General features: G+C 34.4%; 5 protein-coding genes and 1 pseudogene across 5 annotated transcripts; 3 read left to right on the forward strand and 3 right to left on the reverse strand.

The window, feature by feature from the left end:
• Positions 1-5,072: 5,072 nt before the first annotated feature.
• On the reverse strand, positions 5,073-6,061 carry LOC120115372. The gene is made up of 2 exons (XM_039136098.1): positions 5,389-6,061; positions 5,073-5,314 (listed from the first exon to the last, which is right to left on the reverse strand). The coding sequence occupies exons 1-2, from the start codon at positions 6,013-6,015 to the stop codon at positions 5,189-5,191; spliced, it is 753 nt and encodes a 250-aa protein (XP_038992029.1). The 5' UTR covers positions 6,016-6,061; the 3' UTR covers positions 5,073-5,188.
• Positions 6,062-12,162: 6,101 nt separating this feature from the next.
• LOC120115444 lies at positions 12,163-16,736 on the reverse strand (annotated as a pseudogene).
• An 8,727-nt stretch (positions 16,737-25,463) lies between these two features.
• On the forward strand, positions 25,464-29,052 carry LOC120115445 (metal tolerance protein 11-like). Its single transcript, XM_039136167.1, has 6 exons — positions 25,464-25,798; positions 26,938-27,047; positions 27,128-27,373; positions 28,033-28,113; positions 28,233-28,466; positions 28,560-29,052. Exons 1-6 carry the CDS (start codon positions 25,633-25,635, stop codon positions 28,908-28,910), a joined length of 1,188 nt encoding a protein of 395 aa, XP_038992098.1. The 5' UTR covers positions 25,464-25,632; the 3' UTR covers positions 28,911-29,052.
• A 984-nt stretch (positions 29,053-30,036) lies between these two features.
• Positions 30,037-34,538, forward strand: LOC120115525. The gene is made up of 6 exons (XM_039136213.1): positions 30,037-30,522; positions 30,592-30,723; positions 30,787-31,903; positions 32,022-33,411; positions 33,493-34,387; positions 34,467-34,538. The coding sequence occupies exons 1-6, from the start codon at positions 30,037-30,039 to the stop codon at positions 34,536-34,538; spliced, it is 4,092 nt and encodes a 1,363-aa protein (XP_038992144.1).
• Positions 34,539-45,410: 10,872 nt separating this feature from the next.
• Positions 45,411-53,785, forward strand: LOC120115446 (probable sulfate transporter 4.2). Its single transcript, XM_039136168.1, has 17 exons — positions 45,411-45,764; positions 48,341-48,389; positions 48,795-48,996; positions 49,445-49,613; positions 50,127-50,192; positions 50,346-50,453; positions 50,628-50,735; positions 50,843-50,908; positions 51,174-51,234; positions 51,469-51,596; positions 51,813-51,854; positions 52,063-52,179; positions 52,455-52,506; positions 52,654-52,792; positions 52,943-53,031; positions 53,186-53,262; positions 53,351-53,785. The coding sequence occupies exons 1-17, from the start codon at positions 45,411-45,413 to the stop codon at positions 53,672-53,674; spliced, it is 2,151 nt and encodes a 716-aa protein (XP_038992099.1). The 3' UTR covers positions 53,675-53,785.
• An 8,238-nt stretch (positions 53,786-62,023) lies between these two features.
• On the reverse strand, positions 62,024-64,837 carry LOC120115371 (glutathione S-transferase DHAR2-like). The gene is made up of 6 exons (XM_039136097.1): positions 64,694-64,837; positions 64,413-64,503; positions 64,113-64,256; positions 63,141-63,258; positions 62,898-63,038; positions 62,024-62,295 (listed from the first exon to the last, which is right to left on the reverse strand). Exons 1-6 carry the CDS (start codon positions 64,749-64,751, stop codon positions 62,209-62,211), a joined length of 639 nt encoding a protein of 212 aa, XP_038992028.1. The 5' UTR covers positions 64,752-64,837; the 3' UTR covers positions 62,024-62,208.
• Between the last annotated feature and the right edge of the window lie 7,252 nt (positions 64,838-72,089).

Raw genomic sequence — 72,089 nt, forward strand, 5'->3', positions numbered from 1 at the left:
CTCGAGAGTAGATTTCAACTTTACAACGAAGGATATCTAACTCGAAGCCAAACAATACTTGGATTTCAACTTTATGACGAAAAGATATCCAATTCAAGGCTCAACTTCACAACGAAAGGGCCATCCACGATTTCAACTTCACGACGAAGGATATCGTGCCCACAAACAACATCCATTGGATTTCAACTTCACAAAAAAGGATATTCAACCCAAAGCTCAACTTCACGGCAAATGAGCTTTCCAGTTTCATAGTCAATTTCAACTTCACGGCGAAGGATATTGGCCTCGAAACAACACAACTTACATTGGATTTTAACTTCACGATGAAGGATATCCAATTCCAAGGCTCAACTTCACGATGAAAGGGCCATATACGATTCCAACTTCACAATGAAGAATATCGTACCCCCAACAGATTAACCCAACTTCACGACGAATGAGTCATCTGTAACACAGCAACACCGAAGTCTTCAGGACAAGTTTCACATTCACGATGAAGTATCTTGAGCCAGAAGACGATTCAGAGGCCACTTGCCAAAAGCTTTGAGTTCAATTTCAACTTCACGACGAAGGATATCGCGCTCAGAATTTTCCAGTTTCTACTCAACCTCACGACGAGGGAATCATTTCATGATTTAATTCAAATTGACAAACCAGTCTTAATATCGTATTTTAACTCTACGACAGAGGACATTCGATATGGACGAAATTTGTTTATTTTAATCTTTGCTCTACTTTCGTTACACGATAATGAGCAAAGAGAGACAGCTGAAGACACCCAAATTCGTCCATCAATATTATATTATATAATATATATTTTATATTATAATATATATAATTATTTATTTATTTGGGTTACAGGTCCATTACAAAGACTAAACAATGGCCCAATAGAGACCCAATAGGCCCAAAACCTATCTGCCCAGAAGAAACACACGACCCGGATTCAATAATAGAGCCCAAACTAGACCCGAACCCGCTCCAAGCAACCCGAATCACCTAGGGTTTCCAGAACCCCAGCAAGCCCCTCCTCAGCGTCGCATGCCTCCACAGCGCCGTTCCAGCCCCACAATCACGTTCTCCTCCAGATTTCTCAGCATCAATGTCAACAAGCAATAAACATTAGACTTTTGGTTCGATTAGGAGACTAAAAATAGTGTTTTATTTTCCTATAAATAAATGTAACATTTACAGACAAGATTCACGAATATTACGAGAGAAAATACACTGAAAATAGTAGAGATCTAAGTACTCAAAGCTTGTACTTTTCGAAACAACACGAAATAAAAGGTATTTTTATTTTACATCGCTTAATCGTCGTAGGCTCGTGCGTGTAGTTGCATGATATCTTTTTATTTTCGTATTTTTGATACGAATGAAGTTTCGGCCGAGGAACATAAGGGGGAAAAATAGATCTTTTTTTAGATCTACGTCGCCTCGTGGTCGTTTTGAAAAAAACATTTTGATTTTTAAAACTAGAATTGGAAGAGGTTTCTAAAAAAATAATTTTTTTATATTTCGCCGCCGATGAACGGCGGTCGGCAAGGTTGCGCAACGTCAGGAATCTGGAAAATGGGGTGGTTTTTCTTCAGCTTGAAGAACAAATCAGAGAAAATAACAAATGAGGGAGGGGGTTTCGGTTTGGAGAAGAGAGAAATGAGGGTTTTAAAAAAAATTAACCTTTATAGTGCACCTGTGGAGCCAACCGACCTGACTCGTTGTACGCTAGATCCGCGTGTTTTGTTTTAAAAAGGGTAAACCGCGCTTTTGGTCTCTTCATTTTTAAAAAACTTTTATTTTGACCCCAAATTTGATTTTAAACCCAAATTCATTTTCAAATTGGCCCCTTAATTTTGATTTTCTTCTATTTAACCCCTTTTATTAATTATTATTATATTTTTTCATATATATTTATTTTTTATCATTATTTTTTAAAAGTACCGTTATGTATCTATATTTTTTAAGTTTTTTTTTACTATTTATCTATTTATTTTTAAATATTATATTTCACATGTTTTGTCTATTATGGGAACCCTTTTCTTTAGTCTCTGAGCAATTTTTTCCTCACTCACTTTCAGTGAAGTGATGGGGGAGTTGTTTAAATATTATATATTATTTTGTTTTAATAATACTTTGATGTGGGGTATATATATTCTTTTTCTATTTTAAACATTACTATATATATATATATGTATTATTTTTTACTATTATTTTTGTTTGTCTTTACTTATGTATATATATATACATATTTTTATATAATTTATTTTTCTAATTTATTTAATGTATATACACATATTTGTTCCTTCCTTTTTTATTTAAATACTATTTTTTTGCTTGAGTTTTATTATTTATTTGTATTATTTATTCTTTCTTTGTTATTTATATTTTATTTTATTTTATTTTTTTATTTTTATACATTTATTAATAAAATATATATTTTACTTTTTTACTTAGTATTTTATATATATCTATTATTTTTTATTATTTTATTCAACATCATGTTATATATATATAGGGGGCCATTTTGTCCTCTAAACCAAATTACCCTCTCACTTTCGATGAAGTGATGGGTAGCTTTTTTATCCTTTTTTTTATTTTCTTTGTACATATATTTTATTTTTGTTTTATTTATTTTTTGTTATAACTATTATCATTATTAGATTTTTTGTATTTTTTTATTTTTTTTTATTTCCTCCTTATTATTATAATTATTATTATCATAGGCTTTTTTATTTATTTTATTTACCTAACATCTTATTTTGATCTTTTAATGGTATTTTCGTAAATTTATTAAAGGTAAGTAATTTGGATCATTGTTTTACCCTTTAATTTAAATTACAACTTTCTTAATTTAAGACAACTGAAATTACGTAGTACCGAAAGGGCAGTTCAAGAGTGCTAACCCTTCCTTGACTGTAACCGACTCCCGAATCTGACACATCTTTGGTACGACGCATATCAGATAAGAAATAAGGTATCTGATCAACCCATTTGCTTTAAAATAAATTATCGGTGGCGACTCCAATACAATTTATTCAAGTCGAAGCCCAATGATCAGGTAAGACGCTGATTTCTAAGTTAGATCCACTAAAGTACATGATGGGTGTGTTTGCTCTATCTGGAAAGTTAGCCCGATGGCAGATGCTATTATCAGAATTCGATATCGAGTATGTGAGCCAAAAAAAGATAAAGGGAAGTTCCATATCGGAATTCATCGTGTATTGATATTGTTCCAAGAGTATCGATACTCAAGGGGCATTGATACCACTTTTAGATTTTAAATTGCAGTAACCTATTTTGGTACCGATACTCAGGAGAGTATCAATACCATGATGAGGGTATCGATACCCTAAGTAAGGCTATCGATACTGAGCTAATTTTTCAAACATCAAAACCAATTTTGGTATAGATACCAAGGGCGGTATTGATGCCCCAGTATGCCAGTATCGATACTCCAATTAACTTTTTAATTTACATATACATGAAGATTTTATGTTAATTTTATTTATTTATTGTCTTACAAGATCAACTTACACTTTATTATTATTGCTACACGTTAAGGTTTTATAATATATGTAAAGTATTTATAACAAATTTTTTACCCTAGTACTTTTATTATTGAATGTTTATTTAAATGTTTAAAAAATATTAACCCATCAAATGATTTTAGTGATAAAATTGAGTTTTGTTTTTCCTAGAGCAGTTATGGTTGAATGATGTGTGTTATCAATGACTAAAAAAGATTCTAAATAGGTATTGTTTTGTAATCACTTTAAATTATTCAAATTAAAAATATTTAAAATATAATTTTAAGGTTTAATTTTAGTTTTTATGATAAATTTCGACATGTATACAACATCTGTTTGCTTCGCCGTCGTATTTAGTATTGGTCCTCACGTCGCATTTCAACTTCAACAAACAACAATCCTTCAAATTCTTTTTGTTTGTTAGAAGAATGGAACAATCGAAGCACCACCAGGCCGGAACAATCAATTCGATAAAATCATCAACTTCTCCTTGCCGCAGTACCAATGCGTATAGATTGATTTGGTTCTCACGACGATCGCGATCGTCTTGAACAAACGTTGCACGAGGTCCACGGCTATCATGCCCGTGCTACATCCCATTCCCATTCTGGAGAGGTTGACGAACTTAATGTTGTTCCTTATCTTGTACCTGTTTATGATTTGGAATGTCAACGATCGAGATGGGAATACAACGAGATGTTAATGATGAGTATATCGATTTTTGATGGGGAAACTCATCGAGAGCCTTGAAACATTCATAACCCAACATGTAATGTTGATTTTCTTCGGAAAAAAACATGTTAACAAGGTAAGAAACGACAGTGGAAAGGAAAATGAGACATTTTCGTTAAGAAATCCATTGAAAAATCCTATGATACTTTTCTCCATAGATTTTGAGAGAAATATACTAATTTGGCATACTCTGTGTGGGCTGGATACATGTCTATTTATAGTTTCCGTTTGGGTTATTTGTTAGCTAAAATACAATTAATTTTTTTTATATGAAATAATTTGGATTTGATTACGTCTGTGATCACTTTATCATTAAAGATTTTAATCTGAATATCAATTTTTTAATTTTATAACCACACCACTTAACTATTTAAATAATGTTAACCAAGTTACTTATCGTTAACATTTGACATAAGGATTGGCTTGACAATTAACAAAATTAATATAATCACATATTTAGTTCTCATTACTTACACGTTCTATTAACTTGATCATAGCTTTAATTGAATTCAATGAATTTAATATGCCGATCGATAGAATATATTTAACATGTTTGGGATGAAATTGAATGTTCAAAAGTTTTGTGATCAATTTAGGATGAAGATAATGATTTTGGGCTGAAATTGAATTATTCAAAAATTTAAGGACTAATTTAGAGTGATAATCATAGTTTGTTGATAAAATTAAAATGTTTAAAAGTTTAAAGATCAATTTGAAACGAGGATCATAATTTGAGAATGTGTGATATAATTAACTCAAACATATGTATATCAAGTAAGCGATACAACAACCTATATTTAACATAGGTAAACCTTACAAGGTTTTTCAAACCACACCATTATGAAATAACATATCATAGAACCAGTAATTCATACTAGACTGAGAGACTCCTGAAACAATCTTGCAACCAGGAATTCAACCAGCCTTTCCTATATTGTAATCGAATGTGAACAGGCAGAATCGCCAACATCGCCGTTTTCGCCAGTTTTCTTCTCAATGAACACATCGGTGAGCACGGCCTTGGACTGCATCGATGCCTTGAGCAACTTCACACCCTATTTGCAGGGGGGGAAATTCAATGTCATGTCATCAAAACCAAGGCAGAAAAAGTGAAGGGATTATCTCTTACCTCATCCATTCCCACATCGATGGTTTTCTCCTCAAGAACACCTACATCTTTGACATTGAACTTGTGGAGTAAAGTAATACAAGAGATGGCTGACATAGGCCGTACAACAAGATCATCCATGATCATGTATGTAATTACCCCTTTCACGTAACCTCCCTCCTTATCGGATGAATCCTTCCGTTTAGGATTAACAACCGATGCATTTTGGTTCATGACATTTTTGCAGGAAGGACAAATGGATGTAGAATTGGTCGTGACGTAGAGACGGCAGTTGGTAAAATTGTAAATGTTACCGCACCGATAAATTCCGACCGGTTTCGACGATTCGGTCGATGGCAACAAAGGAGGTACATTTGCAGTAGTGTTGGAAACTACAGGGTTTAAAAGGGTGTCTTTGTTTGCTGATGGCTGAATGTAGGTATCATTCATGTTCTCAAGGCTGTCATACAGGTTTCCAAGTGCACCTACCATGTCGTGTTTCGTGAGAAGTCTCGTGACCGTGCCGATCGGCAACGATAGGATGTTGAACAGAAAATCAACAAAATCTTTACCGGATTCCGCAAACAGAACTCTTTGGCTTGTTGAGTCGACCAGAAGCTTCAAGCTAACGGTGTTGTTGGCTGCCATGTCTTTGTGTCTAGGCTCCTTATAATTGAGATCAATAAATAACTAAGGTGAAGTGAAGAACAAGGGATTCTATCCATTATCTTCAAGAATTGATAACTTTGTGGATAATTTTTGGATAAGATTCCTAACTCTTAAACAACTGTACAAGTTTTACAAATTCTTTACATCCAGAGATTTGGCTAATTTCTTTTAGCAGGAAATCTAAGCATTGTTTGGATGTTTTACCCTATTCACTTCCATATCAACAACTTTCTCTTCAAGAAACCTAAACATTGAAACTGTTGCATGATCATATTGGTAACTCAAGAATCCCAAGCTGCATTTAAGTCATAAACAAAGTCTTTCCAGATTATCTGTTATCAACATTTTCAAAAATAAATAAACAAACACGGACATATTCGTGTTCGCTCAAGCTCGATTCATTTACATCCCAAGTCGCGAGACAGCTTGGCTTAAGTCTAGTCAAGTACAAAAGTTCTCTACTCGATTTCATGTAAAACTTGAACTGCTCGAGCTTGCTCAGTTAAAGCTTGTTTGCTTGATTTTCATGTTTTAGGCACGTACTTTGTGATCAGTTCGAGCCAAGTAGTAAGGCCTATTTTCCCACATAAATCTTCGTTTATTGTTTTCGTTAATATATGAAAAGGTTAGGCAAAGCGTCCTATGATCTGTTGCTGATTTTCCTGGTGAAAGATTCAACTAACTTTAATGTTAGTAATAAAGAAACTCCATTAATGTTTACAAGGCAGGTTCAAACAACATATTAATTACTGGAAAGTCGAGAGTTCTCTTTTGTGACTCTTCATTTTTCCTTTCCAATTCTCTCTCAACATCATTTCTGCTATAAAGCAAGCAAAATTATCAAGGCAGTAACTATGAATATCTCACCTGTTTACAGTTAGTATTAGTCCATGGCTTCTCCCAGTACCAACACTGTCAGCCTGAAGCTTCTGATATCCCCAAAATCCCAGACACTTGTGCATGCTGAAGCAGGCAAAGATTTCGTTGATCTTATCTTCTAGTTAGCAGTGTGACGAGAATTCTTGGTAAACAAGCAACAGCAGGGTGCATTCGTAACATCTATGAAAGCATCGAAAATTAGGGGAACTCACACATGCAATCAGCAGAAATCAAAGAAATCCTTCTGAAGCCAATGGTTACTAACTATGCTGCTAATGTAGCTCTCCTGTTTCCTACACTGCAATTAACATACACCGATCTTTATAGGTGTGACAATTTCAGTTATCAAAAATGTCACATGAATTTGACTAATGATCTGAATACCATTGGTCCTTCCTGCGGTCGTGCTATGAATTATAAAGTAACTTTTGTGAATCCGAAAAACAAGCCTTCGGACTTGAGTGAGGTAGGTTGCGTCAAGGGAGTTGCAACTTACATGATAACGGGTGATATGGTGGTGAAACCTATGTCCACTGAATCAATCATCACTTTGCTCAACGAGTTCAACATTAAGGATGTTGGTGATCTCGAAGTGAAAGTCGTTGATGTTGGAGTTAATGAGGTAAAAGATTATCTTCTTGTCTCATTATAAGTTTATAGAATAGATTTCTTAATAAAATGGCTTAAACTTGGTTTTATTTGTGCAGTAGGCAGTTGAATTGCTGAGAGCATTGATCTGGTCCAAGGCTCTGCTTACTGCTGTTTTCCTTAGTGAGAAGAAGGTGCCTTCTGTAAAGTCTGAACGATTGTACTGAAATCTTGGATTCCATGAAGCAGTCTGCCATCTTCTGTTCTTGAAATTTTCGTTTGGAAACTGTCATCATCTCAAATTGATAATTTGATAATATAAACTATGGGTTATGATCGTAAGTTGTTTTAGTTTATAGATTAGTTTTCTTAATGAAAATGGCTTAAACTTGGTTTTATTTGTGCAATAGGCAGTGGAATTGTTGAGGACATGGATCTGGAACTCACTTCAACTCTATTTGTTTGAGAACCAATGAAGATATACATTTTCTTAGGCCTTCTATTTCACATTATTTATTGATTGAACAACTGTGAAGATCTCAGACTCAAGCAAAAGTTTTCTTCATTTTCCCCAATGGCCGACTCAAGTGCCACCAGTGTGAGCCTAAAGCTTCTGATAGACTCGAAATCGAACAGGCTCGTTTTTTCCGAAGCAGGTAAATATTTCGTTGATTTTCTCTTTAATATAATGCCATTACTTGTTGGCACTGTGACAAGGCTCCTTAGTGAACAAACAATAGCGGCCTGCACCGGAAACATTTACGAGAGGAGAATTGAAGTTTCGGGCGATTCCTACATGCAATCAGCAGCTAACAAAGATATCCTTCTGAAGCCAATCGTTACTAACTATACTGCTAATGTATCTCTCCTGTTGCCTACTGCAATCCTCAACATACACCAATCCATATAGGCGTGACAACTTCAATTATCAGAAATGTCACGTCACTGTGGCAAATGATCCGAATACCATTTATCAGAAACGACTCGTGCTATGAACTATAAAGCAATTTTTGTGAAAATAGGGTGCGAAGTTACAGAAGGCATTGTTGCAGTTCATAGATTATCTTCGTTGATAGTTTTTACACTATTTATATTATTTTTTGAGTCGAATCGAGTTACAAAACGTTTTAAAGTACTGTTATTGATATGTCTTATATAAGCTAAATAATGAAAGAAATACATTTTCTCAATCCAGCTTTTGCTTTTACAGAAATTACTGCCAAATAGGGATGACAAACGGCTACAGTTTCGTGGATTCCGCACCGTATCCGCTCCAATTGGAGCGGGGATGGGTATAATTTTAGCGGGTAGTGGGCGGGTGTGGATTTATAAAGTGGTACCCGTCGTGGGTGATGGGCGGGTAATGGGTTTGAGACATTACCCGCCCCGCATCTTCCCGTCCCACATCCGCCCACCCAGCTAAATATCTATTAAATTTTGGACCATTATGAATTTAGCTGTAATTTTATAGACTAATTTATAAATTTTAATATTGTATAATATATAACATATAATTTATCCAAATATTAAGGATATTTAGTCTTTAATCTGGTCTTTAATTAGGAAAATATTCGACTCTTTGATTAAACCCATAATCCCACTAACCACGTCACTTTCCATGTTCTTTAGCCCATGCTGCCCATCCAAACACAAATTAGCCGTACTATAAGCATTAACATCAAAAACATCAGTTTCTATGTTCTTTAGCCCCTCAAAACCCATATTAGGCGCACTATGAGCATTAACATCGAAATCAACACAATAATCCAGCTCTGCGACTACATGCTCCCTATACTCTGTCTCCATAACATTCGTAGAGCTACTCCTCTAACAAATTGAAGCATGCGCTGCTATCCCATCACGAACTGTCTGGGAACCAACTCCAACATCCCATTAGTTTGCTGTCAGGCGGGTCTAGATGGGTATGTCGCTAGTGGGTAGTGGGTGTGGGGATGGATTTGAAAATGTACCCGCGTGGGCGGGTGTAGATTTGAAAATTTGTACCCATCATGGGTGGTGGGCGGGTGGTGGATTGAAAAATATTAGGTGGGTATGGAGATGGGAGAGGGGGTATTCGCACCCGACCCGCCCGTTTGCCATCCCTACTGCCAAAGCATGCCTTTGAAGAAAGTTCATAATTGAAATTGTTGACCCTCGTTTTTGTCCATTTTTATTATCGATATTTATTATTATTTGTATTATTATTAATTTTATTAATTATTATATTATTTCTAATTTTTTTACAAGTTCAATTGAAATAGAACCCGATACACTGTAAGCCCAACAATCAAACGGCCGAAACAACAAAATAGGTCCAACTAGCAAGCCCAGCTACTGTTAAGATTTGTTCTTGAAATCCTAATCTTCCACCTGCGTTACGGCCACTAAGGTAGCAGTCGCCAGAGCACGCCGCCACTGCCGAGGAGCCTTCAGCGTCGCCCGATCGAGCTCCAACCACCGTGTAGTCAATGTCAGAAGGCCAACCACCACACTGTTTCATAACATCAAAAAAAATAACAAATCAATCAAACCAATCCCTGGAAATCCGGTAACCCGGCTGCCATAGCCCCAACCGAACCCGGATTTCCAATGTGAAATCATCACCCCTCTACCAACCTCCACCAAACACGCAAATCACAAGGGATTTTAACATGCAACAACAGCCATTTGAAAGGGGAGGGGGAATCGAAAAGGGAGAAACGATTTGAAGAAAAAAAACGGAAAAGAGGAGAATTTATCTTTGTTCATTCATCGCCAGAGAAGAAATTTTGTCTAAAGGAAATGTAGGTAACCATTTCGGGACTCTTTAGATCTAGGAGGGAAAACGTTTCAAGATAGTGGTCGTTTTAGGGGTCTAGGTGCAATGGAGCGTGGATTCAAGCCGTCTCCTTCTCGTCGCCGCCGTCAAACGACGGCCAAAGGGGACAGTCGGAGAGGAGACTCATCTCCTCCCTCGGTTAAGGGGAAAACAAAAGGGAGACGGTCGAAAGAGAACGAAAGCGACGCTGAAGGGAAAAATGGGGCTAAGGGGTATCTATATCAAGTCTTAAACGGCGTCGTTTTGTGTTCCCTTAAGGCTAGGGTTTTGTTTATTTTCATGATGGGATAATTAAGTAAGAGCTCCGCTCTATTTTGTTTTAATTTAATCCAGTCCTCAAATCGAGCTCCTAATGGCTTGTTAACTCATTTTAGGTGACTTTCGCATTTTTCTTGCAACTTCACATGTTTATATTTTAGTTCTTGTTGTCTTTTACTTGTTCAAAATTACATATTTATGCTTTAAGTCCTTTAGATTCGGTTTCATAATTACTTTAAACACTGTATCAGTTTATTTTTACTTTGAAATAATACGGATTAATATGTGTCAGCCCATGATATATTTTTTTGCTTTAATTTGGTCCTTAGATCATTCACTGTTTTTTTAGTTAGTTATTTAAAATTAGCTGACTCTATTTCCATATGTAATGAGATAAGGAGGAGGTAGGTAGTAGGCTGCCCCCAACACTAGATTGAGAGCAACTTCCGTTGAAGACCTCCGACAATTATGAATTGTCCACCGTGAGACTCGATCCCATGACCACAAGGTTAAGAGCCTTGCGTTCTATCAACTGAGTTGGACATGCAATTCATTATTTGTGTTTGTTATTTTATATATTTAGTCCCTTATTTTATTTTATTTTAATTTCTGGATTATTATCATTATTACTACTATATATGTATTCATTTTATATTTTAATATATATATTAATTATGAATATATAATATAATATTATATGTAGACGACATATTTTATTAATGGTGACATTTTTATTTTATTATATATATTTATAATATTTTATAATTAAATCTTTTTAATGTTTTGGGATAATTATAACATTTTTTTATTGTTCAACTAATCTATGGAATACCTCCTAAAATCAGGAGTGTCCAACCGAAAATTATTCTAATAAAGTTGATATTTTATTCAATATTTATTTATATTCTATGACTTTTTAAAAATACATAAGTTATTTTTAATTTTAAATAAAGACATTTTTAATTTTCATATAGTAAAAATATTTTAATAAATATAAATATTCATTGTGTTATTTTATTTATTTTAATATTTCGTTATCTTAGTTTATTTATTTATCTGTCATAATGTGTTCATATTCCATTCGTCCTCTGTATGTCATTTATTATTGTTGCATTCATAAAACATGTATTTATTTTATTGCTCTGTTAAACGTTTAAAAGCAATATTGTCTTACGTCGTGAGTTAATAGAATTATGTCCAACATAACTGGATTTCAATTTCAGTTAATTCACATAGCAATAAGACTTCCTTTTAATTTTGAATTCAATTTTGTAAAATTTTATAATTTTAGACAACATATAATAGAGGGTACCAATTTTGAGCAATGTGAGATTATAAAACGAATTTCTAATAAGTAAATCAAATTTTGTCTTTAAATTGATTTTTTTAAATTGATTTAAAAAAATATATTTTTAGTTATTTAACCTACCTATCCGAAATATCAATAAAGACTCCAAATTTCAAATTAAATAAAAATTCAAAGTTTCCAAAACAAAGTAATATTTATTTTAATTTAATTTATTTATAAAAATGGTTATGACAGAAACAGTTGTGAGAATTGGAAGAAATGAAAGTAGACCAAAGAAGGTAAATTGTCGTGTATCTATTTTGTCTGCAACAAATGATTTAGAGTAACACTGATCACTGAATACACAAATAACAGTCTGTGGAACAAATGACTATCGGCTATTATGGTGTTAACGACGATGCTGTACAACCAGGGTGAATTGCCACACGATCCCTCCCGAAAGCACTTGCCTGCAAACAATCATAACCATACATTGTAACAAACTATGGATTCGCAAAGAACTTATATGTGCATTCAAAAGTGAAGTCTGCAACAGTGTTTTTCCCAACACAAGCAAAACTGAGCCAAAACCTTTCAAAGAGATATGGTCAAAAGCCACTAGACCATGTTGGTCAAGAATCTCCACTTTTTGGTGCCCACGGCAAAAGAATTCAAAACATACATTGTTTAAAACTCTGAATTGCAAAGCAAAAAATGCCCGGCAATTCATGCTTGTGCTTTCATATCCATGGTGAAATTCTAAACATTTTCTCCCCTTCCTGCACCTCTAAAGAATAGTTTCATAGACAAAATGTTTTGGTAGACATCTTGGGCACATTCTCTTGATGTACTCTAACTGTTCAGTTGATGAAGTAAAAACAACCAACATAGAAGTGAACTTACAAGGACATCCAAAGAGAATATGAAAAGATACATGCATAGGTTGTATTCATGCTTTCACGTTGACAATGGAATGATGCAAAATTTAGTTTCCAGGTAAACAATGAAAACGATGGGAATCAACTGCTGTGATAAAAATTTGCAACTGAACGTTGTTCTAAAGACCCTAAACTATATTGGTTTCAAAATCAATATTTTCATATTCCATCAGAAGAAACTATCCATCAAATTAACAATTGAGGCACAGAAACCATAAGAATATTGATGTTGTAGAATATCTGCACAAAATTTAACCTAATTGAATGATATGGAGTGTCTTAAATGCTTGCATGCAGCAGATGCTGGAAGGTGCATAAGTTTACCATATCAATCTGCATAAAAGCTACTGAACCATTTTGCATAGGTATAGAAGAAAAACTTGCCGAAAATACATACAGCCAGTAAGGCTAATCACCTCATTTGTTTTGCCACGGGAACTAGGTTTGATGCTTGAAATTCTTGAGCAAGAATGGGCCATGCGAATAATCGGGAAGATAATTTATAAAATCTAATGGCTTGCAGGTCTGTACTCAATTGCTGAAGAGCTACAGTGACTTCAGCATCGCAAGCAATTCAGTTGGTTCTTCGCCTTCTTTGACAATCTGTTATCAGTGATTAAGGTGCAAAATATAAGGTTAGAAGAGAAGGCACTACAAATGGATACAGTAAACATACTTAACATGTAAACATAATAACAAAAGGGAGCATATCAGAAGCTTCAAATATATATAGCATTAGTCCATACCTTTACATGGGTGTCGTTTGGCAGACCCACTTGAGTTAGAACATCATAACCAACTTGGTTCCAGTCAATATCTTCTCTATCCCCTAGCATTTGGCTGCTATCTAGCTGAATCAAGCTTTTGTCACAATGAAAAAACCTCCCTATCCAAAAATATAGAATGATATCTACAGTTTTTCCTACATCTGTAGCCGGAGAAAAAATTGCAAAAGCAGATTTTGAATCTAGATCACTTCGACTAAATTTTTTCATCTTGTCTAAGCCGGGCCAGCGCCATACTAAAGGTCGAACTACACCAGGACATGCAGGAAAACTTTCCTCTATCCTATTTGGAACAGCAGAAACAAAACCATCCAGGGGATTGTGAATTTTTTGAGGTTCGCAAGTTCCAATACAAGTAGATCCCTTATCACCTGAGCCGATATAAGCTCTTCTACAAGGGGATATCATCAAATCGGAACCTTCAGTCATAATATCCCCTCCCTTTCTCACACCATGACTGGAATCAAAGACAATTTCAATATCCGACTCGCGCGATGCACTAGTATTGTCATTTATCCCGACCACATCTTGCTTGACAAGAAAATATGACTGATCATTTGTTTCTCTTGTATTATCACTCAGCACTGGCAGCTTCGGAGACTTTGACAAACTGCCTCGCCCTTCTGCAAGGGAAGGTGAAACTGTTTTCAGGGATGATGATGCAGCCTCAGGTTGAGAAGTGAAATTGACACTGACAATTCCTGAGCTATTAGATTTGGGGTGTGAAGAAGTTTCTGATGAAACAAAAGACAAGTTCGAAAAATTAGGCAAAGTTGAAGAAATTTGAGGTGAACTAGAAACAGCCGAAGGCGAATCCAGAGAGGACTCTGAAAAGTAGTTCGAACAACTACTAGAATCAGGAGAGCGATACAGAGGTGAGGAAGAAGAAGAGGACGATGTTGATGATGGTGATGATGCACGAACTATCATCATGGAATCTGAATACATCCTAGAGAGCAATATTTTTGGTGCTGAGACAAAGTCCTTCATTATGCCAGAGGCAAACTTACATCTAAGCATGCTCCAGTTGCATTCTCTAGCAGGAAGGTGGGTTTCATGTTCATCCTCTGATAGTGCAAATGGAGGTACAAAGCCTCCCTTTATAGCCTTTTCAAAAACCTCAAAATCAACATTATATGACTCCACTATCCTCTTACCAGGGTAAATCTTAACGGCTGACTCCCCTACTTCAACTTTACTTCCGGACTTGTCCATCAAAGGTAAAAATCTCGAAAAGGCATTCCAAAAAATAAGTCGGTTCTTCTCCTTCCTTTATCAATATTATAGGCCCCTGCACTTTCTCATACCGAACAATCTGACATACAGCACCTCGTGTGTCCCTTTCCATGATAGATTCACAGTTTCTACCTATCCAAACATATAGTGCAGAAGGTATTTGAACAATAAATGCACCTCTAGAATCCAGCACAGAAGGATATGGATCATTCAGCATTTTAGGGACCAGGTGCAATGGATCGTAAGGCGAGTGTGGCGCAATTCTATACATTCTCAGTAAAGAACTGGGGCTCAATGGGAAAGCATGGACCCTCTTTTGACACTGTAACAACTGACAAGCAAAACCCATATTTGGATCTGCAATTCCTCTTGCTGCCTTCACATACTGAAAGGCATCATCAAAATTATGTCCTTCTCTCCACATAAGATAAGCTATAACCAGTGATGTGGACCTTGATACCCCCTGGCAACAATGAACAAAAACTCTTCCGCCCTGTTCCCTAACATCCTCAAAATAATCAAAAACATCATAAAGTATGCTAGTAATATCCTCGGATGGACTATCTTGCAGCCACAAAGTTCTGTACACAAAATCAACCTTGAAATATTCCGGACAAACAAAGCCCACACAGTTCAACACATGAGTAATCCCATTCTGTTTGAGTATTTCCCTGTCCCTTGCAACAGCATCTCCACCAAGATAAATATGCTGAGCCACTTTCGAGCATTCTTTATCAAAGGAAGCAATCTTATCCCTCTTCATAAGCCCGCTATTCTTATCATTACCCCACTGAATCGATGATAAGTCAAGCTTCAACCTCTCACCACTCTTGTTCCCACTAGGGGTCGGGGGCTGTGGCCACTCTCCAATATCATCAGAACCAGCCTTCGGCCACTCTTCCAAACTCCTCCGTGCAATTGACAACGGCTGCAACGGGTGGCAAACATGACCTGGCCTTAGAATTCTGTTGCGAACGCGGAGTTAAGGGAGGAGGAGGAAACCGGCGAGTTTGTCCATCATTAGTACCATTATTAGAAGGATCTGCTCCTAGATCTTTGCCAGCTTCGGGAATTTGAAGACCGGTTCGGGATGCAGACCATGACGCTGACCGCCAAAACATTTTCCGAGAGCCAGAAAGCTGGCATGATGGAGCCCTAGAATTAACAGGAGCATCCTCTTTGCCCACCATACCCACTTCACAATATCAACTTTGCTAAAATAGAAAAACAAGCACAAAGATCCAATTAAACTCTACTACTAATACACCGTGCTTCCAATATCACAAACAACTTCATAAGGTCATCAAACAAATATAACCCAGATCCACAAACCTAATAAAAACTATTTTAACTTTTCACCAATTCCACCGTTTTCACTTTTCACCATACCTAATTTCAACCCTAAACTTTAGACAAAACCTAGAACCATCCAAAAAGATACAACTTGGGAATTAAAAACCTCACTTGAAATAACGAGTGGACATGGATGAATTAACCCCAATATGTGTTAAAATCGAAAACCCATGTCAGATCAGCCATAAGGAACGAGTCACTGCAAATACAAAAAAATAGCAAATCAAAATACCATCTTTACAAATAAAATAAAAGCACAGGAATATAGAGAAAAGAAAGAAAACCCGGAGTTCCAATACAAGGCAAATAAATAACAATTAACAAAATTTTAGAAAACGGTAAACCCATTTTGTAAATCTATCTCGGCAACTTAAGAATAACATCAAAACTTTATATATATATATATATATCGAGAGAGAGAGAGAGAGAGAGAGAGAGAGAGAGAGAGAGAAGAAAGATTTGGGGCTTACAGGGAAATGAAAGGAAGGGAAAGAAGCCATGGAAAGAGTGAAGCTGAAGAGGAGGGAAATAAGTAAAAAAAAATGAATGAAGAAAGGGCAAATGGAAAGGAGGGACGGGGAAGTGCGGTATATGTTACCAATCATTTTTTGTAGAATTTGTAAAAAGATCCTCCTACTGTATGTTGTTTTGTGAATTTAATCCATATAGTATAATTTTGAATTTTGATCATTTATAACCTTCTACTTTTCAAAATTATGTAATTTCAATCTCGATATCAACATATTCTCAATTTAAGACTTATTATTAATTCATCCAAATTAAAGTTTAAATCAATGTAATTAATCCATTTCGGTTAACTTGAGAGAAGATGTATTATTGTTTTTTGTAATTGTTGATTATCATTATATTGATACGGATGTATTAATTGTAATTATAATCTCGTTTGTAATGTTAAATTTTGGTTAAAGATTCAAATCCAAGTTAATGGATTTGAAAATATCTTTTGGTGAAAAGATAAGGTAATGAATATGGACTTTGTTAATAAAGTTAAATCACTCTAAATCGGTTGTGATTATTGTCCTATCTTTCTATTATCGAGTACACAAATTTTCAAAAGTTAATTCACTCTCTTTTATTAGTATCAATCCGATCAACTAAGGTAACAATTGATATTGGAGTGGGACTTATTCTTCAATTTAACAACCTCGAGAAAATCATTGGACAACTCAAATTAGAAATAGTAATTAAGTAAATTACAACATATATCATTTAATTATTAGTAATATTACAAATAAGTCATTAAGTTTTAATAAAGTTACAAAATGATATTTCTATTTATTGATTATAACAAACATGTCAATTTATTGTTAAATATGTAACGAGCGTTAAAATTTTAGTTATAATATCATTTTATTTATCAATTATAATAACCAGATCATTTTATATGTCGATTACAAAAATTGAATCACTCAATTATAAATAAAAAGTTAACATTTGTTACACTCTTAACACCAAGTTACATCTGTTTGTTACAATCAATAAATATAGTGATATTTTCATAACTATTTTAAACCTAATAACTAATTTATAATATTATTAATAATTAAGTGACTTATAATGTAATTTACTCATAATAGCCCACTTTTTAATAGAGAAAAAAGGAGGATTTATTAGGGTATCCTATGTCTTCTTCTAGCTGTAGACATAAATATTTGACATGACAAACAATAAAAAATATTAATAAAAACACGTTATTCCAAAAACTTATTAATTATTATCAAACTTAGACGCTTATCACAACTCACAGGGGGTTTTTTTTTTCTACAAAAAAAATTATTAAATTATATTAAATTATATTGCAATTAAGATAGCTTCAGACAAAGTCAAAAATATCGACATGAAATTATAATGCATGATTTTGAATTGACGTTATCAGGTCTCCTTTCTCACGCTGTTCATGGAGAGTTGGTGAAACGTTGCTTTCGTAAGTTTATTAGATATACTTAAATTAATCGTGATATAGTTGGGGTTTAATCATTCTGAAAATCGACATGCATTCAGTATATTTAGGATTTAAATTTTAATATATAAAAGTTAAAGTTCATATTTAATCCAGTTGATTCATATAATCATTTTAAAAATGCAACATTCAATAATGCATTTAAGATATATCATATGTAGCACTTTCAATATGATGAAGTTCGAATTTAATCCAGTTGATTCATATAATTATTCTCAAAAATTAAAAACTGTATAATCGTTGACGAACCCAGAATTTCTTAGCAATTTTAAGATGTTATTTATTCTCAAGTAAATACCTCTTCTTGGGTCATTAACTTCTCTCTAGTCATGTTGGGGAACCATGCAGTCAACATATCAATGTAAAATGCACCAATTTTCCTTGCCTTGGCAGGCTTTTCTAACAAGTTAGCTAAAGATACAGATGGCATTGAAGTCGAGGCATTGGAGTCGACGTTTGGATATTCGTATTTGATACTTAAACTCGAGTTCAAATAATCATTTTGTAGGATATATGAAGTTGATGAGAGCAAGGTTTCTTCAAGTCAAAGAACCGGTAACATTGTTACACAAGTTATTGAAAAGTTGCTCCCATACAATTAGGGTGCAGTACAAGTATGGTTGGAACTATGCCATCAACCAAGTTCCACCCAGATGATAACCGGTCCGACATTACCGGAAATGTTTGTGTGGAAGCAAGTATAAACCGATAATCTCGACACCGCATCAAATATACGAACGGATAATGCCTCCTCCGTGCTCCACGAGCGTTCCATAGGAAGATAGACAGGAAGCAATTTGAGGGCATATCCCTAGTGTAACGTAACAAATGTCAATATTCAGGTTTTAAATTAGGTTAAATTATGTTGAATGTCATTGAACTTTAGGTTATGTATTGTTTTTACCATCGAACTTTAAATTACTTTAATTTTAGTATTGAACTTTAGTTTAGAGTTTAATTACGATATTGGATCATTAAATTATTAATGACGTGATGACACGACTGTTTCTCACCATGAACATTAGTATGTGTATAAGTGTATTGATTTTGTCATTAAATTTTAAGGCACTTTAATCTTAGGCCATGAACTTTAGTTCATGTACCAATTTGGTCCCTATAGATATCCATCAACCCTTTCGGTCGTCATTATCGATTAATCGTCAGTTGTCATCGGTCGTAGTTCGCAGAAAGATCAATATCAAAATATTTATATTTTACTCGTCTTTCTTCTTATTGAATTGGTTTTTCTCTAAATTCACTCAAAATCGAAGAAAATTCATATAAAAATTCAACGTTTTAATGCTTCGATCTCCTCTTATGATTGTTTGATGAGACTAATTTTGAGATATATTGTTTACCTTCTCGAAAGAATGCTATCGTTTGAATTTTTAATAAAACACTCTCAAATCTAAGAAAGTCCTCAAATCCCAACAATTAATGGATTTTATGTGTTTAATTTTATAAGTTTTAGAGGTTTGGGGAAAATTTTAACCGATAAAGGATGATGACACAAGTTTATTAGCGTTTAAGGTGATCACAAAAAACACTGGAAAATGGTGATTTCTATCGATAACTAATTTTTTTTAACTTTAACGAAGAAAATGATGAGGTGGAATAAAAAAAATTGCTTCCACATCAACACTAAACTACCATATCGTCCAGTTGCTAATGGTTTAATGATCTGGTGCTTTAATAAAGTTTTAGTGTCAAAATTGAATCAATTTAAATTTCAATAGTAAATTTGATAACAAATCCTAAAAATTTAGTGACATTCGCTATAATTTATCCTTTAAATTAATTTCTCTTAATTATATTGGGGACCATGCAATCAACAGCCAGTGTGTGGAAATTCAAAAGAAAGTTATCAATGTGAAATGCATCAATTTTCCTTGCCTTGGCAAGCTTTTCTAACAAGCTAGCTAAAGATGGAGATGGCATTGAAGTCGACGTGGCTCGAATTTTTTATTATTCGTTAGTATTTGGTACTCAAACTCGAATTCAATTAACTCTTTCTTATTTGTGTTTAACACATTCGTATTTGATATTCAATCTCGAGTTTAACTAACTATTTTGTAGGAAATATATACAAGTTGATGAGAGTAAGGTTTCCTCAAGTCAAAGAATTGGTAACATTATTCTAGAAGTTGCTGAAAAGTTGCCCCCATACAATTAGAGTGAAGTAGCATCAACCATGTTGCACCTGGAGATGATAATCGGTTCGGCATTACCGGAAATGTTCTTGCCGAAGCAGGTATAAACAGATGATCTCGACATCGAATCGAATATTTCATAACACGAACGAAATAGCTGTGGAATATTCGAAAATGCTCACGGTGAGAATATAGCAACCGATGCAATGCAGGAATGTTTCCTGCAGAAAATGCCTCCTCCATGCTCCACGAGTGATCAATAGGAAGATTCAATCCCTAGTGTAGCATAACAATGTTAATATTCAGGTATTAAATTAGGGTAAACAACGAGTATCACTAAACTTTAGGTTATATATTGTTTTTATCTTTAAATTTTAACATTAAACTTTAGTTTTGAGTTTAACTAGAGCATTAGATCATTAAATCATCAATAGTGTAATGATGTGACCGTTCCGTCCCGTGAATTTTAGTTTATTTATTGATTTTGTCATTAAACTTTAAAACACTTCAATTTTAGAATTGAATAGTTTATGTATCAACCTGACCCATGTAGAAATTCGTCAACTCCTTTGATCATCATTGTTCTTTAATCGTCGCTGTTATTGTTTGTCATTCGCGACAATATTAACTCTTATTTCTTCTCATTAATTTAGTTTTCCACAAAATCCACTCAAAATCAGAAGAAGAAAAAAATATCTAGAAGTTCAATGTTTTAATTCTTTGGCCTCCTTGAAAAATCGTCTAATGAGATTAATTTTGAGACATATTGTTTATATTCTAGAAAGAGTAATTATCGTCATTCAATTTTTTTAATAGAACACTAAATGCTCAAATCCGAGAAACTCCCAAAATCCTAAAAATAATATAACTTTTATATTTAATTTTACTAGTTTTAAAGAAATTTTAAGACTCGTTATATTTTCCTTCTTGTGATTGACAACTTAATATCATAATTTCCTTTATGAGATTGACAAAAATCCTGATTCACTGATATTATAATTCAAATTATATGTTAGAATTTTTTCCAAAAACAAAATTCAACATTTTCAAATTTAATCTATTCATTTTAAATAATTTAAACTAACAAAAAAATTATAAAATAATTTAATATACTCAATTATTAAATAAAAATAAATACATGTATATATAGTTAAAAATAATAATAACTTATGTGTTATATACATTAAACAGTTTAAGTAAATTTGATTGTGATTGATAATTTTAATTAAAATACCTTGTAATTGATCATTTAAGAATTATTCTAATCAAAGTTGCTTTAATTAATATCAAATTGATACTTAAATAATTATTCTATGGGTATTTATCCCGAAAAATCACCTTTTCCATTTAATATTCCCGATCAGGCACCTTTCAGATTATATTTCTCGATCTAACACCCTTTGCAGAAAGGCGCGCCCCCTGCAGCGAGCTTAACGCTGATTTGGCGCCACGTCAGGTAAGGCGCCTTATGCTAACATTAGATACACGTGTGTATAGCGCGGCCCTTGGGGCGCGCCTTAGGCCACGTAGGGTATAGCGTGGGGCAAGGGCCGCGCCTTACCTGTGAATCTGACATAATTATATTCGGCGATGCCCCAGGGTCGTGCCTTAACTTTATCTGATATAATTATGTAAGACGCGGTGCAGGTACAGGGTCTTGTATAATTATAATAACTTTTCTCGACTATAAATACCCTTCCCCCCGGAACTCCTCATATCTCCTCTCAATAGAAAAAAATTAATACAACAATCCGACAGTCACTATAGCAAAAGTGTTCTATAGCGGCGTTTTTAGTGGCGTTTTAAGGGTAAATGTCACAAAATTTAAGCATATAGCGACGTTTACTATCCAAACGCCGCAAAATTATACTTTAGCGGCGTTTTCCCAACAAACGCCGTAATAGATTGGTAATTTAGCGGCGTTTATAGCTAAAACGCTGGAATATACTTGTTTATAGTGGCGCTTTTTCAATAAACGCCGTAATAGAGTAATAATTTAGCGGTGTTTGTATATAAACGCCGTAAAAGGGTTGTTTATAGTGATGTTTGTCCAACAAATGACGATATAGAGAATTAATTTACGGCGTTTATCAAACAAACGCCGCAATATGGTTGTTTATAGCGGCGTTTGTGCAAAAAATGTCATAATAGATTAATTATTTAGCCCGTTTGTTCTGAAAACGCCGCCATATGTTTGTTTATAGTGGCATTTTAAAAAAAACGCCGCAAAAACGTGTACTGCAGTGGCGTTTGTTTAAAAAACGCTGCCAAGGGGTCAATATATGCTCCACCCTTTTTTCCTGTCCGATCCCTAAATTCATTTCAACGCTGCTACCCTAAAAGGAATTTCTTTGGTACAACAACAGCCCTCACATGATTCCAAGCGACGTCCTCTTCTGTCTGTCTCGGCGACCAAATTGGTCCTCTCACCGACGAACAATTATCTCACGATTGCACGGTTTGATCCCTTTTCTGAGTACAAAACTTTTTCATTTTTTGTTGTTGGTATTCTGAAAATGGGGAAAACCCAGAAAGCTGGTGTAATGGAGAAAAATAATAGTTTTTCAAAACGTTAACAAATGATTGTGGTACAAATAATAGGTATTTCATTCAGTAAGACAAATTATCGTCAGAATGTCCACGTGGCGTCTTTGCTCTGACGATGGATCGAATTATCGTTGGGAGGCTATCAGTCCGAACTTGCCGTTGAAAGTCGATGATGACTCGAAAGGCCCTCATATTGCAAAATACCTTTCCATGGTCGATCTCCTAATTGAAGGTAATAATTAATCACTGAAAGTTTATGCTGCTATATTTTTATTTTGTACTCTAAAATTTCATAGATCGCACACATGTAGGATGCTCAAAGCTTATTAAGAACGATGATAGAGAATTGGATAAAGATCTTATGTTTAGAACCAAAATTGCTAACTCTGTGGCATTGAAAGAATATTCAATTGCAAAAGCAATATATATCCTCAATGAAGACAACGTTGCCTCTTCTGATACTCCAAGTAAACTTTTCTATCTTCTATTTAATTTTTTTAATGTTTGATTTAGTTCTAAAGCCACCTCCAATCAAGTTTCATATTGTAGGTGGAAGGTTGTTATTTGTTTCAAATGAAGCATTGCAGCGCGTAAGGACTCTTCTTGGTAAACGTCGCGAAAAGCCAGTTTTGCTGTAATTAATCTTCTCATATTTGATTCAGAAATTCGTTCGATTTTTCTTTATAAGGTAATTTTGTTATAATTTTTTTATTATACTTATTGTTTATTATGATTATATGAAAAAATATTATACTAATATTTGTCAATTAATTTCTGTGTTTGTAAAATTGGAAAGCGGGAGCATACGTCAAAATAGTTTTGCGGTGTAGGTAATAATATAAAATTATATTATTTAAATTATTTATGTTTATGTGTAAAAAATTTATTGTGTTATATTTTCGTTCATATATTATTTATTTAATCAGGTTTGTTTCAGTTATTTTTTTTTTGCAGATATAATATTGTTGCACTTTTAAACTTAAAGAATGACGCGACTTTCAGCTATTGTTTATTATGATGGTGAAATTCAAGAAGATGAAACCGACGTTGTTTTCGTATCAAATGAGCGTGTTAAAATATCATTCAAGAGAAACATAACTCTTGAGGAGCTGATAACGAAGATTTCGATGAAGATTCATGTTGGAAGTAGTAGAAGAATGTCGTCGTTGCGGTACACATTTCCAACATCATTGTTGCCATTAACTTATACAACTTTCGAACTTTCGAATAATGATGATGTTGAAATGATGGTTGAACTTTCGAACTTTCGAATAATGATGATGTTGAAATGATGGTTGAAGCTCAAAGTAATTATTCAAACGCCGATATTGAAATGTATGCAAATTTTGTTCAAATGCGTTCTGTTCGGGGTCAATCATTAAGCTCCCACTATAGGCTGACTGAACAAGTTGACAGCCCGACGACAGTAATGTGTAATGATTTTAATGCCATAATGGGGAGACATTCATCTGTAGGAGGCGCGCCTTACTGACGCGTGGCAAATTCACAGGTAAGGCGCGACCATTGTCCCGCGTTATACCCTACGTGGCCTAAGGCACGCCCTAGGGGCTGCGCTATACACATGTGTATCCAATGTCAGCATAAAGCGCACCTCACGGGACACGTCTTACCCTACGTGGTGCTAAATCAGCGTTAAACGCGCTGTAAGAGTGCCTGTAAAGGATATTAGATTGAGAAATATAGTCTAAACGGTGCCTGATCTAAAATATTAAATGAAAAAATGATTTTTCAGAATAAACGCCTATTCTATGAGTTCATTTAGCTTTACCATAAATATATTAAAGAAACGAAAACGTTACCATACAAACTCTCATAAAATATTTAATAATATTTTAAGTTAATTTCATAGAAAGCCAACAAACTATAGTATCTATTTTAAATTAGTCTCTAAACTTTAAAACAATCTATATTACTTACTAAATTATGATCTTATCCTAAATTAATTCTTAAATTTTAAAATATTTTATATCAATTCTCAAACTATCATTATCATTTTATTTTGATCCTTTCATTGTGTTGTCTTAAGAATTAAACTTGTCATCTTCCAAAAAGAATTTAATTTATTTTTGAAGGTCCTAAAATTTGAATTCGTGATTTTTTTAAATAATTTATTTTTGAAGTTTCCGAGAACTTTTTAATAGATCTCTAGTTTAAATCTCATAACCTTAATAAATTGATTATTATTTTTCAATAGAGTTAATAATATGTTAATCGGAGAATAAAATGAAATAATATTAATAATTTGAAAATTGATATAAAATATTTTTAAATTTAGAGACTAATTTAAAATGATGATCTAGTTTTAGAAAAATATATGCAATTATCTCTAATATTTTATTAAAACAATTTCTGTGGATAAAATCCCCTGGGCCTACCGATGAATTTCATCACAAGATGCCAACAGAATCACGTTGCTCAGATCGTTTTCGCTCATAAATATTCCACTTGGCAGATAGAACCGTACTATTGATACATTTCGACATCATCACATCCGTCCACGTGTCACTCCAGTTCCCACACGTAAACTCGACCTCTTTATAAATCTATCCCTTTAGCCTACCCACTCAACTTTCCCGGAGTAAGTCAGCAAACACTAGCCGCCGGAATATTTCAACATTCCCAAAATACCCTCATCGTTTCATCTAATTTCCGATTCATGCCCCTTTCAAAACTGAAATAAAAAAAACGAAAAAAAAATCAAATCTCGAGCTTTCTCTGGGTCTTGTTTTAGCTTTGGAGCGGTGAAACGGGACAATGGTAGAGACGGTGGCGCGTGAAACCGAAGAAGAGCACGCATTATTGCCACATCAGAGCAATGGTGACCGGTCATGGCGGTTGAACTTCGATGGTTTCCAGTTATCTCCTGAACACAAAGACAAAAGGCCTCCTCGTAGCCTCCATGATTGCCTTGGGGTCTTAGGTAATTTTCAACCCTTTCCCCCTTATTATATAGTTAACGAAAATAGTTTTAATTTATTTCCTTTTATGTTCTGGTATCTGGGTTTGTATTTGTTTACGTATAACTAGCAATATTCGATTCTTTGTCGGGCTTTGTTATGAATTTACCTTTTTAATATATTCCTTGTGAATGGCTATTATTTGTTTTAAGTTATTCTTCAGTGTTCTTGAACGTCAAAACTTCTAATAATTCAAGATGGGAGTGGGTTATTTTAAGTGAAAGGATTGTTGCTTTTTGGTCTTTAAATGTGAGCTCTAACATGGGTTTGTATGAATCAAAAGAGTTATTAAACCTTGATGGGAGGTTTTCTCCAATGGATTCTAAGGGAGCAGTCGTACCCCTGAAAATTTCACACCTTGAAATTTTATAATTTTTAGAAGTTCATACCACTGGAATAAAATCTTGCCTCCGTTCCTGGTTTTCTCGGTTCAAGGAGGTATGTGAATTGTTGATTTTTGATGTTGTTTTGGCAAGCAAATTATGGTGAAGGGGTCTCTTGTTTTCTTGATGAAATGAAAATCGACAAATTGGTTTGCTCTATTTCGAGGATGGTGTTATGTTAATTGTTGTTCTATATGTTGTTTTCTCTTGTTGAGAGCTTGAGTTTGAAGTTTTGCAAGGGTAAAAGGTTGGTGGTTTCCTTGATGAAGTGAAAGTGAAGTTTGTTAGTTGAGTTCCGAAAAAGGCGAATCCGCGTCCATGTACTTATGAATGAATCACTTGTCGATTGAGGTTATGAAATGTCTAGGACTTTGTTTTCTTTAAGCTCTACTATGGAAAGAGTAAGAGACCTTAGATCTTTTGAATTGAACATGTATATGGGGTTTATTTCATGTTTCTTGTTCTTTGGTCATTTTGTTTCTTCGTATACTATGCGTATGTTTCGTTGAACTAACATGTTCTTTACCGTTTTGTAAATAATAGTTTTACTGTGAGTGATAACCGAGTGGACAGATCGAAGCTTTTATGCATAGCTAGGTTTGTAGTGAATGTGCACAAGATGCTGAATTATTCTTCAATTGACTCATCACTTGCAAATAAACAGAATGGATTTTGTAAGAATGCATCTAAATGGTTCTCTTCTCTTTTGATGGTTTCAGGTCCGGAAGACAACGTGGCTGAATACTATCAGCAGCAGGTAGAAATGCTCGAGGGTTTCAATGAAATGGATGCCTTAGCGGAGCGTGGTTTTATTCCTGGAATGACCAAGGTTCGGATCGTTCTCGAAAGACGACGAGAGTATTGTTTCTAAAGAAGTATTTGACTGAACTTTCTTGCTGTGATTGGCAGGAAGAGAGGGAAGATTTGGCTAGAAGTGAGACACTAGCCATTAGGATTTCCAATATTGCAAACCTGGTTCTTTTTGCTGCTAAAGTTTATGCTTCTGTGAGAAGTGGGTCATTGGCTATAATTGCATCCACATTGGACTCTCTTCTCGATCTTCTGTCTGGATTTATCCTCTGGTTTACGGCGTTCTCCATGTCGACGCCAAACCCGTATCAGTATCCAATTGGAAAGAAACGAATGCAGCCACTGGTCAGTAGTCTTGCTATACCTTTTTATTGTAACCAAAATCCTTGATTGGTGTTACGGCATGATCAAAGACAACTCTTCGTTTTCTTTAAGTACGCATCTCCAATAATTATGGCCGATGCATATCTGGACTTATGCAGATATGACCCTCCAAGTAGTGTGGTTTAGGGAGAAAAGAACAGTAAATATATGGAAACCTTGAAAACATTGAACTGCCTGACGAGAACACGTACTCGTGCAAGATAGACACACTCGAGTCCGATAACATAGGCACTTCCTAGCTAAAAGTATCTGATTTCTGTATTTTCAATGGTCATTATTATCATTTTGCTAACTGGTTTTTCATTAAAAAGGAATGCCCCCCACGAAATTCGCAAACATTGTCAGACAAATTATCAAACGGAATGTCCTAAGGATAGCTTTAAATCTCTTGAGTTGTTTGCTCTATTAATAACATATATGTATCCATTTGATTACCTATCTTACATCACCGTGTATACGATGTGTTTACAAACAAATGTTTGCTAAATAGAGGACCGATATGGTTTAGGGGTAAAACAGAAGTGAATCAAAAGAATTCAGGCCGAAACACGAGTTGGGAAGTTGGAACTTTAGAAAAGTCATAGTATGACCATAGTGGCTGACTGGTTAATTTCCTGCAGGGTATCCTTGTTTTTGCGTCTGTCATGGCAACTCTAGGACTGCAGATTATCTTGGAGTCCATACGAACCATGGTTTCAACTGTGAGTCGACTTTGATTTTGCATTAAAGTTCTCTTCTCCGTTCATAGATCTTTTACGATTTTTGAGGATGACTGCTTTGTCGTTTGAATGACAATGTCGTCGTTCTTTGCTTCGCCCAGGAGGATGAATTCAACCTGACAAAAGAACAAGAGAAGTGGGTTGTTGGGATTATGCTTGGAGTGACCCTGGTAAAGCTTCTCCTCGTATTTTATTGCCGCACCTTTACCAACGAAATCGTCAAAGCTTATGCCCAGGATCATTTCTTTGATGTTATCACGAACATCATCGGCCTCGTTGCCGTGCTACTCGCTAATTACATCGATGATTGGATGGACCCCGTCGGAGCTATCATCGTAAGTAAAATCTTCTCTCCCATCCTGTGCCTCGTTTTTTATAAACATTACCGTGTATCTGTGACTCTTTGAGACAAACTTGAATCGATGCAGCTGGCTCTGTACACTATCCGAACATGGTCGATGACAGTGTTAGAGAATGTGAATTCATTGGTCGGGAGATCAGCAGCTCCGGAATTTCTTCAGAAACTAACTTATCTATGTTGGAACCACCACAAGGCCATAAGACATATCGATACGGTCCGAGCGTACACGTTCGGATCTCACTACTTTGTGGAGGTGGACATTGTTCTGCCGGCAAACATGGAATTGCAAGAAGCTCATGACATCGGAGAGTCGCTGCAGGAGAAGCTGGAGTTGCTGCCTGAGATAGAGAGAGCCTTTGTTCATCTGGATTATGAATTCAGTCACAAACCTGAACATGCTCAGGCACATGCTTTGTAGACACCCATAACCTAGGATGTCTTTATGTTATGTCTCTTTTTTTTCTCTTCCTCCTCTCTCTCTCTCCTACCAACAAATAATATAAGTTGTGTATGCTTGGAGAATTGAGCCATATGAAAGTAACTTTCACCTTTATGGTAAATATTAGCAAATGCAGAATGTTTACTATTAGTAAGTGATGATAATGGTTCGAGTTGGTTGAATTTTTTGTTTATTTGAATTCGATCTAAAAGTTAAAATTTTTCATCTACTTTTATTTGAATTTAAGAGAGTTTTTACTCAATTTGATATTTTAAATTAAAAAAATCAGTATTCAACTCTAATCAAATCTAGATATATAAAAAAAAAAATTTATTGAACTCAATAAGAGTTTAATTACTAAGAAATAAAATAGAAAAATATTATAATAATTATTTTTAAATATATAAACGATAATTATATTATTATATTAATGTGACATTTTATATTATTATTATAAGTAATGTGATGTATGTCGTGCAATCACTTTAGATGATAAGATACAAATAATATCATCATTTTTAAAATTAAAGTATAATTATTATTAATATGTAGAAATACAATTTAGTTTTATAATTTAACGAATTAAAATGAAAATACAATCAAAGTTGAAATATAACTTATAATTTAAACTTTAAATTTTTGATAAAAATTAAAAAAAACAATATCAAAATTAGAAAGTAATTATTAATCTTTAAATATAAAAACCAAAACAATAAGATTCATAATATATCAGAGCAGAATGAAAAAATGAACAAATTCCTACCTGCAAAACTGACCTGCACACCTGAACCCGCGAGACCCGCCTTCCATAAAATTTCCACAATACGCTTCACAGAGGCTAACGGAGGAGCTGGCCCAAGAAATTGTCCAACCAAAGACAATTTCCACTCCGAGATACCCGCCTCAAGAACCTCTGAAGGCGGATAAACCGAAGGAACCGGAGACCCTTCTCGAGCAATTTGGGGAAAAAACTCCAAGGTCAGCTCAGCAGCGCTCCCAAAGAGCTTACGCCAATCCATCAAACCAGAGTCCATCCTAAGCTAAGAACCAAAGAAACAACAAAACGAGAAGAAACCGATCGGAAATCTAGAGAAAACCGTCAAGAATGCACCGGAAAACTCAGTTTTCGTTAGCCCTGCTAACGTACACCCAGAGAAAACCGTTAGCGTGCGCCTCAATTAAGTTTAAAATTCAGAACAAGCCTTTGATTTTGAGGAGATGGGAACCTAGTATGAAGCATTTAGAGTTTGATCTCTCTCGTATCCCCGTATGGGTTCAGCTTTACAACATTCCCTTGGAGCTTTACTCACGTACTGGATTAAGCTATATTGCCAGTGCGTTGGGTGTGCCTTTGTCTATGGACTCGGTGACTGCTTCCAGGACTAGGTTGGAATATGAAAAGGTTTGCATTGAAATTGGAGTGAAAGATTCCATCCCAAAATTTGTAAATGTTGTGTTGCAGGATGGACTTGCTGTCTCGATTAGGGTTGTGGTTCCCTGGGTTCCTCATTGCTGTCAGAGATGTAATGTTTTTGGGCATAGTGAGAAGGTTTGTCCTGATGTGCACATGCCCCAACCTGCTGTGATTCAGGTATGGAGGAAGAAAGGGGATGTAAATTGTCCTGTTTCTGCTCCTGTTAATAGTGCAAAGATCCTGTAGGTAAGAAATAAACTTTCTGGAAAAAGGTTAGAGAATTGTGAGGAGGATAATTGTTCTCAAATTCCTATTGTTGGTGGAATTGAGGCTTTGCAGGAGCCTTGTCAACCTGCTGGAGAAGGGTTGGATAATTGGGTGAATTCTTAGGTTGATGAGTTGGTTGTGGACCTGGTCAATGAAGCAAATTTTGTCAATAAGGGGTTTGCTCAGCCTGTAGTTGATTTTCCTCCTTTGCAAGCTTCTTCTCAGAAAAAGAATGTCAAGAATAAAGCTAAAAAGCAATTTGCTAGCTCTTCTAACCGTTTTGAGGTTTTGGTGGCAGTTGCTGGTTTAGAAGGAAGTAGGAAGCCTCGTGCGGCTACCATGGGTGTTACTGCGCTCCTAAATGAAATGAAGCATAAAAAGAAAGATCTTGTTGATAAGTCAGTGGGTTCCATTGTTGGAGCAGTAGCTGGAACTGTTGGGGGGGGAGGCCAACCATGCTTAATGATTATATGTTTTTGGAATATTAGGGGCTTTAATAACCCCCTAAAGCAAAAGCAAGTTTTTACTAGAATGGGTAAGCTCAAAGTAGACATTATCTGCCTTATGGAAACCCGTGTGAGGTCTGTTAATGTGTACAAGTTGGTTGAGTGTTATTCTTCAGACTGGAATTGTTTTACAAATCATGAGTACTCTGACAATGGTAGGCTGTGGATTTTCTGGAGAAAAGCTCTTACCTTATCAGTCTTGAAAGTCTTTGACCAATCTTTGTCTTTTGTTGGTGAGATTGGTGGCCATAGGTGTGTTCTAACTGCAGTCTATGGAAGCAACAGTGGTTCTGATAGGCTTCACCTCTGGAGGCAGTTGGAAGAGGTGGAAAGTTTAGTTGGGGAGGCTTCATGGCTTATAGGAGGTGACTTCAACATTTTCATCAATGCTGAAGAAAGCTCTGACTTTGAGAGCCTTGGGCCTTATGTCACTGCTGAAATGGAATCTTGTAGGAGCTGTTTGTCATCCTTGGGGCTTTTTGACCATCCTTATGTGGGTCCTCTATATACATGGTCAAATAAGCAAGCAGGGAATTTTTTGGCTCGTAAATTGGATCGAGCTCTTATTAATGCTCGGTGGCTTGAAGATTTCCCAAATTTCTTTGTTGAGTTTTTAGCTCAGGGGGTCTCTGATCATTGTCCTGCTGTGATTTCTTTTTTCAAGGATAACCAGGCTGACAGGCCCAAACCTTTTAAGTTTTTCAATTGCTGGGCTAATCATGGTGATTTTAAGAGTGTTGTTAAAGAGTCTTGCCAGCTAGACGTGTCTGGCTCTCCTATGTTCTGCATTTTTGCTAAGCTTAAAAGGCTTAAGTTGAGACTTAGGCAGTTTAACAGGAGCCAAAAGAGCCCAGCTTGAGTAGATACAGCTTGCTAACCTTTCCCAAGCTGGTTGTCACTTAGATGATGAGAAGATTCTCTTTAATGAGCTTCAGGAGCTTGAGGTGGCTGAAGCCTCTTTTTATAAGCAAAAAGCTAAAGTCCATTGGTTGAAAGAGGGAGACAGGAATACAAAATTTTTTCACTCTACTGTAGTGAGGAAAAGTAAGAGTAACACTGTTAGATTGCTCTACGCTGAAGATGGTTCTCGGTTGGACTCATTTGATGCTATGTCTGCTGAGATGTTGAGATTTTACACTGAGCTTCTTGGTTTTGAGGATGTTGGTGTTCAAAGCTACGGTGTTGATCTCCTAAAGAGTCTGTTGGGATATGAGCTTCCTTGTGATGCTGCTACCTTATTGGTCAAGGAGGTCTCTAATGAAGAAATTAAAGCTTCTCTGTTCAGGCAAGGTAATGAAAAAAGCCCTGGTCCGGATGGATATACAACATATTTTTTTAATACGGCTTGGGATATTATCCATGAAGATTTTCTGGCAGCTATTAGAGATTTTTTTCAGACAGGTACTCTACTTCCTGCCTTCAATGCTACAGCAATTGCCTTCGTACCTAAGACTCCAAATGCTGGTATGGCTAAAGACTTTCGTCCTATATCCTGTTGTTCGGTTGTCTATAAAACTATCACTGGAATCATTGTTGCTCGGTTAGCTTGCTTCTTCCCTGGTATGATTTTGCCAAACCAGTCAGCTTTTATTAAAGGGCGTAGTATTGTTGATAATACGCTCTTGGCTCAAGAGATTGTTAGGGGCTACTCCCACAGTTCCCTTTCCCCAAGGTGCACTCTTAAAATTGACTTAAGGAAGGCATTTGATTCTGTGTCTTGGGACTTCTTGATGAATGTTCTTACTTCCTTAGGGCTCCCAGGAAGGTTTAGAGATTGGATCACTGCATGTGTCATTGGTGCTAGATATTATGTAGCATTTAATGGTAGTTTAGTGGGTTTCTTTAAAGGGAAGAGGGGAATTAGGCAGGGTGATCCTCTGTCCCCTTATCTCTTTGTTCTTATTATGAATGTATTGTCCCATTTGTTAAACGTCGCTGCCAAGGAAGGGTTAACCCGGTTTCACCCTAAATGTAAGCGTGTTCCTCTCACTCATCTCAGCTTTGCTGATGATTTATTAATTTTTTGCCATGGTGCTGAGGATTCTATTTTGGGTGTTGTTGGTGTTCTGGAGGTCTTTTATAAGATGTCTGGGCTACAGTTAAATGCTGGGAAATCTGAGCTGTTTTCTTGTGGTGTGCATGAGGATGTTTTAAAAAGAGTGCAGGTTACTACTGGTTTTAAATTGGGTACACTTCCTGTTAGGTACCTTGGTGTGCCATTAGTTACCAGAAAGCTTACTGCTAAGGACTGTCTTCCTTTGGTTGATAAGATCATAAGTAAGCTGGCTTTGTGGTCTAAGCTGAAGTTGAGTTATGGTGGCAGACTGCAACTCATTCAATCTGTTTTATTCAGTATTTCCAATTACTGATGTAGGCAGATGATTTTGCCTAGTAAAGTCATTAGGCAGGTTGAGCAACTCTGTATGCGGTTCTTCTGGAAGGGGGATGATGTTCCTACCAAGGGGGCTAGAGTCAGCTGGAAGCAGATGTGTTGGTTGAAGTTTGAAGGTGGCTTGGGTTTAAAAAGTCTGGGCTGCTGGAATAATGTTTGTTGTTTTTTACTGATTAGAAATATCCTTGCAAATACTGGGTCTCTCTGGGTGGCCTGGGTTAATGAATATGCCCTGAAGGGGGCCACTTTCTGGGAGGCTGGTTACAAACCTCAGCTCAGCTGGACCTTGAGGAAGTTGCTTAAGCTACGAATAGAGGCTGCTGGTTTGTTTGGCAATGTAGTTGACTGGAATTTGGTTAAAACCTATTGGGTGTGGGAGAAGTTGAGAGACAAGAAGGAGAAGGTTAGTTGGGAACACTTGATATGGTTCCCTCTCCATATCCCTAGAATGTCTATTGTAGCTTGGATGGTTTTTTTGAACCGTCTGCCTACTAAGGATAGGCTTATTCATATGGGGATTGAACTAGATGGGCGTTGTGAGCTCTGTAGTGATGGGGTTGAGAGCATGGATCATTTGTTTAATGACTGCACCTTTGTTGCTGGACTCTGGAGTAAAATTCTGCAGACTTACAGAATTCACTATAGGGGGTTGTGCTGGAATGATACTTTGTCCTGGGTTGCTACTAACTTTAAGGGAAAATCCTTGCTAGTCTGCATTTTGAAGCTAGCTTGGATTAGTCTTCTGTATTTTGTCTGGGAAGAACGTAATCTCAGGCACTTTAGAGCCTGTTCTCGGGTGCTTGATGAGGTCTTTGACGCTATAAAACGGACAGTTAGTGTTAAGTTGCATGGTTGTAGCATCAACAAAGCTGATAGGGTAAATTCACAGCTCTGCCTCGATTGGTGCATTGACTAGCTTGTTGTTTGCTTCTGTTTCGCTGGTCTCTTGTCTGCAGGCATGTGAGATGCTCCTAAAGCGGTGGCTACTTATGGGTTGCTCCTTAATTTTGCTTGCAGTTAATTGTTGATTTTCTTTCAGTGTTTCTTTGAGTTGTTTTACCTAGGCAATTGTGGAGTGTTGTTTATTTGCTGTTGATGCTGTTTCCTACTGTTGTATATGTTATTTGCTCTTTCTTTGGGTAATAAAAATCAAATTATCCAAAAAAAAGAAAATATATCATTTTGTAAAAATTTATGATCTCAGATATTAAAATATTTCATAAACAAAACGTCGCCGTCTTCGTATACAATTATTATGGAATCGAATTTGGAATTTGGAATTTTCTTTTTCTCGAATCCCAAACAACGACAGACCTACGAAACCTTTAAATTTTGGAATTTTGCGGGCCATATGATTTATTGTTGTTATTATTATTTTTGTTAAGGTGTTCATTCGGTTAAAACGGGGATCGATCGAATCGAATTATTATTAATCGAATTAATTAAACTTTTTTCTTTAACCGTTAACCGAACTGATTTTTTTTAAAATATTAATCGAACCTAATAAATTTTGGTTAATTCGGTTAATTTTCGAATTAACCGATTTTTTTTAATTTTCTAATTTATATAAAAATTGAATATTTTTTAATTCAAAAAAATTTACAATTAATTTAAAATAATATATAATTATAAAGTAAACGTTTTATATGGATTTTTTTAATTAATTAATATTGATTTAGGTTTGAAAGTTATTGGATATTAAATTATTAATTGAGTTTTAAATGGTTTGGCTGGGCTCATATGTTATATATAATATATATAATATTTAAAATTTAATTTCGGTTAATTAACAGATTTCGAACTGAATTAACCGTTAATCGAATTGTAAAAAATTTATTAATCGTTTCCTGGCCGAACTAATTCGGTGATCGACCGAATTAACCGAATTAATTTAGTTCGATCGATTAATTCAATTAAATCCGAAAAATGAACACCCTAATTTTTGCTTTGAATTGCCCGTTTGCTTGTCCACGTTCTTTTCATTGTACAATCCTCTGATCTTAGATTAAATTTGTATCCAAAAATAGACTAATTTATGGACACAATAATGACCCCATTTGAAGTTCGTGTTGCCCATGTTCTCGTTTGATGCCAGCTTTGAATTTTCCAGTTTTGATGGAAGATTTTGTCATTTTTTATTGGCTTTATCAATAAAATGACCTTTTGATGACATTTTCAGATTGGACCTTAATTTCTTTTATAAGAAGTTATATGTAAACCATCATTTTATCTATTTACTCAAAAAAATAATTATAATAAAAAATATAAAATCCGTTAAAATCCAAATATATTTATCAATTTATTTTTAAAATATCAATATATATATATATATCAGATTTCTGAAGATTTTAATATGTGACCTACATTATATATCACGTGGTACATTATATATCACGTTAAAATTCTTCATGTACTAATGTGATAATGAAATATAACTTTAGAGGTCAAAGTAAGATTTAATACTTTGTAAAACACCATTTGTTAAGGAATAATATGGAAATTGGGATAAAGTTAAAGAGTCAATTTAGTAATAAAACCTTTCCTATTTAATGAGATTGTATGTATATAAAAATGTATTATTCATCACATTTGGCGTAAGCATTATATTAAAACAAATAAAAAAAACTATCAATAGAATGATTAAGTGATAGACAATTTGATATGTCTTAAGTAGATTTTAAATTTGAGTTTTTATGTATATAAAAATTCTCTGTTGAAATATATATTTATCAAAATTAAATATACAACGTAGATTAATTTAAATTAATCATGATGAAACTTAAAAATCGAAAATAAAATAAAATCATTAAAGAATAACGAATACCTAATCAGATCCAATATTAATTATATTTTAATGGGAGGTGAAATCATTTACTTAAACCTAATCATACCATTGATTTAATTGATTAATTAATTTTTGATTAAAATAGATAGTGTCATATTCATAAATAAGGGGTTTTTACATAACTGACACCGTTTGATTTTAATTTTACTTTTCTGACACCGTTTGACCAATATTTCCAGAACTAGCACCCTTTCTGCTGAGTTGGCAAAGGCGCGTCCCCGGGGGCGCGCTTTACCCGTGTTTTTCGCTGAGTTGGATGTCACGTGTGAAAGGCGCGTCCCCGGGGACGCGCCTTTGCCAACTCAGCAGACACGTATTTTGTTTTATAATAAATAGTTTATTTTTATTATTATAAATTAATAATATTATGTAAAATGTTTCGATTATAATGTAAGAATTATCAAGTTTCGAGTATTTTTGATTTTGATTATCGATCTATTAATTTTATCAGTTAATTATTTAAATGTTATCAATCTAGTCATCTCATATCAATATTTAACGAAAATATTGATGTATAAGTTAATAAATTAGTATAATTACATATTTAATCTTCAAGACTTACATATTTTATAAAATTAGTCTTATTGAAAATTTAATTTAATAAATTTAATCTTCCAATCAGAACATGAAATGTGTCATCGTATATAAATGCAAATTATTTAGGTGTACATACATTGACAAATTATATAAATGCAATAACATTAAATTATTAGAAATAAAAACATTCATTTAAATACAATATTAATTACATAAGAGTTAACGGTTATATGATGGTAACAGAGCTGGACATTTTTTTCTATTGTGCCCGATGTTTCTACAATGCCCACATCGTTTTTGTTCTGTTGACTTCTCCCGAATATCCATATCACAATGTATTCTAGTAGATTTTGGACGACCTGAGTCCCTCAATAGCAATGGATCTGGTACAATTGTAAGCCAAGTTTGAATCTCATTTGGGTCTCTTTCGTTTCCTATGGGCGGAAACTCAAATTCATATACCTTGAATACTTGTGAAAGTTGGTATACGGGATCAACATAATTTTTGTAGTCCAAATGTGAATGTGAGCAAGCAGCAATGACATGAGAGCATGGATATTTGAGTGCTTGAAAGAAACCACAATCGCACCACCTCTCTTGCAGATTAACTCTGAAAGAGTTAGCTTCAATCCCTTGCAGCGGACGTGGCATTTCGGTTACACGAAACAATTCACGGGTGCGAGAAAATTTGTAACTAACATCCCATTTGATGCAGCCACTTTTTTCTGTAAATCGGCTACTAGTCTTGGGTGGTAAATATGTCCGTTTGCATCCAAGTAAGAGCTTGTCCACCGAGTTTTGCAAAGAGTTGACCCAAACGAAAATAAGTCGTTTTGACCAACGCCGTGACTGGTAAATGACGCGCCCCCTTTAAGGTTGAATTTATTGCTTCAGCCAAGTTTGTTGTCATATGACCATAGCGATACCCCCCGTCATATGCATTTGTCCACATTTCTTTGCTGATGTCCATAATGTACTCACACCCCTTCTTATTTTTGCCAAACAGCTCTTGTAGCATCGACTCAAACCTTTGAGGTAAGAGTTCGTAACCTAAGCCATTAGGAATATGTAATAGTTAATATGAAGTATAAATAAGTAATAAGAAATTGATAGAAAAATTGGGAAAAAGTAACATACCCATCCGCACGACTAACTGACGTTCATCGTTCTTCTTGTATTTTCCGTAATAGTTTGCAGCAATATGACGGACACAATAACGATGTTGAACATGTGGAGGTCTATACATTGTACCCAAAGAGTCCATTGTTGCTTTTATCCCGGCTCTTCGGTCTGAAATAATGCATAGTCGTTCCCTGGTGACAACATGTAAACGTAAATTTTTAAGGAAAAAAGCCCAAGACTCAGTGTCTTCTCCTTGAACGAGGGCAAACGCAACATGAAGAATATTGCGGTTTCCATCTTGGACCACAGCCAATAATAAACTTGCTTGTATTTCCCATACAAGAAAGTACCATCAATTTGGACAATTGGTTTACAGTACTTGACTGCATTAATACACTGAGGGTAAGTCCAAAAGACTCGGTAAAATTGGCAGTGATCGCGAACCATTCGATCATTCACGTAATGATGTTGAGTTTCGAACTCAACAATTGTCCCGGGATTAAGTCTTTGCACAACATGAAACCAACTGGGCAGCTCGTTGTAAGAGGAATCCCATTCGCCATGAAGTTTGCAAATGGCATTCTGTTTTGCCAACCACGCTTTTTATATGAGACAGTGTACCCATATTGTGACTGTATAGCAGAAATCAACACTGCAACAGCTATATGAGAGCTTTGCTTCACAATGGGCATGATTGCTTGACAAATAATGTTGGAGTCCAAGTTGGGATGATCCTGGTTTATACGTGTTGCACAACATGTATGAGGACCGTTGTATCTGGTTAGTTCCCATAAGTTGTTCTTCCTCTTCCTCTTTGATACACGGACCATCCATTGACATCCGTTGTGACGTTGGACGCAGTAGCAGAAATATTTCTCCGTGTTAGATCGATCAACTCGGGACTGAACTGAGTTACGAATATTGTAACTCTTTATTGCCATCATTGCTTCCTCCTTCGATGCGAACTCCATTCCAATATGTAAATTACCGTCATTGACTGATGATTGAAGTCCATAGTTGCCAACATCAGGAAGATCTGGAAATTCAGGCTCATACATTGCATCATAATCAGCCTCATACATATGTGCAGGAAGTTCGGCTGGTGTTGTATTTATCGGAACGTCATCCTCGTCATCATCAGAATGTACGTTAAACTGTGGTGAGTCAGGTTCAACGAATAATCCCGTTTCAGCACCATCTGCACCTGGCTCCCGAAGAGGTTCTTCTGGTGGAGATGAGGGTTCCTCCGATAATCCAATGTTGAGGTCAAATAAGTTCCCACTTGCGTGTCCTCCCCTTGAACTTGAGGCCATTGTATCATGTGGGATGTGAATAGACTGTCGTCTCGTTGGCATTTCCATATGTAAGTCGAAAACATTGGCAGATGAATGTCTGCCCTTGAAGTAGAAGAGATGTTGCCATATGGATTATTGGTGAAGCCACGTGGGTTGAGATCATAAGCAGTTGCAGATGAATGCCTTCCTATTGAACTTGATGGCATGGTATATGGCGTTGGATCCGCCATTAATGATGTGAAATCATTACAGATCAGTTGTGTCGGGCTATCAACTTGATCAGTTTGATATGCAATGCCAAAGTGAGAGGAATATGAGAGACCATGAGTTGCACGAACCTCAATAAAAGTGGCATACATTTCAATAAGAGATTGTGAACTCCCCATATGAGCATCAACCATCATAGAAACATCATCATCGTTTGAAAGCTGAAATGATGTATACGTGAGCGGAAAAAGTTCAGTAGGAAATCTGTACTGAAGTGAAGATAGTCTTCTCTGGCCTGCTACACGAATCTTTAACGAAATTTTTGTGATTAACTCCTCAATTGTGATGTTTCTCTTCAAGGTTAAGGGGATATAATGATCTGGCTCAAAAACAACCCCCTCTTCAGCTTCCTTAATTTCTCCATCATACAAAACAGCAGAAAGACGACTCATTTTCAGGGAATTTAAGAATTTAGAGTTTGGGAATTTGAGAATTTGAAAGATTGTGAACTGAAGTTTGTTTTGAAAGTTTATAATACGTTGCATATAATAGTGTCTATAATCGGTTCACTATTCATATGAAGGCGCGTTCCCGGGGGGGCGCCTTCCATTATTTCGTCAGAGAATATGTTATCATTGCCCTATTATGTCATTCATGTCCCTCGGGGACACTAGATATATCAGTACTTATTATTTCACTATTCATATAAAGGCGCGTTCCCGGGGGGGTGCCTTCCATTATTTCGTCAGAGAATATGTTATCATTGCCCTATTATGTCATTCATGTCCCTCGGGGACACTAGATATATCAGTACCTATTATTTCACTATTCACATGAAGGCGCGTTCCCGGGGGCGCGCCTTCCATTATTTCGTCAAAGAATATGTTATCATTGCCCTATTATGTCATTCATGTCCCTCGGGGACACTAGATATATCAGTACCTATTATTTCACTATTCATATGAAGGCGCGTTCCCGGGGGCGCGCCTTCCATTATTTCGTCAGAGAATATGTTATCATTGCCCTATTATGTCATTCATGTCCCTCGGGGACACTAGATATATCAGTACCTATTATTTCACTATTCATATGAAGGCGCGTTCCCGGGGGCGCGCCTTCCATTATTTCGTCAGAGAATATGTTATCATTGCCCTATTATGTCATTCATGTCCCTCGGGGACACTAGATATCAGTACCTATTATTTCACTATTCATATGAAGGCGCGTTCCCGGGGGCGCGCCTTACATTATTTCGTCAGAGAATATGTTATCATTGCCCTATTATGTCACTCATGTCCCTCGGGGATACTAGATATATCAGTTTGAATAACTTAAATTTAACTTCTTTTGAAAGTTCAACAAGTTAAGAATAACTTAAATTAAAACGTTATGTGAAGTTTGAATAAATTAGATAAAATGTTATGGATAAATTGAATAAATGTGAAGTGATAAGTTGATTGTGACATTGAAATTGTATGGAATGAGCATTGAAATGTGACATTGAATAAATTGCCAATTCACCCCCTCTTGGTTGATTCCGTTGATCGATGAACTCAACAAAAGTTGATTTTAATGTATACGTTTTAATATATATGTTAATGATAAAATCATATGTATTGATAAATTTAATTTCAATTTAAGTATTGTGAACTATAATTGGAATATAACTTTTAATTTCGAATACAATTGGAATATTAAATTGAAATTTAATGTTAAATTTCAAATACTATAATTTATATTTTAAATTTAAATTTGAATAATATTATTTTTATTTTTATTTTAAATTTCGAATAATATAATTTGTATTTTAAAAACATTTATCAAACATTTAATGTTAAATGTGAATAAAAAATAACATTAAAAAATATGTATGTAACAACCATGAAACATTTAAATAACATAACCAAATTACATAAAATTCTGAAATTTAATTATTTAAATAACATTAAATATAACTGGATCACCGATGTCGTCTTCTCGAATGAGTTCCACATGGCGGTGGTTGCCTATTTCGTGGAGGATTTCTTCGTGGAACTTGTTCTTCAGTCTCCTCATCTTCACTATCATCATCAGCAGCATTTTCTTCATTTGGTGTAGATGACGCTGAAGGGGCTGAAGGGCCTGTATAAAATAACGACCCTGGAGGAGTGCTAGTAACAATCCCACCGCTCCCCGGGAACTGTGGAAACTGTGGAAACATTGGCATCGATGTATGTGATCCAGATGAAGATTGAGGTGTCTGCGGAGAAGCACCACCAGCCAAATAAGATGCATATGAACCATATGCTGGATCATTAAACATAGTCGTATATGCACCTCCATATGGTATAAAACCCTGCGGGCTAGGCATGTAACCTGGCGGGCTAGGAATGTAACCCTGCGGGCTCGGAATGTAACCCTGCGGAGATGGCATATAAACTGGTAGGCTTGGCATATGAAGTGGAGGGCTGGGCATGTACCCCTGCGGCATCGACGAATAAGGATGTTGTGGTGGGACTGATGCAGAACCGGTAGCGCCTTCTCTCCGTCCACGCGTCGGGGGTCGATGATATTGAGACGGTTGACGTCTTTCTCGGCGCCTAGGAATGTTAACCCCTCGTGCTTCCGCCGAAAGTAGAAACGGCTTCCCATTTTCATTAAACCAGTCCATATAGTTATCCGTAACCATATGACCAGTTTCAGCGTAATATTGTCGAGGGGCCAACAGTGTATATCGGTTCTCCCAAAGCGCAATCTAATCTCTGTGTCTCACCACCCAGTTAACATTTTTCTTTCCCCGTCTATCTATGTTATGCACGTCGTCTAAATTTCTAGGAGCTCCAGGAATATATTGCGTACAACCATACTGGCGGAGCACGCGATCAACTGGATGCCACTCAATAATAGCATAACATATAAGAGGTATAACCGATATCCATACCTCTAATGACCCACTAAGGTGGGGTGGGATGCAAGCTTTCACTTCATCGCTCGCATAAGGTATCCACTGAAACTGAAATATAAATATACAATTCAAATAAATAAAATATTCTAATTATATCTAACATTTTAAATTAAAATATTAATAATTAAACAAATTTAAAAACATACCTCAGACTCAACTTTCGTATCAATAAGTAAACGAATTTCCTCTAACCCAGTAGGTATACTTTTATGGTCCTTTCTTTTCATCGACCACCTATGAAATATAATATAAACTAAATATCACCCTATTTAATTGAAAATATTTAAATCAAAATTTAGTTCGAAAATTACCTCAACAATAAGGGGAATACGTATGGTTCATTCACGATCGGGCATAAGAAAGGCATGCGGAACCACGCCCATGATTGTAGAAGCAGAAGACATCCACCGATAGCAGTTTTCTTATAATTCGTCACCCGACACATTTCTCTAAAGAGAAATGCCAAAACTGCAGCACCCCAACTATATCTTCCAGCTTCATCAAAATCGATCAGATGCCGCAACCACATACAATGCACTTGGTTGCGAGATTTGTCGGGCATCAATATTCCTCCAATTATTCGTAGAATATATGCCCGAGCACATACCTTTGCTTGATCCTCTGAAGCATTTTCATTTAAAACCTCAAAATTAGCTTTCAACCAAGATAAAGCTATTCTACCTCCATTAAACTCTGGCGGAGCAGCTCCAAGATAATCAATGCACATTGATTGCCAATCACCATCCGCCATACCACACATCATATTTCCGTCGACGGGAAGCCCCAGATGCATAGAGACATCCTCCAATGTAATTGTTGCCTCTCCACATGGAAGGTGAAAAGTGTGTGTCTCGGGCCTCCACCTCTCAATCAGTGCAGAAATTAGGACAGGTTCGAGTTTGCAACCGCCTATAATTGTTGCAATATACCCGAACCCGGCAGAAGCCAAATATGGCAAAATACGTTCCGGTGTCGGTATACGTGGATTTTTAATAAAAGTTTCTAAAATACGATCAGCATCCTAAATAATATATATTATAAAAAATAAAATTAATATAAATTCATAATAACTTTAAAATAAAAATAAATTTAAATATTAACATTAATTATAAAAAATATTACCATATCGCTAAAATGTCTGGAGATATGATCAATATCCAATCGCAACAGCATTTCGTTTTCCATTATAACTGTAGACAAAACAATATAATTAGAAAAAAAATTAATAATTCTAAATAAATAATAATTATATAAATATTATTTTAATAAAAAAATAATATTTACATAAATATATTAATATAAAAATAATAACTATTTAAAAAAATACTAACATAAAAATAAATTTCTTACCACTAATAACAAATTTAAAACTCAAATAGTTGGAGAATTTGAGTTATATAAGAGAGGAGAAGATGATTTTGGTGTGAAGAATGAGTGAGGGTTGAGGGGGTTTATATAGGGGAGGAGGAGGGGTAGTTAGGAAAAACGGATGGGGGCATTTATGACATTTAATGGAAGGCGCGTCCCCGGGGATGCGCTTTCCACACGTGTCTGCTGATATGGCAAAGGCGCGTCCCCGGGGACGCGCCTTTCACACGTGGCATCCAACTCAGCGAAAACACGGGTAAAGCGCGTCCCCGGGGACGCGCCTTTGCCAACTCAGCAGAAAGGGTGCTAGTTTTGGAAATATTGGTCAAACGGTGTTAGAAAGATAAAATTAAAAACAAACGGTGTCAGTTATGTAATTTAGCCCATAAATAAAGGTGTGGGGCCACTTGCTTTCGTTCGTTTCTTCAAGTAGAGTTGAACTCATTTTTGGGTCTATATATACAATTGTCTTTTAATTTGGTCCCTCTAGTTCACATTACTTTTGAAACTCGACCATAAACTTAGATTTTGAAATGGACCAAAATCACAGTCTTTCATTTATTTAAATTTTATGTTATTTTGTTTTGGTTAATCAGTCTTCTTGTTTTCCGTTTGAAAATGGTGGAGATTTTTGTTTACTCTCACAATATATCTATATTTTTCACGATTAATTTTAATGTTTATCTCTTTATATGAAATTTATTTAGTTATCTTATTGATTTATTCTTGTTTAGACCCTAAGTCGAGATCATTGATAAATGTTCACAATTATCGAAAATAAGTTGTATTTAAGGTGTGATAAAATTAGCTTGTATATATTACAAATACTTGAATATTTATTAAATTAAAATTATCGAGTTTAATTCAATCAGATATCTCGAAACTATTGCTTGTACGATAAATGTTTCGTTAAATATCAAAACATTCTAGTTGAAGATTAATATTTTAGTACTATATTAACTGTGAGATGTGATGTGGTAGTTATTCATCTCATCTTTTAATCATGGGATCGAAGATTCAATCCCCGCCCATGAGAATAAAATATATTTTATGATTAATCGTTTAAAAAAACATCTATGACAGGATTAATTACATTTATCAACATCAGATATATTGTCTTTAATAAAAAAATATTATCACATCAATCAAGTTATATTTGAGTTATTCATATAATACTCACAAATTTATAATTTGATCTGTGTGTTTAAATATACTACACATCACATTTAATTTGACATTCAATGTCCAAGTTATACTAATCCTTTGAGAATTCAATCAGAGTATTTCAAACTTTAAGGACCAACATGAAATCAAAATCATGATTTGAGGATTTTTCATGAAATTATCCGAAATTATCAATTTCAACATTTCATACTCTGTTCTCCACGAAAAAACCTTATAAAAAAACGGTAAACGCCCATCATTTCAAACGTCAGTGCCGGGCCCCGGTAGCCTTTCGATTTTCACCTCACAAAATCCTCCGAGCTGGCCGGCCCCGCGCGTTTTCTTCTTAACCTGCACCACCAAAACGCACCCCCTCCACGTCCCTCCCTTGTAACTCTGCGCTCCTCCGATTGTGCGCATGGAGATAACCTACGCATCACCCAGTTCCCGCAACTTGCTTCCCTCTTCCACCACCACCGCTTCCAGATCCACCATGCCGGCCCGGCCCGTTAAAATCATCACTCTCCACCATCCCGACACGACGTACGGCAGCCCAGGTGGCTTCGGCAGTTCTTCTTCTTCTTATTCGTCTTCGTTTTGGTATGACTCCCTGTTTTCTGGAGTCCGGGGGAAGATCAAACGGATGACGCTTATTGATTGGATCGAGATGTTCCTTCCTTGTTTCCGTTGGATTCGGACGTACAGATGGCGGGAGTATTTCCAGGTTGATCTCATGGCCGGTACCACCGTTGGTATCATGCTTGTTCCTCAGGTGATTCCTTCTCTCTCGCGAAATTTAAAAAAAGACGGATTAAACAACGTATTATTATTTTTATTCGTTTATTTGCTGTGAAAATGAAATGGAAAATGCAGGAAAACGGAAATTTCGCCTTTAATATAGCGTATTTTTTCCGGTTCTGTCAACGTAGCCTACTATAACGAACTTCTCTTTGGATTTTTTTCCGGTTAACGAACTTTGATTTTTTTTGGGGAAAGCAAAACCTTACATCACCACCATCGTCGTTATTATCATCATTATTTTTAGTATGATTTGAAGCTAAACGGAGTTTTAAATTCTGCTTGTTTGCTGTGAAAATAAGTATTAATGCTATGTAATATTGTATATATATATATATATATATATATATATGTGAAGATACTAAATTTTTTTTACTCATTTTATTATTATTATTATTATTATAATTATTATTATTAAAAAATTATTACAAACAGGCCCAGATTGAACCGGCCCAATTACAAAAGACCCAACTGGCCTAAATCAGAAACCCTAAAATCCAATTAGGGTTTTCTATCCAGCTGCCGCCGCTTTGCTTCTCCACCGTTGGATCTAGCATTGATCCAACGGTCCAGATGGCGCCAGACGAAACCCTAGGGTTATGATACCCTAGGGACTACACCAGGTGCCGCCGCTCCACGTCGCTCCAGCCGCTGCCACGCCCCAACCGAAGGCTCCAGAAGCTCCAACGCCAGCCGTCCACGTTATGGCTATGGGGTGAGTTACCACTTGGAGTCCGGTGACTCACCGAAGGGTATTCTTTTACCCGGTCCGATGGCCACACCGGTGATGGCTATAAAGCCATCACCCCATCTGCGAAAAAGAAGAAGAGAGGAACAGAGAGAGACCAGCAAAAACAGAGAACAAAAACAAAGAACAATAACCCACAATCCGCAGTAAACCAAAACAGAAACAAAAAGAAAGGAAAGAAGCTTACCGAGGAAGCCACCGGACCTCTTCAAACTTCACCAAAACCTTCGAAAACCGAAGGTATTTATTTAGATTTGCTCCGATCGGGAGCTATTTAGGAGAAAAGAGCACCGGAATCGTCCTTAGGACGGTCCGATCTACCTAATGATGTAAAAATAAAATTTTCCGGCCACCGGATGCGGTGACCGGCGGTGAGGGTCACGGCGGCAGACGGTTGCCGTCAGGTGACCGGCTTCCCTCCGATGAGGGAAGCTAGAGAGAAGGGAGAGCTTTTTCATTCTCTCTCAGTTAGAGAGAGAATGAAAAATGGAGAATGAGAAAGCTGGCCCGAAGGGCCAGCCGTTTCTGGCTTTAAATAGCCCTTCCCGAACGACGTCGTTTCGGGGAGGGCTATTTGTGTAATTATTAATAGTTAAATCCTTTCCGCAGTAATCCTAGTTTATAAACTTTCCATTTTAGTCACTAAATCGAGTTTATAATCCTTTTAATTCGGTTCTTTAATTTCAATTTTATTTATTTTAGTCCTTTATATTAAAATAATATATATAGGGTAAATAACAGATTTAGTCCTATAATTTTAATAATTAATATTTTAATCTGAATAGTATGTTTTAATTTATTTTATTCTAATATCCGAATTTTATATAGTTTTATTTTAGTCACTAAATTAATAAATAAGAAAATAGCATGTTTAATTCCTATAATTTTGATTGAATTAGGTTTTTAATTTTAATTTACTATAATTTAGTCAATAATTTTAAATATTTTTATTTATTTTATTGCTTTTAAATATATAGTTCTAATTGTATTTTTATTATTTTAATTTTACTTGTTTATATATTTAAATATTTTTATTATTATTATGTAGTCATAAATATATATATAATAAATAAATATTTATTTATTTTTTAATAAATTATTTTTAACATTTATTTTTCAATATCGAAGAAAAGGACAGTCTTAATACAACTGGATGTCCTATTCTGGTATTTTAAAATTAAATATTATAAAAAAATATTATTTAATTTTATTCAAATTAATATTTATTAATATCAAAGAAAAGAGCTGTCTTAAGTCACCTAGAAGTCCTTTTCCGATATTTTTAAATATTTTTTATATAATTTTGAAATAATAGGATTATAAATTAAATATATTTTGAATTTTTAAATTTTTAATAATAGAGACAATTTATAATTAAAAAGTACCAATTTTGGGCGTTGTAGGGGTGCTAATCCTTCCCTAAACGTAACCGACCACGAATCCTTTTTTATTATTAAAAAGAACGAATTTTTGGTTATAAACGTAGATCAATTCATTTTTTAATTGATGTTTTCTTAAAACTCTTTTAAAAAAATAATTTTTAGGTATTCGACCTACCTGACCCTAAAGGCCGATGGCGACTCTCAAATTATTTTCAAAAACCATTTATTCACATCAATTTTCCCGCCAAATAAATATTTCGTACCCGGACGAAAACCGGTTACGACAATATGTATTAATGCTTTTTTTTACTCCTCTATATGAATTCCTGGACTCATATATTCTACTATTTGTTAAGAATATCAAGTGGTATATGGATTATGACATGGGGTTTTTGATCGTCTATTGACTTTTTTCAACAGGCTATGTCATATGCAAAATTAGCTGGGCTTGACCCAATATATGGACTCTGTAAGTTTCTACCAAATCAAATTATTCTGTATTCTGTTTATGCACAAGAAGTTTGTCATGAATTAATGGAATGGTTTTACAACTCAAATTCACACATTGTTGCGTATATTTATTGGTAAAAGAACAAAAAATGTGGACTAAGAATTCAGAAGTACTTGACCTCGCTCATTTTGTTTTTATTATATGATATCATGTCAACTACACATGGTATTCAAACAGAGAAATGCATTCTCAATATATTATGATATTGGAAACTTCATTGTTGCTATTGTTGAGAATATACCTTTGTTTGGGAAGTTTTTATGTTTTATGACAGACTATTGTCTTCTTAAACATTGCCACGTAGAACACAATCCATTTATTTTCAGTCTTGCTCACTTTGACTATGTGGTTTTGGCCATGCAGACTCTGGTTTTGTGCCAATATTTATCTATGCCATATTTGGATCATCTCGGCAGCTTGCAATTGGTCCAGTTGCATTGGTATCCCTCCTGGTCTCCAACGTGTTAAGTAAAATTGCTGATTCATCAGATGCATTATACACAGAACTTGCTATATTGTTAGCACTGATGGTTGGTATCCTGGAATGCATAATGGGGCTATTGAAGTAGAGCTTATCTCTTCTGTTATCCAAATTTTGCTTTTGCTTTAACATATTCCAATAAGTTATTTGTGTACCATGCAATTACTTGTGTTCATTCCAGCTATCTTAGATAATTTCTCGGAAAAACTATCTCCAAATTGGATTCATAAGCAAATCAAGTCAAGCGGGTATTAAGTTTGTTCTTATATGGACAAGATAAAGATGAATTACTAACGAACTATTTCACTTTGAGCTTACCCTTTTTTCTAATAGGGTGACAGAACTAGGGAATGGGGCTTTCGCATTTTGTGACTATCATACATTTTTTCTGTGACTTCAGTACGGTTATTCTGCATTAGAAATGGAGAAATGGAGAACTATAATCTAGAACATCTTTCAGCATTATGTTACAATTCATTTCTCTTCCATTCCCCATGCCTATAAACTGGGAAGTTTTCATCTACTTTTCCAGGCTTGGATGGCTCATTCGTTTCATTAGTCATTCAGTGATTTCTGGTTTCACTACGGTTTCAGCCATTGTAATTGCTTTAACACAAGCAAAATACTTTTTGGGGTATGAAATTGATCGAAGCAGCGAGATTGTGCCAATAATCAAGAGCATAATAGCTGGAGCTGATCAGGTATTCTTTACATGCCCAAGTGGTATTTAAATATGTTTATTTTGATGCATTGATTAAAGAAGGCATTATACTCTTCACTGACATAAACGGTCATCTACACTTCTTGAATACATAATTGAAAAATTCTTTCCAAACATCAATAGTTGCCACACATTCTAACCATTTAATAAAATTTTGCCTACTTCATCTTGCAATGGAAAGAGTATTGAACTCTTTTCACCATTTACAGTTGTTTATCCAACCATGCATGACATTATCATAAAACCTTTTCTTTGATAGATCACAAACTATAGCAATGAATTTAATTGCAAAGGGTTTTGGATTTGGCCTTCCTTTTTGTTGAATTTTCTGTTAATTGCGCTCTGCTCTTTTTATTTGGTTGCATTGTTCATTGAAAATTGTAATTGGGGAGACAACCACATATTTTCCTTAAACTTTGGTTAGTGTATTGTGCATTCTGCTACAACTCATTCATTCCTTTGTTTAACCTCAGGTGATGTTTTCATTTTGTAGTTCTCATGGCCCCCTTTTGTAATGGGGCCTGTGATTCTCGCTATGATTCAGACCATGAAGTTTCTGGTACCAGAGCTCTTTGTTTCTCTCTTTCTATCTCCTTTTCCACACCCAACCCAATATTCCCTTCTATCTTTCTCTTTTTTTGGAAGGAAATATTCCATCTTTCTCTCAAAAACGTGTTCTCTCTTTTCATTATAAATTCGATGTCATTTGTAGGGAAAATCAAGGAAGCACCTGAAGTTCTTGCGAGCAATGGGTCCCCTTACAGCAGTTGTTCTTGGCACGACTTTTGTCAAGATATACCATTCACCATCAATTACTTTGGTGAGAATGATGTAAAGTAAATTATATTATTGGGTATTAAATTAGGCAACATAATCATAAGAGTAGCATATCTTAGCTTAATTAGTTTAGTCAAATGATAATTGGTGCTTATGTTTATATGAAAAAGGCATTCTCATAGCAAAGCTAATAAAAAGTGCTGTGGTGTTGATTTAGGTAGGAGATATACCTCAGGGCATTCCCGGCTTTTCCATTCCTAAAAGTTTTCAATACGCGACGTCTTTAATTCCAACTGCGTTTCTCATTACTGGTGTAGCCATCTTGGTAAGGAATTATATGAATCATTCTGCTAATAAGAATGCAAGCTTTCAATTAGAGTTGTCTTGTGAGTTTGTGAGTGCTAATGGTAATATGTCATTTTTGAGTTTTAGGAATCTGTTGGGATTGCCAAAGCATTAGCAGCCAAAAATGGGTATGAGCTGTATTCAAATCAAGAGGTATATATTGAGAAAATGTAGCACTACTCCCTCTATACTTAATGGATGTATTCTTGTCGGTATATATGATGGGTGATATACTACTTATTTTGATGTTTGTGAGGACTACAAGTTCAATGGGTTTCCCCAAAAGGGATATGATGTGTCTCAACTGCATAGCTTAGTTTTAGTGTTGTTTATACATCTAGGGAAGCTAGTAGTAAAGTCTTGTGTTTGCCAAATTTTCTTTGAAGGTTGTAATAAAGTCATTCTTTTCTGTCAACAGTTGTTTGGTCTAGGTGTTGCCAATATCTTTGGGTCATTCTTTTCAGCATACCCCACAACAGGTGAGAGTTCTTCCTGTCCCTATGTACCAACATATTAAGTCTTGATTTAGTGTTTAACTGCTTCTGATGCTACTGCTTTATTCTATTCTTAAGAAGAAGAAAAATTCTGAAACTATTGTTGCAAACTCAATTTAATTGATATTTTTGTTGTACACGTCCCGCTTATGAGGTCAAATCAATACGTCCTAAGAAGAAATATTTGAATACTGACCTCATCAATCTCATATTATGTAGGTTCCTTCTCCCGGTCAGCAGTGAATCATGAGAGTGGGGCAAAAACAGGCTTATCCGGAATTATAGCAGGAATCATAATGTGTTGTGCTCTGATGTTCTTGACTCCATTATTTGAGTACATACCACAGGCAAGTTCAAAAGTTGTTTGATTTATTTATTGGAATTGTTACCATTTATGCTTGCATCTGCCATTATGCCTTTTTTCCTCACCTCATGAATTCGGTAGTTTATGATGTGGGATCCATGGACTCAAATGTTTTTTGTACATTCTGTTTCATTTCAGTATCTGGAGAGACTTATTATGAATTCTAACTATGGGTATGTGCACTTAATCATCTTTGCAGTGTGCTCTGGCTGCTATAGTAATCTCTGCTGTTATAAGCCTGGTAAGTAAAGACACAAACCTGTGTTGAAACATTTTTCAAACTAGATTATGCCGCATGTTAGGCTTTAACGAATTTTGGACCGTACAATATTCTATTTGCAACATGTATTAAATCAACCGGAGTAAAGAGTAATTGGTATCCTGTAAAGTTATTAATCGTTTAATCGTATCTCTGGTTGAATTTTGTTTTTGCTTGTTAATAACTTTAGGTGGATTATGAAGAGGCAATTTTCTTATGGCGCGTAGATAAGAAAGATTTTCTTCTTTGGACAATTACAGCTACTACAACATTGTTTCTCGGAATTGAGATTGGTGTCCTTGTTGGGGTAAGTTCTTTAAACTATCTGTGCATTACTTGTGTTGATTTTCTTTATGCCGATCAACTTTACATTTTTCAGTATTTTACATTTGCATTCTATGATTATGCATCTATAAGTCATTTGTGGAGTTTGCTAAAACATTTTGCCCCATAAACCTTATCAGCTATACTCGATGCTATTGTCCTCTTTTCATCATCAACTCCGAGGCCCAAAGTTTGAGCTTTGCATCATGATCTTAGTCCCATATCAGAGAAAATTTTAATTGTATTTCGGCATTTCAGGTAGGTGTTTCACTTGCCTTCGTCATTCATGAATCAGCAAATCCTCATATCGGTGAGTGGATATGTCTCCTTCACCATGCCTATAATAAATCATCATGTGTTGCCTAAACATTATCTATCAGGACCACGTATATCATATTATCTGTTGTAAAATTATAATTCTTCATCCCTTTTTTCCACTTGTCTACTGGCGTTGCAGCTGTCTTGGGGCGTCTTCCTGGCACCACTGTTTATAGGAACATTGAACAGTATCCGGAAGCATATACTTACAATGGAATCGTGATCGTTCGTATCGACGCCCCTATCTATTTTGCGAACATAAGTTACATCAAAGACAGGTGAAGGTTCATGCATTCCTCGTCACATAAAACTGACTGCCTTTGGTACCTTGCATCAATGAATTTCCTTTGCCATATTTCTTACTGGAATATACTTTTAATTTCTGAATTTGAGAATGTAAATTCAAAAAATGTTGACCCCCCTTCCAGATTACGAGAATACGAAGTTGTGATTGATAAATCAGCGAGGCGTGGACCAGAAGTTGAAAGAATTTATTATGTGATTTTGGAGATGGCACGTAAGTTCTTCATACCATGAAAAGTTCTCATCATGTCATAAGATGATTGCATTTTATGACGAATATCATTACCGGGGTTATTCGAGCGTCCAATGATTTTGGTGGTAGTTCAGTTTCTTATAATAATTCAGATGATCCTTTGATTCGACTGCAGCTGTTACATACATAGACTCGAGTGCTGTCCAAGCTCTGAAAGACTTGCACCAAGAATACAAATCACGGGACATCCAGGTTGAGTACTTGTATCGATTAAACCCCATACATATTTTAACACATTATGATCATTAAGTCAATGTTTCAAGATTCGAACCTCTTGCAGATAGCCATCTCCAACCCGAACCGGGAGGTCCTTTTGACCTTATCAAAATCTGGTGTCGTAGAGTTGATTGGTAAGGAATGGTACTTTGTGAGAGTGCATGATGCAGTCCAAGTTTGCCTCCAGCATGTCCAGAGCATAACAGAATCTCCAAAAGCATCAGATCCATCACATGAAGGAAAAGCGAGTTTCTTCCAGAGATTGCTGAAACAGAGAGAGGAAGATTTATCAGTTTCCGAGCTAGAATCAGGTAATAAGACTAACGAGCCTTCGGATTCAATGCACATAGACCCTCAATTGGAGCCATTGTTGAGCCGAAGGTCTTGAAACTTGCTTGCATCTGAAGCAAAGTCCCAGTTATTGCCATTCTTTTAACAAGGCATTTCCGATATCGATTATTGTTCGATTCTTCACAATGTAGTTTAAGATTAGTACCTAGAACTTCGGCTGTTGTATTGTTATTGCTCTGTAACATGATTTTGTTTTTGGTTTGTAAGTTATTATTTATCAGCTCTGTAAAGCAAACTTCTATGCAAACTTGATTCAATCAAATGGCTATGATTTAAATCTGGTTTTAAATCCGAGCATTCCATTAATCTTTTCTTTGTGTCGAGGTCTCTTCGGTCACTAAAATGGATTCAGTTCAATCATTAGGAATTGTTGATGGTACCAAATAGATTAGGGTGGCTATCGGTGGTTCATTCTTCAGATTTAGTTTGAGAACCTGGTCATTGATCGGTGTAAAAGTGCTCTCTATAAGGGTAAGGTGATTTTTCTGAGGTCGCATCTCATCTTTAGGTCATATTTGAGAGGTTTTATAGTGGTCTTGAGTGTGTTTTAGTCGTAGGGTTATAATGACTACTTATAAGTTGGTAGGTTAAGTGGATATAGTCAAATGATAGAAAATTTGACTATGATAGATCACGTGAGGATGTTGAAAGTCATATCAACTAATTATGTCTTATCAAATGATGTTATATATTCGATGCTCCTCTTTCAAAGATATTCTCTCTGTATTTTTCGAAGTCTCTTGATGTCGAAAATTATATATTTTGCATTCAATAATTATATGTGCGGAAGTTCTTTAACAGGTACAACATGAATGCATTCTATAATTATATATTTTGCAGATCATGGAGTTAAAATTAGTATTCCTGCGCTAAACAGAAGGCCAAAAGAAGAAAACAGTTCGTAAAAGCGCAGAGCACATTTAGTTGGGTAGTTTGTGTCCCACATCGGTGAAGAATAGGAAAGCCAGACGATGCTGGCCCTATAAATAAAAGTCGGGGTGCGTCATAAATTTTCGCCTTAAGCTAATGAGTAAGGAAAACAAAGTGAGCGGTGGGAGCTGCCCGCAGCCGCAGCGCCATAACCTATAAGATGCGCAGGAATTTGTGTAGGGTCATAGGCTGGCTGAGCGTTGACGCTGCGTTTACTGTGCGACTCGTGCGGGCCTACCATTATCGGACACCCAACCCCCAATTTCTAGTCTAATTTTTTTGCTTATAAATTCCAGCATGCAAAATAGGGGTTTATTATTTTGGATTTTGTCTAAATTTAGACATTTGTCCTACTTGCATCTGCTTCATCAAATTAATTGATCGAGGAACGATTATTTTTTAATTTGTTGTATAATGTTAGATTTAAAATAAAATAATCTTTACCACGATATGTTGTTGAAATATTTTAATGTATATATGAATATATTTTATAAATTGTAATTAATTAAAAAATATTTGAAATATATAAATTTGAGGGTACGTTAAATATTTTTGTAATCTCCGATAAGGGTAATTTGATCCGATTTAGAGGATTTAGAGTGTCATATTAAGGTCACCGGAGCGACCGACCATAAAAATAGCGAAAAATTTAAAGCTTTTATTAAAACATATAACTTATAAAATGATTTATCATTATGCAGAAACAAAATAGATTTTTTATACTCGTATATAAAAATAAAATATAATTACATGCCCCCTAATCACATGTACCGTACTCTACAAACAACATCGGAAGAATTCCCTTACTGAAGTCGATAGTTGCACTGATATAATTCTTTTAACCTGCAATGTTGAGTAATAGAGTGAGCTTCGGAAAGCTCAGTAATACAGAACTACCAGATGATGCTGAAGAACGTGTATATACAGATAAACATATATTTTCTTAATGATCCATACATTTACAGACATTTATATTGAGCGGAGATCCTACTAATATTTCAGGTGGTAACAGACATTGAGCTTTCAGTTCAGAGAAATATTTCGGATGTTTAGGTTCAGGAGATCAGAATAAGTTATCTAGTATTTCAAAAAATCATGTAATTTTTCAGATCTTTTTACAACATATATATATATATACCTCCATCCATTTACATCATAAATGTGTAGGTTTCTCAGAACCATACACCCAACCGCACATGCCATTTAGACCCTGAGTACAAAGCCGAGGAGTCTATATATAATCTTCCTCCAACAATAAACCCCCAAATAAAACATTTCTCCGTCGGTAAATGGAGATATCAATAATCAAAACATAATTCAGAACAGATATCAGAACATAATCCAGGTTAGGAATCATAACAGATTTCAGATCAGATGTCAAAACAGAATTCAAATCAGAAATCAGATAAAATATTCATATAAGTAGGGAACACACCAGAGTTTATGGATATTATTTAGAGGGACTGGATAATCTTATAAGGCAGAGAAACACGGATCTTCAGTATGCTAATAGAACGTTGGAATTTTGAATCACCATGGGAAGAGTTCATTAACTGACGAAATCATCAGTTATTCAGAATGTGATTTATCAAGATCATATCTTATTAAGACATTTTTCAGAAGCTTAACGAATCATAAGGGTATTCCGAATCCTTTACAATCTTTGTCGATTGATTAGATTACCGAACAACTCCAGATGAATAACTCCCAGAACTAATGCTTATCGACTGGTCAATTCATTGTCCTCACAGGGTATTTACACTTTAATACCACAAATTCTAGTCCATATATAATCTTCGGAATCATCGCTGAATAAATCTTTCAATGTCTTTATTCCATGTTCACGCTTCCACTGTATCATGAAATACTGACGTGCTTGATTTGTAGTTCATCTTCCATAAGGACAGTACATCTTATAAACTCATCAGAATTTCCAGACTTATCCAATTCACTTACTTAATCATCAGTCATTGAGGTTACTTAGCTTATTTAGCAGTCAAGTCAATTTCAGTTACTTTGGGGTTTTCTAGAGTAATTCAGACGTTTCTGAATTCCGGATACATATTGTACTTTCGTTCAGTTCAATTCGGTCTTTGTGGTTGATTTGTCAAACAAATATCCAATTATTAGTGATGAATGCGATCTAGAGTTGAGTTGAGCTGAATACTTCCAAAATTATCATCGAGCCAAACTTGAGTAGACAAACATGCATTCAAGTAATATTTATGCCATTCAGGTACTGACATATCATTAATGTTGATCGACTCACTTAAGTTGTGTTCTATAACTTTTAAAGGTTGTCCAACACCTATGCTTATTTGGATTCCTTAATTAATCCAAAACATTTTCTTAGTTTAGGCCATAAGGTTATTTTTGTAATTTTGGTGTTCAGTTTTATTCCAATCATTACAGAGCTCAAGGATATCCCATCATTCCTGAGCTTGGTGGTATCATTGGGTCAATTCTATTACAGGGGTATTTTGGTCATTTTACAGATTCAGTGCATTTTAATATTTTTCTTCCGTTCGATCTTACTATTAAATTTAATCTTATCATTTATTTCAGTCCTTTCGAACAATTCTGACAGCAGAATACCCCCGATAAATTATTCTTCAGGTATTTACTCATTACTCGAATATTTTCAGGTCAAGTGCATTCTCAGATTTTATAAACGGAATATCATGAATTTTTCTGTACAAAGACAGGATCTTAACAATTAAATTCGTACTTAATCGAGTTAAGTACAAATTCTCAAAGTATTTCTCATTTAGGGTCAACTCAGACTATTTTATCTCTCAAGGGCATTTTTGTAATTCCTTAACCAGATAATTTCGATATTAGTTCTTAACGAAAATAATTATAATTTAAAGATCCTATGATCAATTGCTTTCCCGAACATTCTCTTATCTTGAAATGATTCCTTAATTGACTCATAATATCTTGCACAAACCCTCTAGGGGTTAAAAACCGGTTATTCGTATTTCCTAAGCAAAATCTAGCATTTCTTAAGCACATATGTAGTTTTATCATATCAATTTATCCTTTCAGAGTTATTAATCAACTTCCAGGGACAATTCTTGACATCTTACAACTTAAGGGTATTTTTGTAATTTTACCTTACCAGAGTATTATCATAATTTCCCATCCAAGTACCTTTAACATTTAACCTTTGATAATATAAAATATAAGACACAAATCCATGGCTGATTTCTTTATCACTAATCATAAACTTGTAATTTAATTCTAATAATCTCTCAATCTCCTATATTAATCATCTGAACCATAATCAATTGCCAAATTTCTACTATGTTCGGATCGAGTGTAAGAATTTATTAACTACACAAATGAGACCAACATTATCTTATTCATACATTTACCAATATTCACATGTTCCGTAAAGCATAAAGAGGTAGTAAAGTATTACCTCGATTTCCATGCAATACTGATCGACAATTAAATTCCATTCGAACGCCCTCGATCTTGAAATCATCTTCCAATATTTCCTCGGATCCACATCAACAGAAATTACATAAAAAAACAGAGCTTAATTATGAAAAACGGATCGAATCAAATGATAAATCAGTAAAAAAAAAACTTACAGGGTTCAAATTTGGCGAAACAGACTTCGGATTCGGATTCAGAACGTCAAAAGCATAAAATATGACTTTTCAAAAATTTGAACTTTTCGATCAAAATCAAAGTCAACGGGTTTGACTGGAAATTTCGAGGCATTCGGGTTTGAATTTCGAAAAGCGGACTGCGAAATCGGATTTGAAACGTCGAAAAATGTCAGGATAGATATACTCGGTTAAAGTCAAAGGTCGTTTAATGCCCGGTCAGAGCCGGTCAAAGTTTTGGTCAACAGTGGTCAACGCCGGTCAACGGGTCAAAGGGTTGGGTCAACGGGTCGGCTCAACAGGTCGGGTCGGGTTGTAACCGGTCAAACCTGTAAAAAAACCGGTCAAACCGATCATTTGGACTATCCCCACACACAGTGGCGGCTCGTGGGACTTCATCCGGCAGCCTAAAAATCACGGAAAATTTTTTAAAAAATATTTTAAGCAATTTCGAGGCACTTACAAAGCTCGGTTCATAAATTTGAACGGTGGAGTGCTCGATTCAAATAAATCGAAAACTTTGACTGCTTCACCTCCTCACGCGCCGCCGTCGACGGAGACCAAGGATGACACCGGCAGATTTGAAACGGAACAAGGAACACGATGGTGCGGGAGGTGTCGTAAACGGATCATCGGATCGTCGTGAATTGATGAAAAACCAACTGAAATCGAGTTATTACCGATGATACTTCCAACTGAAATTAACGACGAACGACGATAATTCACGATGAAAGGTTTGAGGGTTTTTGTTCATCGGTTGACAACGAACACGATAGTGGTTTCGATTCGTCGATCGGACGTCGGACGGTGAGTATATCGGAATTGAAAGAAGGGTTGGTGAAGAGGAAAAATTGAATTTTTTTCCAGAAAACATACGGGAATTATGGATTTATAATTCAACTCATAATAAAAATGGGTAAACTATGAGTTTAGTCACTGAACTTCCTGAACTTCTTAAAACGATCTGCCAACTTTGAAATCTTACAATTTAATCCATCGTTTCTTTCAAAATACCAATTAAATCCACCAATTTATAATTCCTTAAATTTAGCCCCTAAATTGGGGTGTTACGTATTTAGTATTTAAATTATAAATATATAATGCTAGATTTAATTTTTATTTCATTTTAATATTATGCTATTAAAAATTTTAGTTTTTTTTATTTTAGTAGTTTTATTTAAGTTACTTTTTTTAAAATAATTTAGGTATTAAGACAGATTAAAATTGATAATTTAAGTAATAAACGTGTTAAATTAAATAATGAGATACTAAAATGAAGTGAACTGAAAATTGATAGTTTAGGGAAAGTTAAATAATGAGTTAAATAATAAGATACTAAAAGTGGGATACTTAAAATTAAATTTTAAATGATTTTATTAAAATAGATCAAAACTAATTGTTGAAGTACATAGTGTATCTTAAATTTTAAGATTTAAATTTTTGGTTATGTAATATTTAAGGGTAAAATATATAAATAGTCTTCGAACTTTTAGAGCGCGTACATTTTGGTCATCAAATTTTTGAAACTAGTAATATAATTATTGAACTTTTAGTTTATTTTCATTTTGATTCTTATCATTATCTCTCGTTAGTTTTTACTTACGTGATACTTAACCCATTCTTCTTCTTTCTTCTTTCTTCTTTCTTCTTTCTTCTTCTAAGCTATCTATCTTTTTTATTTTATAAATAAGACATTTTAATATCCTTTTGCAGATCTCTCCTGCTATCTTTCTATCTCTTTGTTCATGTCTTGCTTGAGCATAAGGTTTCTTCCGACCAATAAGGCATGGAAAAGCTTCACCTCCAAACTTCAAACATCCACTAAAACTTTTGAAGCGGAAGCTTTATCGGTGGTCTAAGGTCTATAATTTGGGAAAGTTTGTTTTCTCCTGCCTCCGCTCTAAGCAAAATCACATCAGTCATCAAAGATTAGATCAGGCTTCAAAAAATGGAAATGCATTCTGATTAGTTATCAAAGAGTTGTTGCAGGCACTATGTAGTATTGGGATCTGATGACCCTAAGGTGGCGTTTTATTCGTTAAAATATTTATAAGATAATTGGAATCTATGAAGGAATTGAAATCTGTGAAGGAATTGGAATCTGTAGGAATTGAAATCTAATTTCATATTCTGTTTGGTTGGCAGGAAATGAAATTAAAATCCAATTTCATATTCTGTTTGGTTCGCAGACATGTTAGATGAATTTGATTTTAATAATGTAAAATGACAGAATTGCCCTTCTTATTTTTTTACTTTATTTTAGTTTATTTTACAACTTACATGTATTAATATATTATAAAAAATTAAAAAATATTAAAATTTTATTTTATTGATTGATTATTCATTTCAATAAATTATAAAAATCATGCTAATAAACATTATAAGTTAAAATCATCGCAATCAAATTATGTTAATAAGTTACCAAAAGATAGAGCAATATTTTGATACATTCCAATCGGAGTATGTTAATTAGTTACCAAAAAATATACCAAAAACTATTTTTATTCAATATATGAATTAGAAACTCGACCCAACTCAAAATAATAAAAAAAATTATTTTTATTCAATAAAAACATTGACTTAATTGAAAAAAATATATATATAGAGGGGTATTATTGTAATTATTCCTAAAAATATAAGGTAAAATTATATATATTTTTTCGGGTCGGTCCAATTTTTTCACCCTAAACCCGAACCCGACCCGACCCGAATATCACACTTAAAAAAACCCGACCCGACTCGACCCGAATATCACACTTAAAAAACCTGACCCAACCCGAACAAAATAAAGTTTCATCCAACCCGACCCGAATTATATATATATATTCGGGTCGGTCCGTTTTTTTCACCCTAAACCCGAACCCGACCCGACCCGAATATCACACTTAAAAAAACCCGATCCGACCAAAATAAAGTTTCACCCGACCTGAATATATGAATTAGAAACCCGACCCGACCCGAAATAATAAAAAAATATTTTTATTCAATATATGAATAAGTTACCAAAGGATTGATGAGGGTAGTATGATCAAATTTCAATTCCCTTCAACAAAGGAATTGAATTCCATTCATTTTTGGATGGAATTCACTTTCCCTCATTTGATGGAATTGAATTCTATCAGGGATTTTAATTCCCTTGAAAAACTTGAACCAAACATGGGAAAGTGGTGGAATTGGATTCCAATTCCCACCAATTCCAAGAGATTCCATCCAACCAAACGCCACCTAAGCCACTAGAAATTTGTTACCTAAGCCACTAGAAATTTGTTGGTGCAGCTTGATGTCGACATTGCTACTCATATACTTATCAAGGAGGAGGGGTTAACGGGTTAAATGTCACATCAACAAAAACCAACGAAAGGTAATGACAAAGATCAAAAAGAAAACAAACTAAAAGTTTAAAAATTGTGACCAAAATGCAAGCATCCTAAAAGTTTGGGGGACTATTTATATACTTTAACCATATTTTAATTGAATCAAGATAAATACATAAAATTTACGATAATATATTAACATAACAAGCCTCAACTCATCTAAAAACTCTAAAATTTCTACTCTTAATCATAAATATCTAAGAAAATTCTCATTTAACTCGGGCCACCAAGCTTAAGCTTGATTTTTACTTCATTTTCGACCATTTTAATCAACGACTTTTCACTGAAATAAAAATAAATAAATCTTTATGCACAATCACAACCACCTTCTAATATTACACCTTCAATAAATCCGAACTAGCTAAATTTGATTCCATTCGATCAATGAAATAAATATGGATTTAAGATTTCAATATTTATAGTAGTATGATATATGATTCTCTAATGATGAAAACACCATTTGGCATTAGACCCCAAATTTACTGATTAATAATAGCATGAACAATGTACTATTGTACCACATCGCTCAGAACACTTATTAGATGACTGGACCAGCTAAGTGTTCATCTGGTTTTTGCCATAGTCCCAACACACTTCATGAGTTTATATGTTCCGAAACAGTGTGAAACACCTACTGGTTTCGAACAGACTCATGCATCAAACTTAGGCGCCCATCCAGCAATCACGTGTTCCTTGGCGGCCTGCGTCTTCAGGAAGGAGTCCCGAGAGAAAACTGCCTGCAAACATACAACACATTCGGAAATAAATACGAGAATATGATTCTAAACATTTACGCTCGAGTCCATGTGATCTTAATGGTCCCAAAGAAGATAGGGAAGAGTATAGTATGCCATTGAGCTATCATCGCCAGTCTATGAGGTGCCGCAGTTTTACAATCATAATGTCATTCTAGTCGATGAGGTATAATCATGTCCCATGCTAGTGCAACCATGTTTACTCGGTCTTAAGTGCGAGTATATCAAATATACGGATGTTTACTTTTTTTCTAAGCTTTTCTATGTATTTAGGGATTCTTATCGCAATAGTGATATGAAAGTGCAGCCGTATATAGGTATCAAATACATCATTACTCCTAATATGCATGACTGTACTGATCAAGATAGGAAGGATGATCAAAACCAGGATAGTTCAAACAAAACAAGCTTTTCCCAGGAAAGGTTGTCTAGTCAAGTGCAACATACATCATTGTCTTTGTCGTCGTCGTTTTTCCGTAAAACAAACATGACGAACAAGATCCACTCATTAAACCTATAAAATTGCATTTAGAAAACAGTAAATTGCAGAAAAAATATTGATTGATGGTACAGCAGTTGCATACCTTCATGTAATTGTGGAGATAAGTCGAGCTTTCAGGAACAGTCCACTTCTTAAAATGGCCAAGAGTGATCTGAAGATGGTACAGCTTCGGTCCCAAAGCTAGATCGACAGCGGTTATCTTTTCTCCGGCAATGAACGGACCCTGATTTGTATAGTCCGATAAATTACGAACACTCACATGATAAAATATATGGAATGTATCGAATCTATGGTAAAAAGGCATGTCAAGCTGATCATCACTTACATGTCCCTTAAGATGTTCATCCAATGCCATCAGTTCATTAACCAAAGCCTGCTCAGATCCGTCATTTGCATCCTTGCTCTTCAAAAATGTGATGAAAGTTCCGAATATTTTTGATCCCCTGCATCGGAAAATCGAATAAAGAATTAAAGATCAAGAAACAGTTAATCAGTTTCAAGAACAAAATGGTATCTGGACTTCCTATACAATAAAAGATGAGCAAAAATCACATACAGGGTCAACTCTGTTTACATACTTTCAAAGGTAAGCAAGTCCCTGAAAGGGCTTAGTTGATCTATGATTTATGTTTCATGTTTCGTTTCCTTTACATTTGTTTTGAGAAATATATCAATCACTACCGATTCTTTCTTTTTCTATTGATTATTTTCCGATCGAGATGTATGGTTCCATGAATCTATGTGTCTACATCAATGCTGTTCACGGATTAACCAAAATGTGCAAAAGCCCTATTTGCCTCTGCCATTCTATGACTGAACTATCCACAGGGAACTGTTACAAAAAAAAAACCATCCACAGGGAACAAATCAAAGACAACAATAATCCCAGAATTTCAGTAGCCAAAAGACAACCGAAATGACCAAATGTTTCCGGACTTAACCTATATTAATCAAACTCAGGCGTTACTGTTAGATACTTATATGTTTCCGACATAGTTTCTTCTAAGTTTTTTTCACGTATTTTGAGAGTCCTCGGAGGATCATATTCCGTACTTGTGTTAAAAAAACCATCAGACAGGCATCAAACACCGATATTTCAACAAATGAAGAATCCGAGCAACATAGACAGAGGCAAATCAAAAGGACAACCTAAATAACCAAATGTCTCCGAACTTAACCTATATTAATCGAACTCAGGCCGTCAGGCGTAAGTGTTAGATACTTGTAAACCCTAAATCCTAAACCTTGAACTCTGAACCGGTATTTCAAGAAAAACTGAAGAATAGGAGCAACATACACAGAGGCAAGTTCAGGTGGAGTTTTGAGAGAAGGCTCAGGATATTTGTCTTCAATAATTCCAACAATCACATCAGAATCAGCCACCCACTTGTCATCAAACTTCGCCACTGGTACCTTCCCCTCTGGACTTATCTCCAAGAACCTATCATGAGTTTTAAATCACAAAATTCATATTTTTTTACAGTAAAATCAGAAATTTACAGCAACCCATTTGCTTAAACACTCCAAACAACACATTCATCAACATAAAACAATGAAATATTCACTTTTTTTTTGTTAATTTTCTGAAAAAATATACCATTGGGGTTTATCACTGAGATTGACAAGGTGCAGCTTGTAAGGAACCTTCTTTTCCTCCAAAGTAAGAAGAACCCTTTGGCAGAAAGGACCTGTAAAACATTTTTACAAAAGAGGCAAAACAACATTCAATTCAATTCAAACTCAAAAACCCAGAATCAAAATCATCCGGAAAAAGGAAAAAACAAAACAAGATTTTCATTTTTCAAATGATATATATATATATATATATATATATATATATATATATTAGAGAGAGAGAGAGAGAGAGAGAGAGCATACAGTCTCCAAGAACGTCAGGGGCACCAGCAGCGGCCTTAACACAGATCTCCAAAGCCATTTTTTGCTTGAGAAAGATTAAACAATAAAAAATGATCCTTTTTCGTTCTGAGAAATATTAGGAACTAAAAACTGCAGAAATGGTGTGAACTGTAATATTTCCAAATTCCAAAACTTTTGGGGAACGTTGACCCGATTATAAATGCCAAGTGCCAATGGTCCATGCTGTTTCATTTCGATGGAGACCCAGATTTATTTTTAAATCATTTATAAGTAAAAACTATTATATTATGAATTCTTTAAATTTTATAAATTTTAAATGCTTAATTTATTATTTTATTCCATAATTATTTTTAAATCATTTCTTAAAAAACTATTATATTATGAATTCTTCAAATTTTATCAATTTTTTAATAAGTATGATATATTTTAATAATTAGGTTCTGATTTCATGTACAAATAGATAAATTTTTTAAAGTATTTGAGATCAAGCTTAATGCGTCGATAGTAAAACTCATTTAAAATCAAAGTGTTTGAGATATTAATTTTTCTGATTTTTTAAAAGATAAAATAATTTTAAATTTTTTTTCCTTTCTCTATTTGTTTCTTTAAAAGATCAAAGATAATTAAGGAAACTGATGAACCAAGACTACTTGTCACATATTCATTAAATAAATATTTCTTTAACGTTTAATTTAATAAACATTTAATTTAAAGAAAATAAACATTTAAATTTAATAAAAATATAATTAAAAATTTATCTTATAATTAAATATTGTATTAATTTCGAGATAAAATCTTCAACAATAAATCAGAGATATATACGTTAAAATACGTTAAGACTTATTCGATCGATAATACTTTTTTAAACCGACTAAATTGCAAACATATGTTTTTTCTATAAATTTTTTATTTATATTTTCTTTCCTCTCCAATAATGAACATGGTCGTGATTTCAGCCAGGTACTTCCAATGGTTCCACGGTCCAATGTTCTGTGCCTTTAATGGTTTGTTTATTGAAATGACTTATATTTTGAATAAATAAATAAAATTAGGGTAAAGTACTTCAAATATCAGTCATCATACTCGTTTAGTCACTGACATTTTAATTTTATTAATTTTAATATTAACATTAATGTTTAACTACAATTATATACTCCGTCATTAATCTATTAATGATACAATGACATTGTATTTTTATGCTGTGAAGGTGATGATGTAGCTCTCTCACTAAAACGACGTCATTTTATTAGAATCATTTAATGAAAAATTACTTTCCATAAGATTTAAACCAAAGTTATTCGAGAAGAAATGATAAACACTCAATCACCAGAAAAACTAAGGAAGAGAACTTTTTCAATATAAGAGAAGTTCTTGAAAACTGAGTTGTGAGATATCTTGAGATGTGAAAAACCTAATAGATTTGCTCACTATTTATGGGGGATTTTCAAGAGAAATTTAATTCAACCAAATATCTTTTAATATTCAACATTGAACATATAACAATATCTTTTAATTTGAAATATTCAAAAGGTAAAACTCATTTTACCATTTAAACTTAAATATGTATTATTTTAAATTTGAAATATACAAAAATATATAATTATCTTTAATATTCAAAGTTAAAAAGGTAATAAATACCTTTTTAAATTAACATATTCAAAGAGTAATTATCTTACTAATATTCAAATTAAATAATATATTTAATTTGAAATGATTGAAAGGTAAACTCTTTTTACTATTCAAACTTAAACATATATTATTTTAATTTGAAATATACAAAAATATATAATTATATTTTAATATTCAAAATTAAAAAGATAACAAATACTTTTTTAAATTGACTTATTAAAAGAGTAATTATCATACTAATATTCAAATTAAAAATTATATTTTCATTTGCAATAGTAAAAAGGACTATGAATTTAATATAAATATTAAATACATCAATTAAATTCACCTTTTTTCCAACAATCCCCCACATGAATGAAATTGATGATTTAATCAAAAAACATTTTGGCACAATGTGGTGATCGCCTCTACGATTGATAGATGCATAGGATAGGTAGGTGTCCTCCTTTGAACCTTCCCTTGTGACAGTATGTAACACCCCCAACCCGTACCCGACCCGAATACGAGTCTGAGGTGTCACATTGACTTTTCAAACTTTGACTCTTGACAAAACTCAAAGAAAATTTAAAACTTTCATTAAAATAAAAGCGGTTTATTTACATAAATTAACCAAAATAACCAAAATCGATCAGAGCATATCCAACTCAATCAATTAGTACATGCCAACTATATTCAAATTAACCAAACACATTTAAATCATCTATTTTCTGATCTGAAATTTTGTAAGGGAGATGCTGACGTGTCTTGCTCTTCTTCGCTTCTCTTTTCGCTTCTTTAACCTACGTGTGAAACAATCACACGTTAAGTCTATGACTTAGTGATACATTAAATTTATAAAGGAAACTCTAAATGCTTAAACATGTATGAACATATTACTTCATGATGTCACACAATCATTATATATAATATAATGTACACATATACACATCACACATTATTTCCATAATTAATCTTATTCTATTATCCACATTATTATCATTTATATCTTTTAATCATACTTTTCATCAACATATGGCTCATTCAAACCATACACACATCATCATAACAATCATATAATATAGTTCATATCATAAAAACATATACTTCACCAGTACCATCTTTATTGTTATATCTTTGTTTAGCCCATGTACACTTTTGAGAATTATAGATATGTGAGTCTTTTGAGGTTGTGAACTAATGCTGTCACCACAGCTCGTATAAATGCACCGAAGTGCCATATAAAATGTCCCTAAGGACCACGTAGAAAATTCCTTAAGAATCATATACATATACAAAGGATCAAGTATGTGTCTCAAAAGACATCACACATGTTCCAAGGAATACATATATGTCCCGAAGGACCGCGTAGACCCTCGACTCTTGGCATGCCAACTATACCCCTAGCTCTCATGACACATAACATGGGCATTATCATTTATGTCATTTCACATATTCATATATTCACATAGTTCACTTACGCGTAGAACATTTTCATATAATTCACATTTACATGTCACATAGCTTATATTCTTTCTCACGTAGTCACATAAATCCATGTCATATAACATATATCCAAAGTGCATAGAATCGCGTAGATCATATCATATAGCTTAGATCATTTCTTAGATGTTCATGTAAACCTACATACCATATCTTGTTCACATATAATCATATATACTTCATATAGCACATATAAACATCTAGAACACTTCCACGTAGCTTATATCAATTTTCCGAGTCCTTTCATATTACTTGATAACATATATCGTATATGTATATAATAACTTATGTCATATCATCTACCTTATGCTTCATTTCTTTGTATTCCCTTAGATTACATAAACTATGTCGTATTTCTAAACGTATATCGTTTAATAGAATTTTATTTATATATTAATTTAATCTATTTACTTAATTCAATTTCATATATTCCTTATAACCTTTTCATATAGCTCCATAAATCTTTAGCATATAACTTATCTTATATATTCGTATCATCCTTTTTATATTCAAGTTTCCTAATTGATATACTATTCCCATTTCATTCTGTAATTCAATCTTATTTAGTTCCCTTAACTCTCATTAAATCAAAAAGCTCTATTATACTAATTCTCATAATGGATCATACCACTATGTACTTGTCCAACTCATGTTTCTATTAAGCATATACTGTTACACATGTTTACCTAGTTCCTATCACTTCTCATGAACTCACTTTCATCATATTTTCCTATTATTACATATTTTATCTCATAACCATGTATTCACATAGTCTTATATTTCATTATCATATGACATATTTGTTCTCCTATAACTCTTCATAGGCATCTATTTTCATTTCCATATATCACTTGACTGATCTTCTATATTCCTATAATTTCATAACTTATTTTATATTCTCTCATTAACACTTAATAGTGTTTTTACGCAAACCACTTAGCACATACAAAACATATCAATTCATTTAATCAAACGTATATACACTTCATGTTGTTAACATACTTATAATCAAGACTTAATGAACTATTATTATAGGAAATAAACTTATCACAAGTCCAATTTCCATATAATCTTATAAAAATAAACTGCACTCACCTTGGCCTCACTACGTTCCAATCCACTTATGATTTCCTCTCTTTCGATCGAATCTTAACTTGATAATCATTCCAGAACTTGTTCATGTTCGATATCTACATAATCACACATTGATACATATCAATATCCAATCGATATACTCTAATCTATCATTTCTTAGACCAAAAGAAAGGTCTATTTCTATTTTCCCTTTGAAGTACATCGATACATTCTACAGTGCATCGATGCATTCTTTAACATGTGCATCGATGCACTACCCATGCATCGATACACCAATCACCTTCGATGTTTCATTTTAAGGGGGTACATCGATGCACTAATTGCATTCGATGTTTTTTCTTTAAAGAGTGCATCGATACACATTGAATGTGCATCGATACACCTTGCCCAGAATTTGCATTTTAAGCTTGAAAACCATCAACTTTTCACTCAATACTTCTATTTTAAGCCCCTATCATGTTATTAAACTCAACTACCATTACTTAAACCAAATTATATCCATATAAACCATCTTTATCTTCCATATCTCATCATGATTCTTAAAATTTAAGAATCTTACTAAACTTTTAACTTTGTTATTAATCATTTCTAACTTCATAAATCTCTTATTCTTATCGATGGCAAGTCAAATTCAACTTTCAATTCTTATTATAAACTCTACTTCAATATTTCACTCAAGAACTCCAAATCTTTAATCTTCCTTAACTCATTTTTCTTTTGATTTTAAGATAACTTAAGCTTTCCTTAAGCTTAGTTATCATCTAATGATCAAAACCCCATCTTAAATCCGGCTAAATATCAACCAACAAGAGATCTTACCTTTGATTATGGCTTCACGTGAAGTAGAAGAAAGGAAAAGAAGAGAACTCTGGAGAAATCTCTCATCTTCCACGTGGTTCCCTTATCTTATAAAGAGAAATAAAAATCTTACTTGTCAATTGACCATTTTACTCTTTAATTAATTCAATAATTACCAAACAACCTTCAACTATATTTCCAATAAGTCATTAAACTATTTAACTATTCTACTTTTATTACCAAATTCTGAAACTTTACAATTTGATCACTAACCCGGTATTGAGGATGTTACAAATCTCCCCGGTATTGAGGATGTTACAAATCTCCCCTCCTTTAAAGAAAATTCGTCCTTGAATTTTCATTGAACATATCAATAAGAATATATCTTCTAATGTTCTCATGCTACCTCCTTTACTCAATCTTTCCTTCCTTTATTTCTTCAACTATCTCTTTTTTCCTTTATACATTTATCTACTGTCACTTATCGTATACACAGTAACCCATAACCTCAATCCATTTATGTCTTTTCTCTCCTTCGATTCTGTATTTTCCTTTGACCTTTCTAAAATTCATATAATGTCACTCATTACATAGACAATAACATCCATATTCATCACTCAACATCATAAATCCATCTCTAACTACCTTATAATAATAACCAAATTCATTTTCTATCATCATTTAACCAAGAACACGACCTTAAAACTTCTTTAAATATGATTCAACGTACACTTTAAAGAATCTTTTCACATCACCTTTCACACTTTTCTTACTTCTATATCAAAATTATCATCTACACTTCCATATAACTTTTATCGTATCTGATCCTTTAATTCAATCCCTTTCATTTCTTTATTCCATTATTCCTTTATTTATTCCTTATACACAAATCATATATTTCCTTTCATGTTCACATACTCTTGTCTTATCACCTATACTCATCTCTATGTACCAATCTTCATTGCATCCTCATAACTTTGATAACCCATTTCTTATACATAACTTCATTCTTTATCATTTCTTATACTTGTATTTTCCTTCCTTAAGGTTCCATGCAAATACTTATCTACTTTTCTAAATCATAGCTATCTGATCAGAATACACCACTATATTCAGATTCACATCATAATTGATTAACTCAACTTTATCTTTTCCTCCAATCTCATAACTCTATCACTTTTACTCTGATAACTAGTCAATAACATCTATTCAATCTAGGGCACAAGCCCTAGTCAACCAATCATATATATCTTTTCCAATCGAAATTATCTCAAAATTAGTTTACTTAACTTATCAATTTCACCTCTATTCTCATACATCCTGTAATTTCCGTTGTTCAAACTCAACATTATAACTCCCTTTGTCTTATAAACTGATCATCGATATACACATTCTCAAACTCTTCTTATCAATCCTCAGCTTTACTCAAATATACAAATCCTTAACTTATATCCAGATCCACTTCATATCTTTTATCTTAACCTGGCAATATCTTATAATCTTATACTTCCAGTACATTCCCATTGCATATTCTTGTTAGTCAACTCTAACTCTTTCCATCTTAACTGAAAATCCTTATCATATACACACTCTTGCTTATACACAATACGATCCCTTCATTTCAAACCCATAAGCTCTGACTTATACATCTTATACGCTTGTCACTAATACACTTATTCTTGAACTCTTATACCAAATCTCACTGCATCATTTGATCTTTTAACGCTCTTATGGTGACACTTGTTCACCATATTCTATCTTATCCAAGGAATAATAAGAAGACTTCACATCACTTTTCTGATTCGAAACTAGGAAAATCTTCTATCACTATTCTAATATGATTTTAACTTTCTGAAATCAACCTTTAATCTTATAAGACACTTTCTGAGGTTTCTGCTCTTCATCCTACCTGGCCAGGGCAGGTGAATTGCTATCACCATCAGATTTGTCAGCTATCGATTTACTTTACTTTGACAATTTCTATAATCAATTTCTACTATATTATACAAATCTTATTCTATTAGCAAGACAACATACTCCTTACATTATCAGATCAAAATTTTTCACTTTTAGTTGGCATATACACATTTTTAAACCTCATTTGACTTCGGTTTAAGCCTAGAATCGTCTAAACCTTAGATTTCATACCATTAAATGTAACACCCCAACCCGTACCAGACCCGAATACGAGTATGAGGTATCACATTGAATTTTCAAACTTTGACTCTTGACAAAATTCAAAGAAAATTTAAAACTTTTATTAAAATAAAAGCGGTTTATTTACATAAATTAACCAAAATAATCAAAATCGATCAGAGCATATCCAACTCAATCAATTAGTACATGCCAACTATATTCAAATTAACCAAACACATTTAAATCATCTATTTTCTGA

This window comes from Hibiscus syriacus, unplaced genomic scaffold, assembly GCF_006381635.1.
Source record: "Hibiscus syriacus cultivar Baekdansim isolate YM2019G1 unplaced genomic scaffold, ASM638163v2 tig00110264_pilon, whole genome shotgun sequence".
In the NCBI taxonomy this organism is placed as follows: Eukaryota; Viridiplantae; Streptophyta; class Magnoliopsida; order Malvales; family Malvaceae; genus Hibiscus; species Hibiscus syriacus.

What these genes read in the sequence shown, in the direction of transcription:
- LOC120115372 (XM_039136098.1), bottom strand. Translation starts at nt 6,015, where the DNA reads ATGGCAGCCAACAACACCGTTAGCTTGAAGCTTCTGGTCGACTCAACA. An exon ending in TCGATGTGGGAATGGATGAG is followed by an intron (nt 5,315 to 5,388) that starts GTAAGAGATAAT and finishes CCCTGCAAATAG; the next exon opens with GGTGTGAAGTTGCTCAAGGC.
- LOC120115371 (XM_039136097.1), bottom strand. Translation starts at nt 64,751, where the DNA reads ATGGCTTTGGAGATCTGTGTTAAGGCCGCTGCTGGTGCCCCTGACGTT. An exon ending in ATGAACATCTTAAGGGACAT is followed by an intron (nt 63,039 to 63,140) that starts GTAAGTGATGAT and finishes TATACAAATCAG; the next exon opens with GGTCCGTTCATTGCCGGAGA. An exon ending in ATCTCCACAATTACATGAAG is followed by an intron (nt 62,296 to 62,897) that starts GTATGCAACTGC and finishes GTATGTTTGCAG; the next exon opens with GCAGTTTTCTCTCGGGACTC.
- LOC120115445 (XM_039136167.1), top strand. Translation starts at nt 25,633, where the DNA reads ATGGTAGAGACGGTGGCGCGTGAAACCGAAGAAGAGCACGCATTATTG. An exon ending in TTATTCCTGGAATGACCAAG is followed by an intron (nt 27,048 to 27,127) that starts GTTCGGATCGTT and finishes TGTGATTGGCAG; the next exon opens with GAAGAGAGGGAAGATTTGGC. An exon ending in AGAAACGAATGCAGCCACTG is followed by an intron (nt 27,374 to 28,032) that starts GTCAGTAGTCTT and finishes AATTTCCTGCAG; the next exon opens with GGTATCCTTGTTTTTGCGTC.
- LOC120115446 (XM_039136168.1), top strand. Translation starts at nt 45,411, where the DNA reads ATGGAGATAACCTACGCATCACCCAGTTCCCGCAACTTGCTTCCCTCT. An exon ending in TGCATAATGGGGCTATTGAA is followed by an intron (nt 48,997 to 49,444) that starts GTAGAGCTTATC and finishes CTACTTTTCCAG; the next exon opens with GCTTGGATGGCTCATTCGTT. An exon ending in TTCAGCATACCCCACAACAG is followed by an intron (nt 51,235 to 51,468) that starts GTGAGAGTTCTT and finishes CATATTATGTAG; the next exon opens with GTTCCTTCTCCCGGTCAGCA.
- LOC120115525 (XM_039136213.1), top strand. Translation starts at nt 30,037, where the DNA reads ATGCACCGGAAAACTCAGTTTTCGTTAGCCCTGCTAACGTACACCCAG. An exon ending in ATAAGTAAGCTGGCTTTGTG is followed by an intron (nt 33,412 to 33,492) that starts GTCTAAGCTGAA and finishes TTACTGATGTAG; the next exon opens with GCAGATGATTTTGCCTAGTA. An exon ending in GCATCAACAAAGCTGATAGG is followed by an intron (nt 34,388 to 34,466) that starts GTAAATTCACAG and finishes TCTTGTCTGCAG; the next exon opens with GCATGTGAGATGCTCCTAAA.